General features: G+C 33.3%; 5 protein-coding genes and 1 non-coding gene across 6 annotated transcripts; 3 read left to right on the forward strand and 3 right to left on the reverse strand.

The window, feature by feature from the left end:
* Positions 1-2,917: 2,917 nt before the first annotated feature.
* On the forward strand, positions 2,918-16,286 carry LOC124834009 (AICARFT/IMPCHase bienzyme family protein). The gene is made up of 12 exons (XM_047308587.2): positions 2,918-3,155; positions 3,237-3,339; positions 4,533-4,608; positions 4,792-4,888; positions 5,636-5,738; positions 5,861-5,994; positions 6,242-6,419; positions 6,799-6,953; positions 7,117-7,326; positions 15,067-15,414; positions 15,503-15,629; positions 15,963-16,286. The coding sequence occupies exons 1-12, from the start codon at positions 3,000-3,002 to the stop codon at positions 16,112-16,114; spliced, it is 1,839 nt and encodes a 612-aa protein (XP_047164543.2). The 5' UTR covers positions 2,918-2,999; the 3' UTR covers positions 16,115-16,286.
* A 5,196-nt stretch (positions 16,287-21,482) lies between these two features.
* LOC124834010 (small ribosomal subunit protein eS19z) lies at positions 21,483-23,104 on the reverse strand. The gene is made up of 4 exons (XM_047308588.2): positions 22,923-23,104; positions 22,250-22,340; positions 21,935-22,118; positions 21,483-21,733 (listed from the first exon to the last, which is right to left on the reverse strand). The coding sequence occupies exons 1-4, from the start codon at positions 23,004-23,006 to the stop codon at positions 21,661-21,663; spliced, it is 432 nt and encodes a 143-aa protein (XP_047164544.1). The 5' UTR covers positions 23,007-23,104; the 3' UTR covers positions 21,483-21,660.
* Positions 23,105-23,830: 726 nt separating this feature from the next.
* LOC124834011 (pentatricopeptide repeat-containing protein At1g80270, mitochondrial-like) lies at positions 23,831-27,976 on the forward strand. The gene is made up of 3 exons (XM_047308590.2): positions 23,831-23,957; positions 24,254-24,827; positions 26,625-27,976. Exons 1-3 carry the CDS (start codon positions 23,923-23,925, stop codon positions 27,876-27,878), a joined length of 1,863 nt encoding a protein of 620 aa, XP_047164546.1. The 5' UTR covers positions 23,831-23,922; the 3' UTR covers positions 27,879-27,976.
* A 1,231-nt stretch (positions 27,977-29,207) lies between these two features.
* Positions 29,208-30,672, reverse strand: LOC124834006 (uncharacterized). Its single transcript, XM_047308584.2, has one exon. The coding sequence runs from the start codon at positions 30,463-30,465 to the stop codon at positions 29,485-29,487; it is 981 nt and encodes a 326-aa protein (XP_047164540.2). The 5' UTR covers positions 30,466-30,672; the 3' UTR covers positions 29,208-29,484.
* A 33,720-nt stretch (positions 30,673-64,392) lies between these two features.
* LOC124842927 (small ribosomal subunit protein uS17) lies at positions 64,393-66,048 on the forward strand. The gene is made up of 6 exons (XM_047319545.2): positions 64,393-64,525; positions 64,623-64,663; positions 64,762-64,862; positions 65,453-65,597; positions 65,683-65,772; positions 65,850-66,048. The coding sequence occupies exons 1-6, from the start codon at positions 64,514-64,516 to the stop codon at positions 65,938-65,940; spliced, it is 480 nt and encodes a 159-aa protein (XP_047175501.1). The 5' UTR covers positions 64,393-64,513; the 3' UTR covers positions 65,941-66,048.
* A 2,351-nt stretch (positions 66,049-68,399) lies between these two features.
* TRNAN-GUU (transfer RNA asparagine (anticodon GUU)) lies at positions 68,400-68,471 on the reverse strand. Its single transcript has one exon. It is a non-coding gene; the product is annotated as a tRNA-Asn (tRNA).
* Between the last annotated feature and the right edge of the window lie 3,618 nt (positions 68,472-72,089).

The following is a 72,089-nucleotide window of genomic DNA, read 5'->3' on the forward strand; positions in this document are numbered from 1 at the left end:
ATAATTGCTCAAAACAATTTTCCAGAATATTTTAAAACAAATATATAATAATATCTTTAGCTTTTATATCCATAACATTATATTATAATATATATATATATATATATATATATATATATATATATATATATATATATATATATATATATATATATATATATATATATATATATATATATATATATATATATATATATATATACACACACAATTCAGGCTTGCATGTCACCGAACAACAAGATTAGATTGGTAATGTGAGAAGTATTTAGTCCATTAATTAATCTTCATGGGTATTTGCAATTCTTTATGGGTGTGATTCACGTGACAAAACTATTAATCCAAATATAGGGTTTGTGAGAAATAGGCCAACAAAAACTTATTCAGTGTTAATAAATTCCCAATGACCTATTCTATATACAAATACAATTATATTAATCTTACGTTTTCTAGAAATGCATCAGATCCCTAAAACAATCCACATTCCAAATATTCAAAATAAAAATAAAAACACATACGATCAAATATCAATTATCACAGTAAAAGAAATATAATTGGCGACAATGATGAAAGAAAATCAAGGGACGATTAAAGTATGGAGAGGAAACAAAACACTACTGCATATTTATGAAACAAGCCACTCCGTACAAACACCACAACAAACCTTTAGAATTATACAAAACAAACAGTAACTTTCCTTACATCACAACAAACAAATTAAATCATACAAAAGACATTATAAAAACTAGACAGGTCTCCAAAGATTTTTAAAAATCTAGTTTTGATATCAAAATATAACACTCCAATTTTGGAATGCTGCGATTACAAATGAAAATTTAAATTTTTAAAATCATAATACTTTTGGAGAAATTCAAATTCAATAAGTTTTTCAAATTCAAGAAAAATAAACCAAAATTCTGATTTAATTATAAAATAAAACTTTATATAAAATAGTTTATTCAAAAAATCATAAATTTCCCAACTCTCAATCCACTTGTCGTGCTATACAACATCTGAACTAACTGCATAATCATCTGCTTCCATATAAAACGATCTTGCAAGTGGAAACCACAACATGCAAGAGTGAGCAACCAGAAATATCATAAGATACAATATACAACAATCATTTTAAATACATAATAATATAATTATATTTCATCACAACATTAACATCACAACCAAACCATTCATAAATCAATGTCGTTTCCCTCTACTGTTTCATAAAACAGGGCGATTCAAGTCGTCTTCTATCGTAACTTCAGACCTATCTCCCCGACTTCTCAAGGACTAACGAGTAAAAACACTATGCGCATCGGTGCATTATACTCAGTACAAGATGAAGCCTTTTGGGTGAGACATCCACCTTCTCGCGCTAAAGGAAGTGACACTCGAATCTTTGTCTCTACACGAGACTCCAACATCCTTAACATAGCGTAATACGAAAAGCTCATACATGACCGGCCACAGTACAAGGAAATAACATAGTTTCGTATTTGCATCACAAAGTCAATAACATGTATTTGCCAAAACAAACATCAATTGTACTCAATTAATCATGTACACATACAAACAAGGCAAGAAAAGAAAGCAAGAAAAAAAATCACGAATTTAAGCTCCCCTTACCTTGGTTTCCCGCTAAAACTTTTTTCTAGAATAACCAATGCACTTCAATAACACCTTGGAGCTCTCACAAATCTTCACTCAATCAAACCCTCACTATCACCCTTAAAGTTTATGTCTCTGTTTCTTGATGGCTAAGGTTTCTATGTTAACATAATATAAATAAGAGACATACCTATCTCTATTCGATTTATTTTCTTAATCTTTATAAAAATCCATTATTTTTAGAATATAATCAAATAAAATTATCTTTGTTCTAATTTATTCTTATGAGTCCATAAATAATATATTGTATCATAATATCATCATTATTATTATTATTATTATTATTATTATTATTATTATTATTATTATTATTATTATTATTATTATTATTATCTAACAATAATATCCAATTACATATAATAATATATTAAGATATCTTTTAATTTTTAAATAAAAACAATATTCAAAAATAGCTTTTAGAATTCCTAGTCATATCTAATAATTTCCTTTTCTAATTAAATTATTGAAATTCTTCTAATTAATAAATCATCATATATGATGACTTTTATAACAATTATAGTAATTATATAATAAAGTAACATGAAAAACTACAAAAATATATATTTATTCATCAAAATGTAATTACACTAAAATTTAATTTAATTTAATTTATTTATTATTTTTCTCGTGTGGTACATTAATCTCTAAAACTGAACTCCTTGATAGTTTGGTAAAAATATATATGAAGGATGAAAAAAAGTGTTAAAGTCAGACAATAAAACTGAACTTCAATTAGACAAGTATCGCAAGCCCTCTTCTGATATATCTCAAACGAACTTTGGTTTGGGAACACATGTAAATACAACCAGAATCCAAAATCCACACTTAGATAGCAAACTTATCATTTATTGCAAGTACCAAATTACTATCATCAAATAACTTCTTAACCTTTGACCCATATCATCCTCATCATTGATGGAAGTAACAAGTTGTTGAATAGAAGTAACTAAATCCTTAATCCTCGTATTAGTATTATCATCCTTTTACATAATAATAATATTATTATTATTATTATTATTATAAATAAAAGACATGCCATCCATTTATCACATTATTATGTTACAATAAATTTAATTATTTCATTAATCACGGTATTTTATTTCACTCTCCAAACAAAATGTTTGATGTAAACTTTCCACAATTTTGTGCTAAAAATTGTGATTGGATTTTGGGTTTTCCCAAGAGTTGAGTTTCATATAAGACGTGCCCATTGAACACAACAAAGTAACACAACCTATTTGATGAAAAGGACAAGAATAAGAGAATCTATCAAACCTAAGTCAAAAACTTTGTTAACATAACTCATTGGTTGTGTCACTCTTTAACACACTCAGAGGATGTTTGTGTTGGGTGCTTCCTCCGCCGCAGCCACCGCCGCCGCCGCTACCACCGCAGCCACCATCCCCTCTCGCATTCTCTCTGGAACTCTTCACTCTCCTTATTCCCTCACAACCCCCCATAACTTCTCTTCCCATCTCCTATCCAAAACTTTGGTATTCTTCTTTTTCTCCTTTTTTTTATCTGATTTTTTTTTTGTTGCTAAATGGTATTGGTTTTCAAATGGGTATGTTCAGGTGCGGTCATCTTCACTGCATTTCAGGGGTGTTCCCATCAAAGCCATGGCGGAGACTGATACCATAGCAGCCTCTAAATTTGCTTCTTCTTCCTCTGTCCCTGGTACTTTTCAATTCCACTACCTCTTTTCTTTCGTGTTTTCAATTGTTTTATTTAGGGGTTTTGTTTGTTTATTTTTCACCCCTTTAAGGATAGCCAAAATGAATATTTTTTTTTTATCTAACGGGGGTGATTTACACAATACCACATCTGTGGCTTCAAATGGAGTGGATTGCATTCGTGTCTTTGTTTTCTGATCTCAAAGGGTGGTTATATTTCTCTCTTAATGCCGTTTTTTTATTTTTTATTGCATGACCTTTTGTGATTAATCCGCACTGAGTTTTTCAGAGATTTTGGACTTACTAGTTTTTCTGGTCCCTTTTCTATCGCACTAAGCTATTCATTATTTCCCGTAGTAGTATAGAGAATAATTGATTCTGTGGCTGATGATTATTTGGTAACTGTCAATTATGACTGATATGCAGCTAAACTCTATTTTCTCGTTGTTCATATCCAGTGTTATGAGTTGGTTGGTAATGCATTAGAAACTATTTGTTTTGCAACTTTTGTTTGTGTCTTCAAATTAGCATTTACAGAGCTATCTTCAAATGTCTGAGCCTTTTGACTACTAAGCATCACTTTTAAGTTTGAGTGCAAGACACGATTGCATAAATGATAAGTGCTTTTGAGACAATCCTGTCTGATTTAGAATATCGTTTCTGCATAATTGAATAGGTAACATATTATTACTGGACTCCATCTAAGTATATCAATTGTCAGAGCTGCTACAAGCATGGTTTAGAAGGCCACCATTGTCAAAATCTCCACCGAAGCTCATTTGTTGCACTTCATGAGCATAAGAGGGATTTTAGTAGGGCAGACACAGAAAACTTCTCACGGTTGAGATGTCAAATCAACTAACTTAAAAAATTCATTGTTTTACTATATTAAGCACATCCGCAGCAGTTGTATCTTGTATGTTTGCATTCAATAAGTCCTCCTAATTTAAGGTTTGGTGATTTGCCCCATAAAAATGTTTTGAATAACTTTCCTTCCCTCTGTTCCATCCAAACCAGTTTAGTTTTAATTATAGAGTGAATTTGTATTTATTATTTGTGATTTCAGTTTAGACATACATGTTTACTTTAATCTGTAAGTGTCAAAACATACCCATATTTTACCCTTTGGTGATGTTTTCTATACTTTAAAATGTAAAGATAACTGTTTCTGACATACAATGTTTTTCTGTGAAACAGGGACCAAGCAAGCCTTGATATCATTGTCAGATAAGAAGGATCTTGCATTTGTTGGCAATGGGCTCCAGGAATTAGGGTAAATAAATTATTACAATTAATGAGTTTATTTTCTAGTATGTTAGAATACTATTGTTTTATACTATTTATTTTATTGTTTTATACTATTTATTGGCGCTTTTTTTTTATATGTGGTTTGTGGAATCTTGAGAAGCTTCAGTTGCTATAGTGAATTATTGACAGTTCCTCTATTAAATTGTAGATACACTATTGTTTCAACTGGAGGAACAGCTTCTGCTTTGGAGAAGGCTGGAGTAGCTGTTACTAAAGTAGAACAGCTTACTCAGTTCCCTGAAATGGTGTGTGCGCGTTGCTACTTGAGTTTTCTTCTCTAAACTCTCATGAACAATTCTAGTGCTGAAACTTCTGATGATACGTCTATGAATTATTGTGACTAGGCCCTGTTTGGATAAACATTTTTATTAGAACTTTTACAAAAGACAATAAGGATATCAAATGAATTAAGTTTCTCCTATATGTTAGGAAAGAATTTTGCACTTTAACTGTTATAGAAGCACTTTAACTTGATTTTAACTTGTAATCATAAGCTTAAGCAATTTACCTTATTTTTGTCTCTACTATAAGTGTTTTCTAATTGGTTAGTCAAGCTGTTTTTAATGTTTTTATTGGGTTATAAGGCTTTAGTTTTCTGCTGATATTTTCCTGCGGAACTAGCTGTTATGGTGTTTCTTTTATTGTAACTTTAATGGTTTCTATTGAATGTTGGTAGCCACACCTGTACATGGGTCCAAAAGTTTTAGTCTGTATTAGCATCGTGACTCCTCATTTTTTGTTTACTTAAACCAACATTTCCAATATGGAAATTTGGAGTGTCATAGTTGCAAACTTTTTAGAGTTTAGATTGATGGCTAATCTCCTTGCTATGGTAATCTTATAAATGTTGGCACCCTCAGCAGAATGGATATGTTATAAATTCGGTATTCAAACCCATGGCCAAGCATTCCTCAAGTTACAACTTTTACCATTGTGCCTGGGTTTGCTCTCAGTGTGTACTTACTAGCAGAATGTTGTGGCTTTTTTTGCAGCTTGATGGTCGTGTCAAAACTTTGCACCCTAACATACATGGGGGTATCCTGGCTAGAAGGGACCTAAAACATCATATTGAAGCACTTAATACACATGGAATTGGTAAGTTATGTTGCTATCAACAGCTATTACAAGCGCATGGTGCTAGTTTTCTGTTCAGTTTATGTTGTGCTCATTTAGTTTGAGAGGTTGTATTTTCTTTTGCTTATAGTTTCTCCTTTTAGGTACTTTTGATGTTGTGGTGGTGAACTTGTACCCATTTTACGATAAAGTCACATCAGCTGGTGGCATTGAATTTGAGGATGGAATTGAAAATATTGACATTGGTGGTCCAGCCATGATTAGAGCTGCTGCAAAGGTGGTTTTTTGACTGAATATGCCAAACCTCAATAAATTTGACCTCTTGACATCATTCATAAATCTTTATGTTGTCATGAAAACTTAAAAGGCTTTTCTAAAATGGCTCAGAAAATATCCTATCACTGATCTGACATATGTGGAAAGTATAAGAACCCCTGTCCATTGCATACTGTCTTTGACCTGAATTTTTTAGTTTTTCTATTGAAATATTTTGAGTATATGGTGATAAATTCTTATTTGAGCAGAATCACAAGGATGTTTTAGTAGTGGTTGATACAGAAGATTACCCTGGCCTTCTGGAATTTCTTAAAGGAAACCACGATGATGAAAAGTTCAGGCTAAAACTTGCATGGAAAGCTTTTCAACATGTTGCTTCCTATGACTCTGCAGTATCTGAGTGGTTGTGGAAGCAGAGTGTGGGAGGTACTTTTGTTTCAAGTTTGTGAGGAATTGATTATTGATTCACACTCAACTATTGTTATTTCATTTCCTCAGTGAGATGGAAACGTCCATTACAGAAAAATATTAATAATCTATTAATATAATCCTAGAATGTTAAAGCTTCATGTATAGCCAGCAGATTAGTTGGTGTACAAATTTCATATATTTTATACATTTTCTAATTTTGAAGTTCGTGAAATCAGTGAAAAAAATTGAAATCATATATTTAATTCTGAAACATGAACAGAACTGTCTGTATATTATGCGAGTATACTGAATATGTGTTTAGTTTAAATATTTATAGTGCTTTTGTTAATATTTATGTTCTCAATAGATTTACTTATTCTGTATTTGATGACAGATAAATTTCCTCCTAGCTTAACAGTGCCTCTTTCACTCAAAAGTTCTCTCCGTTATGGTGAAAATCCCCATCAAAAAGCTGCGTTCTATGTCGACAAAAAACTTTCTGAGGTTAATGCTGGTGGAATTGCTACAGCCATCCAACACCATGGAAAGGTGGGAGTCAACACACTAATTTCTTTCATCATCATCATCTAAATTTACTGCTAAATGTATTTCATATATTTAAGAGTTTAAGAGTTTGTAACTGAAAATTGTACCGTTTCTATAAATCTTCATGTAATAACCCTAACATTACAACCTTAACATTATCATGCAGGAGATGTCATATAATAACTACTTGGATGCTGATGCAGCTTGGAACTGTGTATGTGAGTTTAAGAACCCCACCTGTGTAGTAGTGAAGCATACCAATCCTTGTGGAGTAGCATCACGTGATGATATTCTTGAAGCCTACAGACTAGCTGTTAAAGCCGATCCTGTGAGTGCATTTGGTGGAATTGTAGCCTTTAACGTGGAAATTGATGAGGTAAATATTCTATTTGAATTTTTGTCTGATTTTTTCTATACAAAGTGATCCAGTCACTGGTTTTTCATTTTAAGACAAGGAGGAAACAATGTAGTTGAAAATAGGACTGATTTTATTATTCAGAATCATAAAAAATACATTCTGATACTCTCTATTTGTAATAGTCTAATTCTCCTAAAAAGAGAAATAGGAAAACTAGGAAAGGAAAATAAAATAAAAGATTATATATCTATTTCCTTTAATTAGGAAGATTCTAAAGATATTATCTCAAATTACAACACTCCCCCTCAAGCTGGATCATACAAGATTGTATGAACCAAACTTGGAATAGACAAACCCAATCAGAGATAATGTCAATAAACCAAATTGCACACACAAACACATGTAGCCCAAGAGACTCCTCAGCATCATATGGAGAATAATGGACAACAATGGACAAAAGAGATTTGCATTAACAATGGATGATGACTTGCAGCAGCAAACTACAAGAATGGATGAAGGCTTGTAGTGGTTAATCGCAACAAACTGCAGGGACTAGATTGCCATCAATAGTGGCGAACAACAACAAAGCTTCAAGAACTTGATTTCCATGAGTAACATATGGGAGGCCTTCAAAGGCTAACAATAATGAACCTTTAGGGACTTAACTGCCCTAACAACAACGAACCTTTAGGGACTTAACTACCCTAACAACAACGAACCTGCAGGAACTGAACTTCCTTGCAGCGGCTAACAACAACAATCCTGTAGGGACTTAACCACCTTACAGCGGTTGAAACAGCAACAAACCTGCAGGGTCTCCACTACCTTACAGCGGTTGAAACTTTTCTTTCCCTCACGATTGAACGCAGAATGTGAAGGTGGAAGAACGGGTGAGAATTGATCTGTACGAGGGACAAATTTGAATCCCATAACTTTGAAAGAGTCAATTCAGCGGGCGGTCTCAAAGAACAACTCTTAGTGAGCTGTTATAACAAAGCATTGGCAGAAACCAAAAACACCAAAGATTGAGATTTATGATGGCATCAAAAGGCCAAAGACAGGTTAGAGGTCCAAAGTTCTCTGCTGGACTACTCGTAAATGGTGATACTTAACACTGTATCACAAGAAGTACAGGGTAAACTCTAGCCCAAGAAGAAAGTTCTCTGCAGGGGCTGAAAAATATTTCCCCTCACGGCAAACAACGGAAACGACGGCTAGTGCACTTCATGAGACACTCTTAATCTTGACCAAAGAAAATGCGACAGCTTATTGAGGCAACAGTGACAAACTGCAGAGGTTACAACAACTAACTGCAGCGACAACGACATTAAAGCACCCGCCAACAAGGCTGATGAATTGTTGACTGACTTGAGATAAAAATATGTTCTCTTCAGGGCTTAAACACCTCTACACTTACATTTATAGAAAACAAAGTAACTAACCACACTCCTTTCCAACTCACTCTTAGTTGGAACACACTTGAACACAACTCATACACACATAACTCATACACAATAACCAATAATTCTAACACTCCCCCTCAAGCTGGAGCATACAGATTGTATGTACCAAGCTTGGAACAAATAAACTCGATCCGAGGTCCCCTTAATGACTTAGTCAACACAACTGCGAGTTGGTCATTTGATCCAACAAACTTGGTACATATTTCTTTTGACAATAACTTTTCCCGAACAAAATGACAATCAATTTTTATATGCTTAGTCCTCTCGTGAAACACTGGATTTGATGCAATGTGAAGAGTAGCTTGGTTATCACAATACATCTTTATACTCTGGATGTCACAGAAGTTAAGCTCTTGAAGGAACTGTTTCACCCATATAAGTTCACATGTTAGTGACGCCATTACCCTATATTCAGCTTCCGCTGTTAATCGAGCCACTACATTTTGTTTCTTACTTTTCCATGAGATAATGTTTCCTCCAAGGAAAACACAATATCCAGTAGTAGATCGTCTATCAATAGGAGAACCTGCCCAATCGGCATCACAATATCCTGATACCTGAAGGCTTCCTTTTTCTTCATATAACAACCCTTGCCCAAGAGCCTTTTTCAGATACCTTAGAATGCGAATGATAGCTTTCCAATGGCCAACACATGGAGCTTGCATGAACTGACTAACCACCCCAACAACAAAAGATAGATCTGGCCTTGTAATAGTGAGATAGATTAGTTTTCCAACTAGCCTCCTATATCTCTCCAAGTCGGAGAATAACTCACCTTCTGTTGTTAATTTTTGATTTGGGTCCATGAGACTCTAAACCGGTCTACAATCAATCATGCCTGTTTCTTGCAAAATATCCAGAGCATACTTCCTTTGGGAGATTACAACTCCATCTTTTGACTGAGCTACTTCAATGCCTAAGAAGTATTTAAGGCTTCCAAGATCCTTGGTTTGGAAATGTCTACAGAAGTACTCCTTCAATTGAGATATTCCAGCAGTATCATTCCCTGTAATAACGATATCATCAACATATACAATTGAGAATGGTGCAATTTGCAAACCAAGCACATGGTGCTGAATTTTCCAAACCAAGCACATGGTGCAATTTACAACATATACAAATTTAAGCCCAAATTTCTGAACAATGGAGCTGAATTTTCCAAACCAAGCACATGGTGATTGCTTGAGCCCATATAGAGATCGGTGCAATTTGCAAACCATACCAGACTCCCACTGAGCAACAAACCCAGGAGGTTGCTCCATATAAACTTCCTCCTCAAGATCACCATGGAGAAAGGCATTCTTGATATCTAATTGATGAAGTGGCCAATGACGAATTGCTGTCATTGCAAAGAACAGACGAATGGTAGTCATCTTGGCCATGGGAGAAAATGTGTCACAATAATCAAGGCCATACACCTGAGTGTACCCTTTTGCAACTAGTCGGTCTTTGAGCCGATCAATGTCACCATTAGGGCCAACTTTAATTGCAAAGACCCATTGACAACCAACAGCCTTTTTGCCCGGGGGAAGTGGCACAAGCTCCCAAGTATTACTGTGGTCAAGAGCCTGCATTTTAGCAATCATGGCTTATCGCCATCCAGGAAGATCAAGTGCTTCTTTCACATTTTTGGGTATAACCACAGAGAACACTGAGGATAAAAGGGAATAAAAGGAGGGCGACAATCTGTGATACCTAAGAAAATTATAAATGGGATGAGGGTTTCGAGTGGAACGAGTACCTTTTCTGAGAGCAATGGGCCAACCAAAATCATCTTCACCAGGAGGCGTGGCAGGAGGCGATGAGGGAGAAGAATCTGAAGGAGGAGATCCACCATTTTCTAGAAGAGGACTACCCATCGGGGTACTGTGTCGGAAGATATCAATATGTGGAGAGGAAGGTTCGGGAGGACCTTGAGCATGACTTGGATTGACAGTGACATTAGAGATATTGGACTCAACTACTGGAAGAGGAAGCACCTGTTGGAGGATATGGACATCTTGAACAGATGGAGAGAAGAAAAGTGTCTGTTCAAAGAATGTAACATTGCAGACATGTAGTACTTCTTGGTTTCAGGAGAGTAACACCGGTACCCTTTTTGAAGTCGAGAATAGCCCAAAAAGACACATTTGATTGCATGAGCGGAGAGCTTGTCTAGCCCTAGAGACATGTCGTGAACAAAACATACACAACCAAAAACCCGAGGAGGGGTGTGAAAGAAAGGATCATTGGGAGAGAGAATGGAGAAAGGGACTTTATTATTGAGAGAGGAGGAAGGCATCCTATTAATAAGAAAACAGGCGGTTAAGATGGCATCCCCCAGTGATGGACAGGTATATGGGCACCAAGCAAAAGGGTACGAGCAGTTTCAACTAAGTGTCTATTGTTTCTTTCGACTATACCATTTTGTTCGGGTGTATGAGGACAAGTGGACTGATGCAAAATACCATGGGAGCTAAGGATTGCAGAAAAATTGGATGAGAAATACTCTTTAGCATTATCACTTGTTAAGATTTTAATCACTTGACCAATTTGGTTCTTGATTTCATTCAAAAAGGATGTGAAGATGGGTAACAATTCAGAGCGATCTTTCATTAGATAAACCCAAGTACATCTAGAATACTCATCAATAAAGGTAACAAAGTACCTAAAACCAAAAGAAGAGACGCGACTAGTTCCCCAGACATCAGAATGAATAATAGAAAAACTAGAATTACATATTTATTGAAACTTTTTAGGAAAGACAGATCTAACATGTTTTACTAGTTGACAAGACTCACATTCTAAAGTCTCACTAAGTTCAGGACACATCTTTTTTAACTTTGACAAGTGAGGGTGGCCAAATCGGTCATGTAACACTTTAGGGGGAAGAGTTGCAACACAGGAGACCCGTGGACGAGTTCCAAAATGGTATAAACCTCCAGCTTCATATTCTTCTCCAATCTGTCTCCCTGAGCCACGCTCCTGTATAACAAAAGATTTTGAATTGAAAGTTATTGAACAATGTAACATTTTGGTTAACTGACTTAAGGAAATTAAATTGAATGGACAATTAGGGACAAAAAGAACAGATTTCAGAGTTAGAGAGGGAGACAGGGAGACTTGATCGACTCCCTTTGAACAAGTTTTAGAGCCATTTGCAAGAGTAATGAAATGGGGTTTTTCTTGGAGGGAAAGGGTTGAGAACAATGAGGTATTACCAGAGATGTGATCAGAAGCACCCAAGTCAATTACCCATGAATTTTGACCTTCCATGGATTGAGAAATGCAAGCTGTGGATGTACTTGGGGATTGAGATGATTGCGTCAAGCTGTTAGACTTTAATCGCAGATACTCTTCCTCAGTGAACTTGGAGTTGGAAGTGGGAGTTTCAGCCTTAGAGATATTGGCTGTTTTTGAAGGAAAACCATGCAAGGAGTAGTAGTTTTCTTGGGTGTGACCCATCCTCTTACAGTAAGTGCACTGTGAACGTCCCCTACCTCCACGTCCTCCTCCTCTAGTGCCCCGTCCTCCTCTTCCCCGCGTAGCAACCATGACAAATGGTTCCATTGTTTTAGGAGCTTCCTGAGATTGAGGCACTGGAACATGAAGAAGACGTGTGGTCAAGGCTTCCAAGGAAGGGACCTCATGACTTGTCAGAAGTTGATCTCTGATATGATTCAAATCAGGGTGTAAAGCACGGAGGATCATCACCATATAATACTTGTCAAGCTTCTTCTTGATGTCTTCCGAAGATTCCACTTCCAAGAACATTTTCAACTCTTCCACAGCTGCTTGGGCTTCAGTCATGAAGGAGACCATATCATGGTCTGTCATTTTGAGACATGCAAGCTTGTTTGCTGTATCATAGAGACGTTGAATATCATTAGCATAAATGCTTTGAGCTTTCTTCCAAAAAGAGTGACATGTTTTGAAGGCTCTAAGAGATATCAAAAGTCGGGGTTCCACAGACTGCCACAATAGGGCACACAATTGGAAATCTGCTTGTTTCCATTGTTCAGCTTTTTCAGAAGGTACTTGGCTTCCATCCTACTCAAGGTGGTCATAATGTCTTTGACCGAGAAACCATATTTCCACGGCAGCAGACCAAGAGAGATAATTCTTTCCGTTTAGCTTTTCAGAAGTAATTGAGGGACTTCCAGAGAAAGAAAGAACACTTCCAAACGCCATTGTTGATAAAAATAGGAGAGGAACCAAAAAGGAGCCAGAAAATCGAGAGGAACTAGAAAACCCTAGGGGTTTCTTTGGGTTTTCTTCAAGGGGAGCTTCTAGACCTCACTGACGTAGGGTTTTGAGGGGCAGAGCAGAGAGAGGAGGTCCAGGCGACGACTATGGAGGTGTCGCGGTGACTTTCAGGCGACCAGAGGGCGGCGCGTGAGCTGCACGCGCCTGTTCGCAGCGCACAAAGAAGCGGCGCGTGGCGGAGCGTGGGAAAGAATCAGACGCCGGCACTGGTGGGGTTGGTCGTCGCGTGAAGAGGCGAACCAGATCTAGTGGTCGCTGGACGGAACAGTGACGGCGGACAGCGGCGGATCGCAGAGGACAGATGCGAGATGGCAGAGAACCAAGTTGAAGAGCTTCAAACTGTAGTTGACAACTGCAGACAGTGGCAAGACAACCGCGGACGGCAGCAATGGGCACCAGACAGATGCAAACAACAATGACAATGCTGGTGGACCACTTTAGGACAGAAACCAGAGTAGGTACCAACTTGAGATAAAAATATGTTCTCTTCAGGGCTTAAACACCTCTACACTTACATTTATAGAAAACAAAGTAAGTAACCACACTCCTTTCCAACTCACTCTTAGTTGGAACACACTTGAACACAACTCGTACACACATAACTCATACACAATAACCAATAATTCTAATAGACTAGAACATCACAGCTACAAAAATAGACTCCCCTTCATGCCACAGGCCAACGGGAACATCACACTTGCAAGAGAGAATCACGAAACTGTAACCAGATGGTGGAGACAAGCTTGGCCACAGGTGCTGCACAAGAAAGGGAAGAAAAGGCAAGAACAACACAGCACGACGTGAGGCGAAACCCATTGATGGAGGCAGAGAGCCCTTCGCAATGGAGACGCAGTGGCATCGAATGCTAACTAGGCATCGAAAGAGCTCTCCCTGGTCATGAAACGTGAGGCGAACAGTAGCTCACAAAGCGGAACTCACGGAGAGAAGAAAAAGATGCTGTGAAGACAACGAAGATGGCAGCCATGGATGCTATGGAGGATCAGAACAGAGAGATGGAGGTCCGGCGACATGACTGGAAGTGGTGCAGTGTGATTCCGACACAGGGACGGTGGCGCGTGACGGCGCATGCGGACGAGACAGAGACGTCGACCACCATGGTTAGGTCGCGCTTGAAGAGAGGATCCAGATCCGTTGGTCACCGATCGAAACTGTGGCGGTGGCCGGGGATGATCGCACAGATTTGGTGCTTGTGACGGCGCGTGAATGAGAGGTAGCCCTCGGAACCGACGTGGTTGGTCGTCGCTTAAGGAGGTGGTCCAGATCCGCTGGTCACCCGGCGAAAGTGCAACGGTGGCCGGTGGCGGACGGTGGCCAGCGGCGTACGGAGGATGATGGTGGTCGATGGCGGAGAGCAGCGGTGCACATCGGAATAAATAGTGAAGGCAGTGGCCTTTCATGGGTTCTTCGAAGAAGAGACTTTCGGTCTCTTTGATTCAACTGGGAGTCAATAAGAATGCCAAAAGGAGCAAAGTTGATAGGGCATCAACAGATCTAAAGCACCAGTTTCAACTACTGGTTCGAAAGGGAATGGATTTGAATCCCATTCTAATCATACGCAAACAAACTCTATATTTGGTAAGATAGAACTTGACCAGGGCAATTGGAGCCCATTAAAAGCACATGTTAAAGAAGAGACTTTTAGGTGGCGGCGGCCATGGTGGCCGGCCGTCGGCAGACAGCAAGGACAGCGGAAGCGGATCAGACAAGCTCTGATACCAAGTTGAAAATAGGACTAATTTTATTATTCAGAATCATAAAAAATACATTCTAATACTCTCTATTTGTAATAATCTAATTCTCCTAAAAGGGAAACTAGGAAAGTAAAATAAAATAAAAGATTATATATCTATTTTCTCTAATTGGAAGATTCTAAAGATATTATCTCAAATTACAACAAATGTTATATAAGTTTTTGTTTTTAATATTTTTCATATCTATTTTCTCTAATTAGGGAGATTCTAAAGATATTATCTCAAATTACAACAAATGTTATATAAGCAATGTTTTTAATATTTTTCATATATTTTAGGCACTTGCTAAAGAAATTCGAGAATTCAGAAGCCCCACAGATGGTGAGACAAGGATGTTTTATGAAATAGTAGTTGCACCCAGCTACACAGAGAAGGGACTTGAGATTCTGCGTGGAAAGTCCAAAACTCTAAGGATTCTTGAAGCCAAAAAGAATGAAGCGGGAAAGCTTTCACTCAGACAGGTTGGTGGAGGTTGGTTGGCTCAGGATTCAGATGACTTAACCCCACAAGACATCAAGTTCAACGTGGTCTCTGGGAAAGCTCCACAAGATGATGAACTTCGTGATGCAGAGTTTGCATGGTTGTGTGTGAAGCATGTCAAAAGCAATGCCATCGTGATAGCTAAGGTTCTTATCTCTCATACCATGAAACTTTTCTCTGCCTTATGTAATAGGTTCAAGAAACTGATCCCTTTTGTTATATAATCTTCTGCAGAACAACTGTATGCTAGGTATGGGAAGTGGGCAACCAAACCGTGTGGAGAGTTTGAGAATAGCAATGAGGAAAGCCGGAGATGATGTTAAAGGAGCAACCTTGGCCAGTGATGCCTTCTTCCCATTTGGTAAGTCTTATTTTCATATAAATGCAATACCAACATTCTTACTTAGTATCTTTCTTTTCATGTTCATGCAACTGAATCTTGTGCTGGAGGATTTTCCTCTATTGTGAGAAGCTGAGCTACCTTTTTTGCTGGATAAACATAAACATCATTATGATGAGATTTTCAGTTAACATCAAACCATCACAAGACAATGGTAAATTGTTAAAGAATGAAAAAAACTCACCCCAGTGACAGAAGAGTCCTTGCTATGTGAAAGTAAATTAGTTTAGAGTATAAGTTTCTTTTTCTTTTTGATAATTCTGTTAACATGGATGCATCTTAATCTATGAACAGCTTGGAAAGATGCTGTGGAAGAAGCATGTGAAAGTGGAATTGGTGTTATAGCAGAACCAGGTGGGAGTATCAGGGACCAGGATGCCATAGACTGTTGTAACAAGTATGGTGTTTCACTACTCTTTACCAATGTCAGGCACTTTAGGCACTGACTGAATTTTGCCTTTCTACTTCAACTTTTTGTTTCTGTTATCCAACCGGTGTTGCTCAAACTTGTGCTTCCAGTAGGTAGCACTGAAACCTGTTTCTGAAATCAACTGAATGTATGAGTAAGGATTGTTCCATCCAATTTACATAGAAAAAATAAATTGATATTCTCCTACATTTCAATATCTTGTAGCTTATCCATAAAATAATTTAGCTTTCTCTTAAAGTGTTTATAGAGAAGTTTGTTGAAATAAACTCATTGTGTGGATAGGTTTGAATAACAAACCACTCAATTATACTAAGATTGAGAGGACTAACCAACAACAGTAAGGGAGACCAATTTTAAAATTTAAATTTTTAATAAAATATGTATAGTAGTGTTCTTTTAATATTTCAAAACATATTCCATATTTATATCTATATATAAGACAAGTGAACAGTAACCTCTTTTGTTTAATATTACAAATATTAATAATGAAATTTTCATGTCACCAGTAATATTATCCATACTATTGTTTTCTTATGTATTGATTTGGAAAGATTCGCAGTAGATAGATATTCGTCTCCATAACTACCATTACCAAATTCATCACCTTTAGCTCATGAGAAAGAGTTGCAATGAGAGAAAGAGTTGTTGGGAAGAGAGGAGATTCTAACCCATTATTTGATGTTTGTTCTGAAAGGTATTTTACATTTTTTTTAAAGGGGCGAAATTAATACATTTTCGGGTTAAATATGTTTATAGTCCCTAAATTATTGGCCGTTTCTGGTTTTCGTCCCTCTTTCAAAGTAAGGTACAATTTGGTCCTCGTTCTTTTCGAAACTTTGGTTTTAGTCCTCAAAAACTAACACCGTTAAAAATGTGTTGACGTGCTAACGGGAGACTGACACAATTTTTTTTTGTCAGAGTTTATCAGTTTTTCTCCAGTGTCACCTCTCTGTCTTCAACTTCTCTTTCTCTCTCATTCCTCCAAACCCATTCCAATTCTCACTCTCATGGGTTGTTACCTCTCCGTCATTCCTTGTGCCCTCTTCTACTTTCTTCAACTCTGAGGGGGCGCGGCCCCGGTTACCGATACTTCGGCGCGGCGAAGAAGCTTCCCGGCGTCAAGTACTTTTTCCAGTACGAAACCACTAATACTCTGCATCCCCTAAAATGAATTGTTCTATATGTATAATGCTGAATTAATACGCATGCAATTGAGCTGTGTGATCAACAAAACCAAACACACGAAATCAAATATAGATGATCAATTACGCGATCCTAATTTACAAATTGAAAACACCTAAGTGTAAAAAAACTAAAAAAGCATCCAATTCAATAGTAGCACTAGCAGCACGGAGTGGAAAACATCAAACAGTAACTGCTTAGGTCTCCGTTACATAGAACAGAGAGTGATCGATCAATCACTTATCATTTTCAATTTGAATTTGGAGTACCTGAAGAAGAGATGCGAGAAGTGGAAGAATCGATGGTGACGAACTTGTCCGAGCTGGATTTGGAGTCGTCGTCATCCGCGGCGGCGAACTCGGACGGTCGGGAGAAGGATCGGACTCTGACCGGCGGCGGCGGCGGGACCATGGGGAAGAAGAACTTCTCGTAGTCGAAGTTTCCGAGGTCGGTGTTCTCGATGATGTCTTCTCGGAGCGCGGACTCCGCCTCCGACAAGCCATTCTTCCGCAGAAACTCTAACACTGCTTCGACGCCATTGGACACAGCCATGGACACGACACGACCAATTCAGAAACCTTATTATTATTGTTGTTGATGATGATAATGTCTGAGTAGGGCAGTGACATGTGAATTAAGAAAGACGGAAGGGACATAAGCGTAATAAAATGCATGGTTTATGATGTGAAAGATGAAGTTGGGTGGAAGATGGAAGGAAGAGAGAGAAGGGGAGAAAATGTGAGAAACACTCCAAAAAAAAATCGTGTGTCAGTCTACCGTTAGCCACGTCAGCTAATTTTTAACGGTGTTAGTTTTAGAGGACTAAAACCAAAGTTTCGAAAAGAATGAGGACCAAATTGTACCTTACTTTGAAAGAGGGACGAAAACCAGAAACGGCCAATAGTTTAGGGACTAAAAACATATTTAACCCTACATTTTCTGAAACACTGACAAATACCGTTTAAAAAGAAAAAAAAATATTTAACCTTTTTATTCTACAACATTTCATAATAAGATTTACTATTTAAGAATAATTCAGAATAGTTTAAAATCAATTCCACTTTTTTTTTTGGTAAGTGCATTTTTTTAGTCGCTTTAAAGGCTTTATCCATAATTTGTTTTTCTTTTGAATTACCCGTTTTGAAAATATTTATTATTATCTTAATAAAAGTATTAAAATAATAGTTATAAATTACAGAAATGATGCCCTTATAGCAACTATGACAAATATTTAAGAAGGGAAATGCACAAAAAGATTAGCATTCAAGAAAATTGTAATTGTAAACTGATAACCTGTGTTGTATAAACTATAATCAATTTGTTTGAATTTGATCTTGATTGTGAATTTTCTGTGCTTGTGAAATAAATGATGCTATTTGATTAAGGGGTGTTACTCCCTCCACCACCACAACTTGCTTCCTCCACCACCCCATTCCCCTTTTACCCTTTTCTTTATTTTTTAATTCCTATTTTACCCTTATTAAAATTTTAGGGTTAATATTATTTAAAATCTCACGTACATTCATTCTCTTTATCATTCTTCCCTCTTTCTCTTTATTATTTTTCCCAGGTTGTCTCTTACGTTCCACTATCTTTGGGTTGTCTTTCATGTTCCACTTCTTCTTCTCTTTTATAGAATTGTGACATGAGAGTGTGGTGGACTTTGTGTTTAGTAAGATTGAAAGTGGGGAAAGCAATTCATCTTCAGCCGTGACTATGGTGGTGCTTCAAGGTGATGGTTCAAAGGCGTGAGAGGGCGTGAATGTGCGTAATAAAACCCTAAAATATAAACCGTATAATCTTTAAACGAATGTGAGCATTCGTCAACGGATGTCAACATCCGTTTAAGGGAAAAAAGACATCCGTTTTCCCTTAAACGGATGTTGACATCCGTTTTCCCTTAAACGGATGTTGACATCCGTTTTCCCTTAAACGGATGTTGACATCCGTTTTCCCTTAAACGCATGTTGACATCCGTTTTCCTTAAACGGATGCTCACATCCGTTTAAAGATTACGGTTTATATTTTACAGTTTTTTATATTAATTTTGAAGATATTTAAATAATATAATTTATATTTTTTGATATATTATTTTTGAATATATTTTGATGTATTTTAATAATGTATTTTTGAGGATCTTTATTCTTATTAGTATATATTTAGATTTTTTTTTTATTTTGCACGTTATATATAGTTAGGGTTTTTGTATATATATTTTTATATATGACTTTTTGTATTCTTTAATAATTTTATAATTATATAAAAAGTTATTTATTAGTTTAATTATAAAAGTAAATAATTAGGATTAAAAAGGAAAAAAGTTATTTTTGTAATTATAAAAGGTTAGTTTGGTAATTCAAAAAATATGTAATAGAATTGGGGAGGTGGAGGGAGAAAATGTGGTGGTGGAGGGAATAACACCCTTGATTAAGATGTTGGGAAGAAAAGGTCAAACTTGGTTGTAAGTTAATTTTTAGTCTAAAATGGGGTCTCAGGTGAATTTCAAAAATAATGGTTTAAATGGAGATATGGTAATTTAGAACTATTATGTAGCTATTTGAAACTTGTTTGAGTGGTGAATTTGTAGAGAATTGGTTTAGGAGTGTATAGTAGAGAATATGTGGTGTCTTGAAATGAATTTTGGTGCATTTTAGGAGTTTTAAAGAGTGAGATTTTGATTTAGAAGGTTTCAGGTAGGTTTAAGTGTTTGAAGTCTATCTTTAAGTTATTTGTGACTTGTTCAAACCTCTAATTGACTTAGTTATAAGTTAAAACTTGTAGAATTAATTTATGATCAATAGAGTAGAGTTTTAGTTGTTTTTGAGTTGGAAATTCATGACATAATGAGTTTAAACTAAGTTTAGGTTGTATTACATACTCTTGGATAGGTCATTGGTGGTTTAGAACACAAAATGAAAGTAGTAGAGGTTAGTAAGAGCACCTAAGATAGGTCAAGTTAGCATGAAGGATGCAATTTTTGTAGAATTGGTGTTCAGCAGAATTATGCAGAGTGGTTGGTTGGGTGAGTTAATGGCTCGTTGGACGAGTAAGTGAATATTTTGACAATGGATTTCAATGGTTGGACGAGCCAGCTTGTTAGGTTGGTGGATCTCACAATCTCTACTTTCCTGAGTAACTGAAGGTAGCTCGTTGGACTAGTTTTGGAGGTTTTGGACAGTGAGTTTCAAGGGTTAGGCGAGTAGTTTGTGCTTGCTGGGTGTGCTTGTGTTTATTGGATGTCATATTTTTTTCCACCGGATGAGTAGGCTCGAGTTGCTTTGGTTATTTTATTTTCCCTTCTCTTTTATGCTTGGTTTTAGATGGTGAAATGCTATATTTAATATTCAATAATGTGATTTTGAATGAATTGATAATATAAAAATTATGATTCAACTCAGGAATAGTTTGGAAAGAATTTCTTGAATGAAATTCTTAATAGTAATTTCAAATAAGTGATGAATTAATATATTCTAACACTTCAATAATTGCATCATCTCATAGAGAAGATGATTATGTGATGAAGTTCTTTATTCATAGATATTAAATAACTTTCTGTGTAGCTTGAGGAGTAAATGTCTCACCTCTAAAGGCAAAACTTGTCAGATTCTGTAATAAAATCTTTACAATAATTTTTTTTTATTATTAACCTACTTTTTTTTTTGGTATTGAACTTGTGGTATTTCCTAATATATTAGACTATTTAATTGAATGTTACAAATCTCACATTCTAAAATATGATAACTAATCAAAATTTTTTGAAAAATACATCTACCTTTTAACTTAAAAATGATAAAAAAGTTATCCAAACAAAACTACGACTTTAAACTTTTTTTTTCGATTAACTTCACACCAACACCAATTTCATCAGACAATTCTTGCATTTTCATTTTTAATCATACTTATTAGAAAATAATATTTCCATGAATGATATACAATTAGATAATGGTTTCAAAAAACTTCTTCAAATTGATTTAATTTCTTTCCACAATATAAAATGAAAATGAGATCAGTGTCCGGTGCTACAAAATTAAAATAGACCGTATTGGCAAATGCATAGTTAGACGACATATGATGAACAATCAAGAATTATAGCCATGTAATCAGTTCAATCTACCATCTTCATTTCATGAGTAAAAAAACAAAAAAAAAAGGAAGAATATCCAAATGAAAAATCAAAAGAAAAAAAAGGTGACGATGTGATCTAATAAAAGACTGAAAGCAAGAACATCGTAAACATTAAGCACGTCCAATAAATAGAAAGACACTCAGTCTAAAATCAAAATTTGCGCATAATCTGTTATCATCACATCTCTCTAACAAAAACCCAAAATCTTAATAGTGCTTATGGAAGCAGACTAGCTCTCAATGGCAGTTTACAGATCAAGGTGCAACCACAATACGTCCAGCAACTTGATCAAGATCCCGCCTGCCACTGGAAGTGATTCTCCTGCCACTGAAACAAAAGGTGAACCAATGTTATCACATGAATAAAGATGCTCAGATTCTTATGCAGAAAGAATAAACAAGAATAGCACCAACAATTGCCAAAAACAAGCTATGCAACATAACTCATAAATTCCAAAGATAAGATCCTTAACATTGTAGTGTACCTAATTTAAAATATAGGAGGCTACCAAATTAGAGAAGAGCTTACCCCTTGGTGTCAAGTTCGATTATGTTCATGGTTTGCAACTGCTGAAGAATGTGACGGGCAATGGCACCACTGCTCTTGCAGAAATGAGGAGGACGGCTACCGTTCCTCTTGCTCCCGCCATAAATCCTCTGAAATGCACCAACACCAAGTCCTCCTCTCAAGTAGATCTTTCTTGCCATGGAAGCTGACATTGTTCAATATTTGAATTAAACACACAACACAACTCACTACCATCTCATTGAATTTTCACTAACAAAGTGCTATTGGCCAGAACATGCTTTAGGAAAACACAATCAACACAAAAAGGAAACTCACCAGCTCTAACATAGTACCAGTCAGGATCATAGGGAGCCAACTCCTTAAATCTTGCTGTTTTGACAATATCAGTCCACTCAGGCAGCTCCATCTGGTTAGAACAAAAAAAAAGAATTTAAATCAACGTATCAATAACAGGATATTTTAAATGACATTACGGACATAAGCCCCGCATTGTTCAGAGAACTAGTCACAATTAAACAAACCCAAAACACAAGGAGCATCATTACAACATATGAAAGACTTTTCTAGAACTAGGTCAATACAGTGCTAAAAGAAGGAGACCAAGCCCAAATGACAAACAAATGCTTCCTTCTGAATCACTTACACAATCCATCATCTATCTCCTATTCCACAACTAATACATTTGTTTAAATATTCAAACGCTCACTTATGATCAAACTCAACACTGAAAAACCCGATTCAAACACACGCAACCTTATACAGAAAACAATTAACACAAAAACATGGGCATGGCCACTTAAGAAAAACATCACAAAAAAATAGACAAAATCAACAATACTCCTATAATCCACTATAAAAGTAAAATCAAAATGAATCAGAAGCAGTTCACACAGCTTAAAACAATCAAAACTGAAAAATGGCTTTGCATTAAACTCATAATCTCAAATTTGAGACCCGTTTTTGATTGAAAAATGACAGAAAGAATGACCTTGCCAGATCGCTTAAGATGAGAAGAGTACGCCTTGACGAACTCGTGGGGAGAAACGTCCTTCACAGTCCTTGCAGTGGCCATGGCGGCTTCTGGTTGTGGTTGATGCACAGACACAGAGAACAAAGGTGGCCCTAGATTATGCCGCGCTCTCTATCTATCAGAATATCTCACAACACAAAAAAAATAGGGTTTGTGACTCAAATATTAGGGTTTTGGTTGAAACTTTTGATGCGGCCCAATGAATATTGGGCCCGGACTCTGCAAATAGGTTAAAGCCCATAGTGTTACTTTATTTTCTGTTTAAGAAATATTAAAAGTTTATGCATTGAATGTTTGTGATTTTTTTTTCGAATAAGATAATCTTATAAAGCTAAAAAAGGTTACAGAATTTTTTTACATATGTTTATGGCTTCCAATTTTAGATATAAAATTTAAATTTATATATCAAATTTTAATACATTTTTATTTTTAAATAAGTAAATATAATGTTTTATTAAAAATTTTACATATTAATAAATGTTTTATTAAAAATTTTACATATTAAATAATGTTTTATATTCACATTAAAAAATATTTTAAAGGTTAATCAAAATCAACTAAAAATATATTAATTGGAAACAAATAAAAATAAATTAACACAAAAGTTAAAAAGTTATATTTATTTAGTTTTAAAATTTTAAGATTAAATTGTATCAAATTTGAGATAATAACAAGTTTTCTCAAAATTTTGAATAAAAATGTTTAATTTTTTAAAAACAAAATAATACATAATCACACAAAAAAAAATTAAAAATTTGTAATTCTTTTAATATAAATTAATAGCATAGATTACAGAGATGGATTTTATAACTAAGTTTAAATTTCAAATTAAATAAACTACACAATTCTTCAAAAATCAGAAATTTAAACCTTCACCGAGTTGAACACTTAAACTTGAAAATGAGAAGAAGAACGTCCCACCAACTATCGTTAGGGTTCGGAAGCGTCTTCAATCTTCATGTCGATTTTGCGTCAATGCGTTTTCCCTATCAAGTATCTATCTTTTCTCTTTATGTAGAGTGGTTATTACCACCATTTGCATGCATTTGCATACATTGCTTCTGTTTCTTATTTCTTATAAAACTAAATTAATTATTATCGCTCCCCCCAATCGTTGCTATTTTCTGTTGTCGTTTTATGTACAGCGTAAACCCTCATTTTCTGTTTCTTCCACTTCTATGTTGTGTAACTGGAACAAAATGTAGCGTAGATTTTTGTTTTTACAAAAGGAAATCTTTTTTTTTTGGAGGGAACTTTATAGGGTTGATATTGTTTCTCTTATTTTATAGGAGACAGGGGCATTCTGTGGAGGTTTCAGGATTACTGTTATGTGGGATGAAACATGACACTGAGAGGTATCTCAGTCCTAACAATGTTTGTGGCTGTTATCCTGCATTGTCAGGTGCAAAAAATGTTTTTTTAAGAGAGAAAAGTTACCGTACTTCACCCGTTATTGGAAAGTTCTTTATGGGTAGTCGCCATTTGTCTTCTTTGGTCAATGAGAAAAGTTGGTATGAGAATATTTTGAAAGAAACAGTTTTGGAACTTGAGAAATCCCTTTCAGCTAAGGCCAGTGGGGAAATTAATTTGGAGGAAGAAGTTGATCAGGAATTTGAGCTAGAACCTAGACGTTTGGATGATCCTATGTCGGAATATGCAAATGATCTGTACCTTGGCTGTCGTGAGCCTTTGAAGAGGAAGACTTCTTTGGAGTTGTTAAGAACCGTTATGAACAGTCCAGCCCCCTACCTTCCTGGTATTCTGAAAAGATTTGCTAAAGCAGTGGAGGATTTGAGCCATTTAGAGGCTCCAAAGATTGTATTTATTCTCTGGAAGCATCATATGTATTACAAGGCTTTGAAGGTGCTTTCTGCAGTTTCTCTTAAATTGCTTAGCCAAGTTTTTTGCAAAATTTATGGGTTGTTTCATTTTGGTAATACTGATGCTAGTCTCTCAAGGGCATTGTTCTTCTACACTTCTTTTAATATGTTTTTTAAATCCAATGACGCATGTATTTGTATAATTTTAGTTATAAACTTTTTGAAATGCCAAGTATCCTCTTGGTGTTCAAATATGCTTAAATACCAGATTCTTTGCTTGTTTATCTCCATGTTGAGGTCCAAGAGACCAGCTGGTATTATGGCCAGTGAAGCTGCATTTTCTATTTTATACACTGTACTGGATTTAATTCCATACATGCCTTTGCCAAATAGCATGAGTTTTTGAAAGAATTGGTTCGTGACTTGATATTGGAGCCTCTATGAGTAGCTGTTCAGGAAATCCCTGTTGTCAACTATAGGTTGATTTTTAGCACAAGACAGGGTTTGTTGCATCAAGCCCAAATGCCTTTTCTTTTAAAGGGATGTGTTAAGTGCCATGGAACAGTTCATTTGCTTTCACCAACAACTCAAAGCTTTTCAGATAGTTGGTTTATAACATGTTATGCTCACATTTTTCATGTATTAAACTGATTTCATTTGTCACATCCATATAAATTGGTAGCTTTTAGGTTCTGTTTGGTGTAAAGAATTATGATAACTATAATCTGATATTTGTTGTGTCAACATGGTTTGATAATGTTATCTTGTCGTGTATCCTATCCTGTCACTGTAGTGTAGTTCTTGTCGCAAAGTGAACTGAGTTAGGTTTCTCTCCCTGCTGTAGTGTATCCTATCCTGTCACTGTAGTGAAGTAACAGCATATGCATATGATAAGTTTCTCTCCCTGCTGTTTTCTTTATATATATAATATTCACCCATGCATTTCGATTATAATAGTATTTAGAATATCTTTTTCCTAATTATTCAAATAATTTTTAAAGAAAAATTTAAATTTTTTTTTTTTTTTTTTTGGTTTTAAAAAAAAAAAAAAAAAAAATTCCTTTTCTTCAACATTAATTTACAAAACTTATATAATTTTTTATAATTTTAAGAAAGTGTAAGTACATTTTGTTTTTGTTGATATTAATTTATATGATAATATAAATAATAGTTTTTCTATTTAACATATTATCTTATATGCATTTATATTTATAATTATTGTGTCACATAGATTTAATTTATATTATTTATTAGGATATGGAATTAAATACTAATTATTTAAATATTTTTTAATATATAACTTATAATTTAAAAAACTTATTGTTTTTTATAATATAAAAAATAGTTATATAAATAAAAATTGAAATTGTATAATTTAGTTAAATTCTTTTAATAGTTTTCATAATTTATAAAAAAACTCAAACTAAGTCAATTTTTATAACATTATGTATTCAATAATAAATTGAAATTTAAACATAATTAATGTTATATCCTAACATTATTTAGGTTGTTATACTATGCATCAAACACTTGATTTGATTATATATTATTCTATAATATTCTAATCTTAGCATATTATATTCTCTCATCCTTTCATATATGTCCACTAGGCGAGCCCTTAGTTATGAATAATTATTTGCGCAATAAAAGAAGAAATCAATTTACTTGTAAAAGGGATAAGAGTGAAATTTGTATGTATGATTCAATGCATTTAGAATGTTATTGTGATAAATAAAATCTGCAGGATTAGTATTGTCTCTTACGTTTTTAGCGTGCATTAAATTATTAAACACGTTAAGAGGCTGAAAATGTTTTCTTTCCGCTGTTATCTGTTTTGCAGATTTTGGAATGGTTGGAGACCACGAAACAATTTGAGCATAGTGAAAATGCCTATGCCTCTCATCTCGATTTAATAGCCAAGGTCCAGGGAGTTGATGTGGCAGAGAAGTACATGAAGAATGATGTGCCAGACTCTTTCAAAGGTGAATTACTGTACAGAACTCTTCTAGTAAACTGTGTCCGCTCTGGCAACATGGACAAATCAGTGACCGTTTTTGAAAAAATGAGAAGTTTAGGTTTGCCGATTACTATCTATACTTTGAATCAGATGATCATTTTGTACAAGAAGTATGACAGAAGAAAGATACTCGGCATATTATCATTTATGAAGAACGAAAATTTAACTCCATCTTATCTTACATACAGGATTCTGATAGCCACCAAGGGTGAAACTGGGGACATAATAGGGATGGAACAATTGGTTGACGATATGAAATCTCATGGTTTGCAACCTGATATTCATTTCCTGACAGACTTGGCCAGATTCTATATTTCTGAGGGATGTAAAGATAAAGCCATCTCTATACTGAAAGAAATAGAAAGAGGAAACTCACATGAATATATTAGAGCACACACTAAACTGTTCTCTCTCTACGCCTCTCTTGACATGACTAGTGATGTAAGCAGAATATGGAACCATTGCAAGTCAGACCCCACAATGATGGAGTGTGAAGCAGCAATAGGAGCATGGGGCAAACTGGGCAAAGTTGAGGAAGCAGAAGCAGTATTTGAAATGGCGATGCAAAAATTTAAGGGCCCCTCATCCAGGCACTGTTCTGAACTTGTAAGAGTTTATGCTCTGAATGACCAGATATCGAAAGGTAAGGACTTTATCGAGCGAATGAGGCATTCGAGATGTTGGTCTGGTCCACTGGTTTGGGATGGACTTGTGAGATTCTATGTTAAAGCTGGTGATGTGGATAAGGCAGCTTCGATTTTAAGTAAGGCTGCCGAAAGGCAATGTGGGGGTGCGGTGAAGCCATTATTCAGCTCTTACATGGTTGTGATGGAACAGTATGCAAATTGTGGAGATGTACATAATACTGAGAAATGGTTCCATAAAATGAGGCAGTGTGGATACACTGGTCGGCTTAGGCAATTTCAGATTCTGATTCAGGCTTATTTGAAGGCCAAAATCCCTGTTTATGGGATCAGAGAAAGAATGAAGGCTGAAAATGTTTTCCCAAATAAAGAATTTAGCATGCAGTTGACAGAAATTGATGCACTGAAGAGTGTTTACGTAATAGATCCCTAGTATGTTGAAGTTATGAGATAGGTGCTCCATTAATTGCATTTTAACAAGAAACCAATTATATATTCAACAAGGGAAATATTATATTATATTCTGGCTAAGATTGTCACATGCTGCTATTCTGCCACAACTCGCCGTTTAACAGAGTATTCCATTCTTGTGCAGTGTAACCAGTTAAAAATGGGCTTATTTCTAGTTACATTTTTTTGTTCTCAGAGGAGAGGGGGGGCACTTTATCTCTTATGTTTAAATAAACATAGTTAATGACGGTAACGTGCACACCATCTTGTGTTTAGAAAAAAACTTTTTTTCAACATTAACGTGTATTTCTTAGGGTCCTTGTATGCTGTTCGTTTTTCAAAATAATCTAGTAACATGAATCTTTTGACACAGTAACCAGAAGATTCAATAGACAGGGAGTTCTGATGTGCTACTGAACTTCCCTCTCACGTTAGATATTCGATTTTAATTTCAGTCCTGTTTTTATTTTTATCTAAGTTAAAATTGTTTGTTAATTTTTCATTTTAGAAGTTGTACTCATTTGTATACGTGTCAATTTAAAAACCGTGTTTGTTTTACATGTTTGTCAATGAAAACATGAAGTGGCTTCTGTTCAACCCAACTTGTTCAAGATGTTATTAGGCACAAGTTGCCAAAACTCAACGCACAAAGTTTTGAAATTTTCTTTTTCTCGGAATGTGTTTTTTCTTTGCTCTTCCAGGGTTTGGGTATAGCAATCTCGACTTAAACCCATCCATATTAGTTCAAATGGCCAAAGGATTAGCAAGAATCCAACCACTTATCTGTCAGTAGTAATATTTTCTGCGATATTCAGCAACCAGTATGTTTTTATCAGCAAAAGTGCTTTTTCTTTGAGGTTAACTGCCACAGTTCCAACCCACAGCGCAGGGAAAGATTTAGCATCTGATTGTTATTGTGAAAACACAGGTCTCACATCTCATAATGTTTCTAAAGGACATCTCGGCCTTTATTCCTTTACTTTTGCAGAAAAAATATGCCTTTACACCTCCTTGAAACATAGTAAAGTTAACAGGTTTGACTGCTTTTCTTTAGCATCCTAATCAAGAACATACCCCCAATTTTCCTCCTGGCGCTTGATGCCTTCAAAAACAGAACAAAAGGCAAACTACACAATCACACACCAAGACCCGAAGTTAAAAATTTCACAAAGACAATCTTCTAAGAAAGAAGAAAACACCCTCCCTCGACAATCACCCCCCCTTCAACCATTTCAAAGGACTACGACAATGATAACATGATATACAACTTGAAAGAACCATAGATGATTTTACTTCATTATTTAGCAACATGTAAAAAGAGCAAATCTGAACCGACCAAAGCACTTCCACCTTGTGGTTCAGCTCATAAAATTCAATCAGAACTTAGGAAGTTCTATATATACCAAGTAAAAAAGAAAAACGTACCAAAACAAAAAAAATCCAATACCATTCCATACTATATACCACAACTCTATTGTGCGCCGGTAGCTAACTGGCTCATAATAACTGGATCATTGATTAACCATTCCCATTCTTCTCCTTCTCAAAAATCTAGAATCTAACAATCATCATTGTCATCATTCATTGTTTCAGCCCCCTTCTTCTTCTACAAAATTTAGAACTTGGCAGACATCATTCTCGTCAGTGCAGAAATAAGGCCTCTTCCCAACCAATTCAGCAACTCTCTTCGCAGCACCAGAGTCTCTGGGACTTTCATTAACACACTTAACAGTCTTAATCTTCGGAAGCACCATCACCTCACCCGCCACCATCGACGACACAGCTTCTTCTTCTTCCCCGTTCTTGGGAATCTCCCACCTCTTCTTAACCCTAATCTCATTTCCTCCCTCTGGCAACGACCTCTTCCTCATATCACCACCGCCATTATACCTACTCGCCACCATCCTACCCTGCTTCACCGTCTTCTTGTTACTCTCACACACCGATTTCACCTTCTCCCTCTCAAACATCTTCCTAGCCTGAATCTGACCCTGACCCACCCAACTTTCCTCTTTCTTCTTCACTCTCCCCACGGTCTTCGCCCTCGATTCTTCCTCGATCTCCGGAAGCTTCCAGAAACACGATTTCCGGCGACTCTGCGTGCTGGCCGGCGTCGCCGCTATCTCCGCCGGCCCCATGCTCATCCCTCGCCGCCACGCGTTGTGATTATTATTAGTGCTCTTTACCTTAGTCTTCGGTGTTTCTTCGAGTTTTCTCAAAACGGCGGCGTTCGGGCGCGGCTCCATGAACTTCGCGGGAACGGCTCTGCCCACCACGCGCTTTCCGCGCTTGGCCTTCTCGAGGCGCAGCGCGTCGAGGCGCGTGGTGAGTCTCGTGATCTCGCGCTCGATTGCTTCGATTTCGTCGTCAATGTTTCTGTTGTCATCGGAAGAGAGAGCGAAAGCCTTGGTCTTGGTGTTTTTCTTGGGTTTCGGGGAGGAATTCAGCGCGGTAGGACTCAGGTTTTCTTTGGTGCACTCGGAGGAAGACCAAGAAGTCTTCATCGGGAAGAAGGCGTCGTCGCCGTGGTCGTCGAAGGCGGCGTTGTTCCACACTTGAATGTCGTTCATGGTTATTGTTGATGTCGTTTTGGTCGCTGTTGTTGCGTTTTTTAGGTTGATCGTTTAGGGTTTTGAATCAGAATCTGGTTGTCTTTTGAATGGAAGAAAGTGTGAGAGTGAGGGAATTATTTGTATTTTGAGAAAAAGTGACCGTTGGAGAAGGAAGAATGAAGGGAAATCAAATTAGACGTTGGTGAAGGCTCCATCTAGGCCGTTGGATGGGAAACGGCTCCTCTCATACATCACGCTCCGATATGAATTAAAGTTCATAGATTAGGGAAGTATTATGTTCTAATATTTTTTAAATATCTCGATAATGTAATAAAAAAATAATTCAAATTACATATTGATGATGAAAATATTTGTATATTGTTACTATTTGAAACATATCTTTTTTAAATCAAGGAGAGATTAAATTTTATAATTATTTTAAAAGTTGTACTTGAAGTGAGTGATTTTTAATTAGTATAATAGTAATACAAGAAGAAGAATGGTAAAAAATCTAATGATTCTAAACTATTGGTGCGCTGGAATTTGACTTTATTTATATATGTATCAATTGGGAGTAAGCTGAAAATAAAAAGAAATAAAGGGTAAACTGAAAAATAGAAAGAAAATAAAAAGAAAGTAAAAGAAAAAGATAAGTAAATGTATCATCTCAATATATAGAGATAACAAAAACCTAAATGTAATTTCTTTTTTGACTGGATGAATAGAAAAAGAAGCGTGAAAAAATGGAAATATATCATATGGAAAATATTTTATGCAACACTAAACTTTTAATTTTTATCTTATTATTTTTCTTAACATAATAAGATCGTCAAGTTAGAGGGATTGAAAATATGCAGAACATAAATGTGAAATGTTTTCTCAGCGATCGACAACTAAAGAGACAATTCAGGTTGATTATTGATGAACTTAGCAATTTTATGGTGATGTTGATATAAGTAACTATAATTAATAGGATGTTATAGATTTCTAAATAATTCAGTAGAAGCTCAACGATTGTGGAATATAGGGAAAGATTTAGGTTTTACGTATTGAGGGGAGGAAACACATCATAAAATAAATAACAGAAATGGAAGACAAAATTCCAAGGAAATAATAGAAAACTTCAATCTCCAAAGTCTTCCTCTCAAGTTCCTTTCAAGTAAGAAATGAGTTTAACTTGACTAATAGTCTAAAATAAATTTTAGAAATAATATTATTTATATAACACGTATAAAATATATATTTTATTAAATAGTTTTATATTATAATTTTTAATATTTTTATATCATATTTATTATTATATTATTAAATAAAATATATAATACATAATTTAATGTTTATTATAATTTATTTATTAATTTATAATGACGTAATCTATACTATAATATATATATATATATATATATATATATATTTAATTTTTGTGAAAAATAGAGTTGAAACCTTATTAAACATAAGATCTTTCTGTATTCCATTTAATTTTTTAAGATAAAAACATTAAAAGAAAAAACGGATATGAGAACGTTAATTTAATATTATTATAAAAAGGTTAAAAAAAAGAAAAATAAACTGACATTATCTTTTGGTTCAATATATTTTATTAACACGTGTTAAAAATATTTTTTTTTTTTAATAAATATTTTTCTTGAATATAATTTTTTATCTAATAGTATGATCACACTTATTTGATGAACAATTAATTATTAAATTAATATTTTATCTCTTATTTTTAGAAGAAAAAAAAGATAAGAATAGATATTTGTCTCTGTATTTGAGATTTATAATTTTATCTTATAGACTTTCTAATCTGTACTTTCTAACTCTATTTATTTTCAATATTTATTTTAATTAATTTTAGCATTTTTTAGTATTTATTAAAGTTAATTAAATTATTTAATTTTAATAGATACATTAATTAACATTTTAAATTGATGAATATTTATTTTAATTAACTTTTTATGTTGATGTTAATATATTTATTTTTAATTTTTATTTTAGTTAATTAAATTGACATCAACACAAAATTAATTTTATACATTATAATTACCATTAATGTATAAAGTGCATTTCTTGTATTAATTGTAACTAGAACTTAGATAAAAAGATTTTACTCTAAAATAACTTATGTGTGAATTTGTGTTCTTCTTTACTTTTTAATTAATGTTTTTATTTTTTTTACATTTGGAGAAGTAAAGTGATATATATTTATATTCATTGACACATTATAAAGTAAAATAATTATAAAAGAGAAAATTTGTATATTTTTAGAAAGAGAAAAATAAAGAATGGTAATATTAAATAAATGTAAAAAAATTATATATATCAAAGTATCATTTTTAGATTTGGAGTTGTAGAAGGTTATTGTTTGTATACAGTTCTTTGACAAATTAAAAGTAATTATATTTGTAATAAATTAGAAATTGATTGCATTTCTTTTTGTATTTAAAATAAATATTTTTTTTAAAAGAAAAAAGAAGACCCATGGGCTATGAAGTGCTTGAAAATCACTAGAAGGGGGAAGGGTTGAATAATGTTAATGGAAAACTTTTTTGCATTTTTTTTATATAACACGTTATCAAGCTGTTGAAATTTTCTTTTAAAGGCTTAAACACTTGATGAAAGTGAATAAACAATGGTAGATTTTGATGTGTTATTCAAAATTTTGATGTATTATTCAAAATATATCCTGTAGTGTTTTGTAAAAGCCTCCTTTATGAAAAATAATTGTTTAGCTTAGAAGATGTGTTTTGAATGTAAAGCACAACTGCAGGTTTTTGTAAGAAGATTGTTTAGGTAAGAGAATAGATAATTGCATAAGTATTTTATACTGGTTCGCTTCAATTGAACTATGTCCAATCTCCTCCACAGAGGGTTCTACTATAATATCTACACAATTACAAATGAGTATTTCGCACCACTCTTGATATCTAAGTTTTAGCACCACTCTTGGTACTCAACAACCCTAGCCAAGATTTTCTTTGAGTATTCGAACCATTCTTGGTACTTAGCAACCTTGCTAAGATTCCTCAACTCAAATTGAGTTCAATTGTGTCAACACTCAATTTCGTCCGGGTAAATAAATAAATAATAATGAAATTTATTTTATCTTATTTATTTTTTTATGTTGTTCTATTTTATGTTATTGTTATTTTAAGTTATTTTGAGCCATTGTATTTTATTATATTGTATTTTATTCTGTTTTATTATATTGTGTTTTATTTTATTTATTCTTGGTTATTCTAATTTTATTTATTTATTTATTTAGAGTTATTTTATTTTAGTCTGTTTTATTTTATTTTACTTTTACGTTCTTTTACTTTAATTCATTTTGTCAAATGTTAAAAAAAAAAAGAGAAAAGAAACAAAACATAAAAATGTCAGTCCAATTTGAGCCAACTTTAGCTTTTGGCTTTTTGGTTCCATCACGCCATCTTCCATTCTGATGCAAATCTTCTGCTCGCCATGCATGCTGCATCTACACTATTTTACACTATTTTAGCGGAGCAGAACATGAGGCTGTTGCAGGAAGCAACCATTAGACAGGCCATGCTTTTGACTTTAAGCTTCATCTGAAGCGTGAACAAGGCTAAAGGGGGAACCATTTTGGGAGACATCAACACACAGAACCCATCATTCGCCTCTCATAAAAACTTCTATTGACTCTCTACTCACTAAACAGAGGGACACTACTCTCAACTCCTCAAGAATTTCCTCCGTCGGGCACACCCACCATTCCCCAACCTACATCCTCATTCACTCATTTTCCTAGCCGCTACCCACGGTGACAACAGAAACTCCAACCTTTGTCTCCCTCGCAAGCCACCATCAACCGCTTGGATTCTCCACTAGACCTTGACTCCCCTCACCCAATCATCAACCATCATCCATATTCACACATCGCCATAGCCATCTTGACACTTACGGCTACTACCAACACCCTTCCACCATCCTCATCTCAGTCAAATATTAAGTTTCATCCTTCTTATCATACTTCTCTCCTATTTCCCCTGCATTCAAACAAAAACAGAGAAGCCCAATTCAACATCCTGTTCGACTTCACCCATCAACACAAAAATCCTAAGGGCCACTTCCATGCAAAGACATAAAACACAATACAGAGGAGGCATTCCCAGTCACGACATTGTGGTGTGGCAGTGAGCGGCAGCATCGACGAGGAGCCACGATTCGCGGTAGTGAACCTGGGAAAAGATGAACCCCATTTGAAGGGGGAAGGTGAGCTGGTAGCATCGGTAGCGGCCTCCAAGGCTAACGGCGGTGAAGTAGAGATGGTCACCTGCATCAACGACGCGGTATCGGCGGTGGCTCCGACCGGTGGGAGGGGAGCGTCGGCGAAACCATGGCCTGATGTTTGTTTGTCCATGAGAAAGTGGGGGTTCCGTTTTGTGTTGAAGGAGAGGAGATGAATTAGGGGTAAGGGCAGCTTTCTTGGCTTCTTTTGTTTGAAGTAGAAACGTCGTTGTGAATCTAGAAGAAGGAAGAAACCTGGTTTCTGATCTGAGAGAAAAAATGGGCCTTGGGCTTGGACCGTACCTCTAGAAATTCATTGTTCCACCCCTATCCTCATGGCCTCAGACTATACACACATTCCTGGATTTTAATCTTTGCGCTCCTACTCTTTTACTGAGCTTTTCTTGTTGAGTAGTAATACAGTGACACGCCTACGTGTCACTTACACTCATATGACACGATCCATGTCATTTTTCTTTTTTTTAATTTTTTACTGATTGAGGGTAAAAAGGGGAGAAAGGTAAGTTTTGGTTTCCTCTTCTTTTGGTAGTGAATGAAAAATATCATTTAAGTTAACTTTCTCTGACTTTCTTCTCTCACGTTCTCTCCTTCTTATTGCTTCGCATTTGCGTTTTTGAGGTGGTTGAATCGGTGCTTGTGGAGGTTTTTCGTGGGTTTGAAAGTGTAGCATCATTTTGCCGTTCCCAATCGGTGGTTTTGCAGGTTTTCGGTGGCTGTGAAATTGAGGGTTGTGGAGGTATCCGGTTGGCGTTTAGATTTTTCTGACTTTGAGGTAGGGGTTTTCAATTTTTTTCTGATGGATCCATTTATTTGTCGTTGTAGACCGAATGTATTTGGCTCTTTCATTCTTATTTATCGAGAAGTTTGGCTAACTTTTTCATTCTTATTTTCTTCTCTAGAAAGGGTTTATAGATAGGTTTACGCTAACAGTTCCTTAGCGAATGGCTTAAGCCACATTTTCTTGTCTTAAGTTATCAGCAGTAAGAAACGCCCTGGAGTTCTGTGATGAACTTTCCTTGTTATAGTACTAATTGACAATACCCTCTTTGGTATAGGGTAGTACATGGTTCTCTTAAGTACCTTGCCAAGGATCTTGGAATCATCCAAAACACTGTTCTACAAGGTACACCTTTTTTTCCTTAGTTGTAGTTGCAAATTAGTTTGCACTGTTTGATTCATATTATCAGAAAAAGAAATTACAGATTCTAGAGGAACATTATATATCATTTTTGTTGTACATAATCTCTTTAAAAAATAACCACATAGGACTTAGTAGATAACCACTTACTGCACCAATAAATTTGATTAAACCTATCCTAAAAACCTACAACATTTGTTGTTCATAAGCAATTGAGTAAAAAACCACATAACACTTACTATATAACCACTTACTGCACCAAAAAATATATAACACTATTGTTATATATTATTATCAATAACGACAACTAAATAGGTAAACATAATAAACTTGAAGATTGTGTATATAATGCAGGGTTGTTAGATTCTACTGTTAACGATTTACAATTTTATGTTTCAACTCTATAACAGAGTAAATGAAATAACAATATAAGTCTAGATGCAATGGTCGTGATATGTGCATTATTTTGTAGTTTAATAAGACATGACAAAGATATTAATGAAATTGTAAACTGAATTTATTAACATTGAAGCTATCTTGTGAGCTTTTCTTTTGTCTTGGTAAATAGCTTTACCTTTAATAAAAAGTTCATTTAAGGGTGTACTTGTACCAACCATTAAATTTTAACCATCAAAAATAGGTGTTGTTTTGATGAATTTGCCTTGAAATTCGATTTGGCTTGCAGCAAGACCTGGTTCAGTGATTTAAAATGGAACTAAATGATTAAAACAAGTAAAGCAAAGTACTGAAAAGGATGAAGAACCGTGTAGCCTAGTCAAAAACCAAAAACATCAAAAATGGTTTTCTTTGAGGCATTTCATCAAACACCTTTGGTTTTTATCAAACAGTTTCGAGTTAAAGCCATTTCAACTTGCATTTTGATTTCTTTGCTTTCTTAATCTGTTCTAGCACCTTTCTTAGGATCCATTTGATTGCCTACTTATATTCTATACCTATTTTTATTGCTTTTAAGCTTTTTGACCCAAAAGAAAGTTGCTACTGGAGATAAAATGCCTAAAACAAATCAGAAAGAGTGTTTGTGAGGTTACACCTAAAGTAAAATTGTCTTGACCTAGAGAAAATTTTGTTATAGTTTCCAAGTGCTGAAAAATCCATTTTGCCAAATCTGAATTGTGCCCTTTTAGTGAGACTTTTACAGTTTCTAATTTGAAAAGAACTTGAAGTGATTAAAAGGGTTTTGAATTAAATTGGTTGATCTGGTTTACAACTCAAGGTGCAGATTTTAACTTGCCAAAGTTGATCAAAACAGTTTCACCAAGTCTTGATTAGATGATTTTGCCTTTCTTGTCTAGCTAATTTAGTTCTATCTAGTCTGGAATATTTGGTGGTTATAACAGTGCAGGTCTACAAAGTAGTGCGTTCTGGTCTACAAAAAATGTGAAACAACAATGTATAAAGGGTGAAGGATCCAAACAAGCATGGAAGCAACTCAACAAGTTTCAAAGTAGTGCATACACGGAGCAATAGAGTAGTGTAGCTGGATCCTCTTGAAATTCTAAATTTGTAATCTGTTTTAGATTTAATTTTCTTTTATTTTCTTGTAAAAAGGTCATTTAAGACCAAGTGTTTGGAAGAGTCCTTGATGTAACACTACCTGCACTAAGTAATATGACCCTTTATATTTAACTTAAAACATTTGTTTTTTTAATACTTAAAACATTTGTTTTAGTTGTACATAACAAGGTTAATAAACACTTACTGTACCAAACTAATATCATCCTTCATATTGAACATAAACATTTTTTTTAACAAAACCAGCTTCAGAAATAACCACATTAGAATGAGTACACAACCAATTACTGGACTAATAAATGTGATGAAATTTATCCTCAAGAACCACTACATTTGTTCTACATAACAATTTTAGTTGTACAGAACCAATTTCATAAATAACCACATAAGAATGAGTACATAACCAGTTATTGTACTAATAAATGTGATGAAATTTATCCTCAAGAACCACTATATTTGTTCTCCATAAAGTGTTTCATATTAGACTACAAACCCTTGATTGAATAGCCACTTATTGGACTAACTAATATTATCTTTCGTATTCAACTTAAGCATTTTTGTAGATATACATAAACAACTTAAGAAATAATCACATATAATTGAGTACATAATCAGTTATTGCATCAAACTCATTTGATCCTTCATATTGAACTTAAACAGTTTTTTAGTTGTTCAGAACCAATTTAAAAAACCAAATACAAATGAGTACATAACCAGTTACTACACCAATAAATGTGGTGAAATTTATCCTCAAGAACCCCTAGATTTGTTCTACATAAGGAGTTTGATACTACACCACATACCCTTGATTGGATAACCAGTTACTACACCAAAATCATTTAATCCTTCATATTGAACTTAAGCAGTTTTTTAATTGTAAAAAATCAGCTTCAGAAATAACCAAATACAAATGAGTACACAACCAGTTACTACACCAATAAATGTGGTGAAATTTATCCTCAAGAACCCCTAGATTTGTTCTACATAAGGAGTTTGATACTACACCACATACCCTTGATTGGATAACCAGTTACTACACCAAAATCATTTAATCCTTCATATTGAACTTAAGCAGTTTTCTAGTTGTAAAAAATCAGCTTCAGAAATAACCACATACAAATGAGTACATAACCAGTTATTGCACCAATAAATGTGATGAAATTTATCTTCAAGAACCCCTAGATTTTTTCTACAAAAGGAGTTTGATACTACACCACATGTCCTTGATTAGATAATCACTTATGCATCAAACTCATTTGATCCTTCATATTGAACTTAAGAGTTTTTTAGTTGTACAGAACCAACTTCAGAAATAACCACATAAGAATTAGCACATAACCAGTTACTATACAAATAAATGTGATGAAATTTATCCTCAAGAACCACTATATTCGTTCTATACAACGAGTTTCATAATAGACCACAAACCCTTGATTTGAATAACCACTGGACTAACTAATATGATATTTCATATTCAATTTAAGCATTTTTGTAGATGTACATAACCAGCTTAAGAAACAACCACATAGGACTGAGTAAATAACCAGTTACTGCACTAATAAATATGATGAAATTTATTCTCAAGAACCACTACATTTGTTGTATATAACAACTTCCTTACTACACCACATACCTTTGATTGGATAACCACTTACTGCACCAAAAGTAATATAATCCTTGATATTGAACTTAAGAATTTTTTTTTTATTTTTAACCACATAGGACTTAAGACATAACCAGTTACTGCACCAAAACTTGTGAAATTAATTTTTGACCAACACTTGTTTAATTTGTGTTTCATTTGTGTAGAGTGGGCGTAATTAATTGCTTTAGTCATTCTACTTTGCTGTGATATGATTTAAGTCTTATTCAAGTGCAAGATTGGATGACCCCTTATTTTTTTATTAATGATTTCGTCAGTTGTACAGAACCAGTTTAATTCATAACCACATATTGCTCAAGGTATAACCAGCTACTGCACCATATTGTCAAGTTTTTTTATATGAAAACAACATGATATAAAACTTAGAACATAACACACATTACATAACAACTTAATGCAGCAACTAATCTATGAAGTTGACTTTAGCACTTAACAAATTTTACTACAAAACACATCCATGTAAAGATAGACAATATTCCACACTGACAATAAAGATAAATCTGAAATACAAAACAGGAAATTAATGAAGTCTTAAAATTTTTCAATATTTAATGTTCTTGTTTGATCCATTATCTTCAGGTTTGTTGTTGTTGTCAACTGGTGGAATGAATTTGCTAAACATGTCATCAACGAAATGTGTAGGAGGCTTGTTGGTAACAACTTGTAGTGATATACGTACTAGCTCATCAATTGGAAACACCTGCAAATACCGACACTATCAGTGAAAGTGGTCAAAACAAGTTAACAACAGGAATCAAAACATGACAATATTATTAAATTTAGATGCCCATACAAGTTATCAATAGGAATCAAAACACATGAAACCAGAATCATTTAAAACAACACAACACAACATATATGATCAATTCCACCTTCAAACCAAAATATTTGGTACAAATTTCAATAACATTGTGTGTGACAGTGTGAATTCTTTTTCATCCTTTTGAAAGCTTTAACTATTTATAAGTATGAAATGTTTTTTATTTTGTTGATACAGCCTTGGCACTACCCATAAAACATCATCTTGAAGCTATATAAAGTAAATTCTTATTCATCATTACTCGTTATTGTTAAATTTATATTTTCCAGTTCATACATGTAATCTAATTTATAACACCACAAAGCATGAAACCATTCTTCCAGGTCATAATAATCTCCCCATACCTTTTTTGATTTCTTCCCTTACTCCAAAATCCTACTTTCCCTTTCCATCTTTGTCTCCCAATTCTAACATCTCCTCTCTGATATACCACCGCTCCCTCTCTCGGTGTTTCTCACTACCTCAACTACGAATAGCAGGTATTGCCCAGCCAGCAACGTCTGGACTCATTCGATTCCCTTTCTTCAATGTTTAACGTCAATTTGAGAGGGTATAGGGACATTTGGAAAAATTACAAAACCCACACAATTGAAAAAAAAAATCACTACCACCATCAATCCAACCAAATATGAGAAAACCCAAATGAAAATAAACAACATAATGTGAGAGAAGAAAAGGGATTCATCGCACTCAAATAATAAATTCTATCGAAATCAATTTCCCCAACTCTATAGCAAGCTGGCATTACTGATATAATGTGAGCATCACATATTTAGCTATATATAATTGAATAGGTCTAGTCTAAATTCTACATCTCTAATTTACTAATTAGGATTTTTGAGTATGAAGCAAAACAACAAAAATATTCGGCAAAAACTGAGTTAATCCTATCAAAACTCCAACTTTGAGTTAACGCAAAGAGGTTTAGCAAAACAGGAAGTAATAAATTTACTGATTGAAAGAGGATTTCAGACTGAAGAGGACAAATGAAAACCCCTTAAAGCCTAAACCATCAACTAAAGGCATGAGAAACACACATTCAAGCAGCCCATCAGTTATCAAAACCAAAACAAATTTAATGTGCATTGAAAACGTAGAGAACTCACAACTTTCTCAAGGTATACAGAATAAGGAAAACAGAATGTCCAGGCCCACAATATTACGATTACAAATTCCAATAAGTGAAAAAAGGTTGATCACGAAGATTGAGAAAAACCTTAATACCCCACTAACACACAAAACTCAGAAAGAAGGAAAAAGCTACAATGTGTAAGACCTACTGAATAATGGTAGAGGGGAATGTAGAGGAAGTCGTGAAATAAAGCCAAAAGCAAAGAGAGAAAGTTTTGTCCTTTGCTTCAATTTCGATTCTTAAATCCTTCAGCAAAGAGTACTCTTCGCTTCCCATTGAATCAAATTTTTCAAATTTTACCACACCACAATCGCGTTCAGCTTCCCGCTTTCGTGCACACAATGTAAATATCAATTTCGCACTTTTTTTTGCTTTGATTTAGGGTTTCTTGAGCACCATAAAGAAGGAGATTTTGTGTTTGATTTAGGGTTTTTGGAACAAAATAGAGAAAGAGAAAGGGTATTGCGTTCCTAAACCATTGAAATGAATCCAATATGTGGAGAGACAAAGGCTTGGTTTTTCAAAGGGGCGGCCACTTTCGTTGTGCAAAATTCCAAACTTACCCTTAATGACATTCATAAAAAATGAGGTCCACCGCGTGTCAAATGAGTGTCAATCAGTATAAGCGTGTCAAAGTATTGTTTTTCTTTCTTGTTTTGTTGTTGTTTGAATTTTATTTTATTCATTTGTGTTTTTCATCTTTTTTTTTGTTGATTAGTAGTTTTTGTTTTACTGCACATGACCTGTTTTAAGATAACCCCACCCCTTTGCCTTGTGTTTTATTTTATTAGATTTGTTTGTCTGCTGTATTCCATTTCACAAACTCGTTTTTCTAATGAAAATATCTAATAAAAATCAACAAAAATAAATAAATAAAAAAATAAAAAGATAAAAGATAAAATTATAAAATTTAAAAAATGGTTTTAGGACATCTGATCCATCTCCGTTTGCAAATAAATAAATAAAATTTTGATTTGTTAGTTTTTTATTATATAGATTATAAAATAACAAAAAATAGTTCCTTAATTATTTAGTACCCTTTTAAAATCTACATTATAATTTTAATTTGTTTCAATTTTAGGTCTCTTTAAACATACTTACGTAACTACTACTTTTACTTTATATTTTATAATTTCATTTTAAATACTTATGTAAATAATATTGTCATTTTTATAAATAGATATGTAAATAATATCATTATTTCATTTCAAATGCTTAGTAAATATTATTCTTATTTTATATTAAATCCTTAGTAACTATTATTACTATTTTTATAATCTATTTTAAATATTTTTGTAAATATTATTTTTATATTATAAAAATTACAAAATAATGAAACATAAAAAGTAAAAATTATAAAGCAAAAAATAATTAAATATTGTTCTAATGATATGAGTACTCGTGCGATCGTCCGCATCAGTCTAGTACTTAATATCCTCAATCCTAAAAAATTTAAATAATGGTATGAGTGTTTGTGCGATCGTCCGCATCAGCTTAGCACTCAATACCGTCAAGTTTCCTAAATTCCTAAATAAGTAAATAATGGTATTAGCACATCTGTGATCGCTCGCATCGTCCTTGTGCTGAAAAACTTTTCCATTTCTTTTATAAAAAAAATACCAAAAAATATTTTAAAGGTTAAGCACATGTGTGATCGCTCGCATCGTCCTTGTGCTAAAAAACCTTTTCCCTTTCTTATATAAAATTACCAAAAATATAAAATCTTCAAAAACTAAAAACATCCACATTTTCAAACAACAAACAATCTCTCAGCCATAACTATGTGATCCTTGATTCTCCATCAAAAGTGGAGATACTTAGGAGCAAGGCTAGTCCTTGTCAGCTTCACTTCCCAAAATCCAAAATCATTTCAAAACAAATTTTCAAACAATTTCCAAACAAACTTCTCAAATAGTTTCAAAAGAACTACATAACCCTGATTTCTCGTTCTGAATGAGAATACATAGGAGCAAGGTCAATCCTTGTCGGGTCCAAAAAACTAAAACATATATTTTGTTTCTTTAGAGTTTTATTTTGGGGGATAGTTAAACATTCTGAAAACCACATCATATTCGCATATTTAGTTAAAGGTACTGCCTTAGGGCAGGCGTTGTAGGATGCTAATACCTTCCCTACACACAACCGACTCTCGAACCCAGATCTGGTTCTTGTAGACCATGCCTTATCCTTTTATGGTTTTTCCGTAGTTTTCCAGAATAAACTATGGCGGCGACTCCAAACCTCTTTTCAAAACTCGTTTCTTTTTTGGATCGTCGTTCCGTCGCGATTCCGGTTGCGACAAGTTGTAAGTATTTTAATTCTCTTCATAATTGCAATCAATGATTGCTTACAAGTCGTTCAAACTATGATTATCGTAGAGAGGATGTGATTGCAATACAAAGGAGTCTAAACAATCGTAGGTGTTTTACTTTTTTCTCTTACAACAGTAAGCAATACAACAATGAAGCTTGAGAGTATTTCTTTTCTCTTTTTCTCTTCTCTTCTGTTCTCTTTTTTTTTCCTTCAGCTTAGATGTATCTTTTTCTTGAGCTCTTTCTTTTCTTCTCTCTTGAATGCTTATAGGATGGATATTTTGTTGTGAGCTTTTCGTTTGACTACTCTCTTAAGCTATCATCTTGATTTTCCTTTCAAAAGTTCTTCTATTTAAAGACTTCAAGAAAATTTATCCGTTAGACTAAACTTTTAGTCTTGATACTCATGTTTTCTCTTTCTTCTTTGTGTATCAGCCGTTAAGTAAGTCAACTTGTCAGAGTAAGTCAACTTGTCAGAGCAAGCATGCTTTTTCAGTACTTGCTTGAAGTAGGTTGTACGTTCTTTTTAAGTATGACTTCAAGTGAAGAACGTTATTTGAATATCTCCTTTATCTCTATTTGATTTGTAGCTTTGTGGATGTGGGTAGAATAACTTATCTGCAAAGAGTAGAGAAAATTGTGCATGTAGCAAATATGTCTTTTCTTATCACCTTTATTGTTTTTTAGAACATTTAATGTCATTTAATGCTTGCTTAGAACAACAACGTGTTTTTTGACTTTTTACTGTTAGGTAGCATTTTACAATCAAACTATGTTCTAAAGATACCAAGTGTTGTATAGAGACTTCATCGTTTGACGATGTATTGTTTAACCTCATGGTATCGTTTAGTCAAATAAACGTTTGTTTTGGTTTTTTCTCTTAGACGGATATTGTTTAGCTTGTTTAAGATTTCTTTTTATATTTTAAATATTTAATGTCTTTTAACATGTTTTGTCAAAGATATCGTCTCAACTTTTATGTTTTGAGAGTTATGATGGATACCTCTTTCAGGTATGATAAGCATCAAGCATTTATCATCAACTCTCTTAGACGCTTTAGACACACTAGCATATAGCCAAGCGTTTAGGTATTTTATCCTAGATGTTTGTCTATTACCTAAGTGTTTTCCTAAGCTTTTCTATGTTGGGATTCTAGTTCTAAGTTTTTGTGTAGATTTTCTATGTTTGGGTGTTTAGGTTCTACATCTTGTGTTTTCACCTTAAGTTATTTTCAGATTATTATCTCGTTTTAATGTTATTTGATTAAATTTTAAAACATGAGAGCGTTTAGGTATATGTATGATTTTGTCTTAACAAGCTAGCCTTAATGATAAGTGTGAAAAAGAGTTGTTTTTATACTTATAAATGAGCTCAATCTTGTAATTATTCATGTTGTTCCTCATTGAAAAGTTGTAATAGGTAGTAGATTGTTATGTAAAATATTGTACAGGAAATTATATATTATTTAGACTCTGTTAGCCAATTTTCGCAAAGCGAAAGCCAAAATTCGCACTGCCAAAAGTAGGAAATTCGCATAGCGCACCAGTACCTATGCGCTGAGCGAATAACATCAGTTAAAGTGCAGCAGTTAAGAAAATTTGCTTAGCGCACCAGTACATGTGCACTGAGCGAATTAATGAATTTAAGTGGCTTTAAAAGACGTGACAGAGCAACAGAAACATTCTCTGCTAACAGAAGTTCCGCACAAAAGAAAGAAACGAAAACATCTCAGGAACTTCCGGAGACTACTTCAAGGCATCAAGACACCATTGTTGCAAGGGATTGCTTCAAATGTGTACGTTTTAGATGACTAGGAGTAGTTAAATTTCTCTTTCGTTGGGATTGGATGTAATGAACTCAATGTGATTTAATTTTCCTATTCAATATATCGTTGTTCGTTCATATGCTCTTTCTTGAATTTATTATCATTGTATGAAAATATAATGTTATTTGAATGTCTTTGATTACTGGAAAGTAACTTTGAACATGAACGTAGATAGAGCACTTAAGTGATTGGGATCTAGGATAGACTCAATAACTTGATCATTCTTAACATCAGACTTAATGCAAATTGTATGTTAAATTGACTAAGGGATTATCATTTTAATATATTAATTTAGAACTAGTTCCTAAGGGATTAGGACTAGTATGCCTTGATGTGAATGTTTGAATGAAGTAATGAAATATTGAACAGAGTTTTATATTCATATGATTCATGAAACCCAATTCCAACGAAGTTTCTTTTAAATATAATTCCTTGCACACCAACTGTTTGATAAAAATACCAAAAAGATTTTCTTGTGTTTTTTTGTACACTTTGATGTCTAATTGAGTTATAAAAGGAAGAATTGTCCTGTGTTGCACAAGTCCCTTGGGAGAACGATACTTTGAACTTACTCTATATTACTTGGAACGATTTGGTATACTTGCCAAAAAGTTAACACTTAACCCATAAGGCTTTTGGAGATATTTTGACCCCATAAGCTTTTCTAATAGGGAGCTTTAGTCTTATGAATTTTTCTAGCCCAAACCCATATGGGTCAAGACTAAACCATATGATAGGATCAAATTGACAGGTCTAAGTATGAGATTGTGATAATAGTAAAAGTCAAGGACCAAATGTGTTTAATCTCAATTTTATATACTTTTGAGACACTATCAAAGTTGATGTTATATAAGAGGGTTATGAATAATTTCTATGGTTGTGGGAAGTGGGTAAAAGGAAGTAATGCACCTTTTATTTCTTTAATTCCTAAGGTTAACAATCCACAAGGAGTAGAATAGTATAGGCCTATATCTTTAGTAAGGAGTGTATACAAGATAATATCTAAAATTCTACCCAAAAGAATATAGTGTGGTAGTAGTAAATGAGGTCATAAATGAAGTAAGAACAAAAAAAGTTAAGTGCCAGACTTGACAAAGCATATGAGACAATTAATTATGATTTTTTTTCTCTTGTACATGTTTGATAGGTTGTGTTTTGTAGTAAATGGATTAAGGAGTGTTTAGAATCATCCTCTATTTATAGTCATGGAAGCCCAATAGATCAGTTTCAATCAACCAGAAGGCTAAGGCAAGGAGACCCACTAACTCCTTTCTTATTCCTCATAGTAGTAGGGGGCTGCAAGAGTAGTTAGACAAGAGAGTGTAAAGGCATATTAGGAGTTAGAGTGGGAAATAAACAATTACCAATTATTATGTTTCAGTTTGCCGATGATATTATATTTGTGAACAAATCATATACAAAAAAAAAACACGATGGCTATAAATAGTATCCTTAGATGTTTTGAACTGACTTTAGGACTTAAAGTTAATTTTCAAAAGAGTAAGTTGGGAAGTATTGGAATTCAGCAATAACAGAAAGATTTGTTGCAATACTGAACTGCAATATCATGACATACCTTTCACTTATTTAGACATAAAAGTTTGGGCTAACCATAAAATAAAAGAGTTTTGGCATGGCATGACAAATAAAAAGGAAAATGTCTCTGTGACAATTATTTTTGACAACTTTTTAACAACAATCTATGTGGTAGCTTGTAATTGGTCTGTTTTAAATATATTAACCAATAAAATAGTGACACATCGTCTGCTGTCAAAAAGTTGTTAAAATATCATTGTCCAACATAAATATAAGGAAAAGGTTGGCTATATGGAAAGGAAGACACATATCTTTCGCAGGAAGGGTGAACTTAAAAAATTAATAATATCTTCTATTCCTTTGTACTACCTATCAATATTCAAGATGCCAAATTGTGTGGGAAAACTTATCACCAAACTTCACATAGAATGTTCATAGGGATGAGGACATGAGGGAAGAAAGATTTTATGGGTGAAATGGGAAAATATATGTAAAACTAAAGAAGATGGTGGTTTAGGAGTAAAGGATTTAGAATTATTTAATATAGCTTTATTGGGAAAGTGAAAATGGAGACTTGAAAATGATGAACGTGGAACTTGAAAATATATTTTGATATCTAAATATGACTTGCGGAAAGCATTAGATCAAACAAGAAATCTTAACTATGATTCATTATGGTGAAGAGATATTAGAAGATCATGTGAGGAAGGCCAAAGTGAAAATTGATTTGGTTGTAACATAAAGTGGAACTTAAGAGCGTGTAGTAAAATCAAATTCTTTTTAAAACTTTAGTTGCAAATACAACCATACTTACATCTTTTTGGAATTCCATCACATTGTAACAATCGTAGTTAAAATTAAAAGAAAACATTATACTCATAATTGGAAATATAATTTCTTTCAAAACCAATAATACATAATCATTAAATTTGAATCAAAGAGTAAATTAAATCATTATGATTTATACTTATTTAAATGTTATTAATATAACTTTTTACCAAAAAATATTATTTAGAAAATATTTTTTTGTGAAAAATCTAAATATAAGTTCCAAACAAAATATAAAAAAAACTGAATATTATATAAAAATAAAACCCATAAATATATTGTCTTTAGATTTTAGACTACAAGTAGTATTAATGTTTTATGTACGAATAAACTTGATATTATATCTTTTAATTGATATTTTTTTCAAAAAGACTAAGTAATAGTATAAAAAATATCTTTATAATAAGGAAATCATTATAACGTTACGATGATACGAACACATTAAACTTATAATATAAAATTCCTTTTATCATGTTCAAATTTTTTTGCAAAATACTCTCAACACATTTTAAACATTTTTTGTAATTAAACTTTTGTTTAGAGATTGACAAAAGGAATACTCAGTTCATGTATCTTGATATTGGAAATAAATAAAAAATAAAAAAAAAACCCTCCACGCTTAGTAATACGAGATAATTTTGGGAAAGATCTCTGTACAAAAATATATATGTTTTGGTTGCAGAGCATATTTGAAACTTTCTATCTAATAAAATATTTCATTAAGAGTATATATAAGGAATTGTTGTCGTTTCTTCTTCCATTGAAAAAAACGCTGATAGATAATTCAGAGTAAATAACAAACAATACAAAAATTGATGAAATAAAAAAAAAATTAAACTAAGGTAATAATTCAAAAATCCAACATTTGATAAGGAGTTCACCAAAAATACGATAATATTATGCAGTTAGAAATTCAAAATTATGCATAAGATGAGCCATAACATCAGCATATTACTGTACCAACATGAAATCAATATTTCTTAATACAAGAAAAACAAAATCATAAAATGCATTGAATTTAAGTAAATGGAAACAACTGAAAGGTTGAAGTTAAGTTCTATAGACTGCATATTATTGATAAAACAGTGAAGGTGGCAATGGAGGCAAATCTACTTCTTGTTGCTGATTCTGAGATTGAACATGACTTTTGTGCTGCAACTGCAAGGTAGAAAAATGTGGTTGACTAGTCCAATCCACAAAATTACCAAGAACTGAATTTGACAAATCTTTTGTCCCATTGGATTCTTTAAGCCACTCAAAGTTATCAAATTGATTAAACCAGTTCAAAGACCCACCAAATTGATCAGTTGAATTTGGAGGAACACCAACCTGAGATTCGTTCTGCATGAAACTGAGTTGACTTGGTTGTGACGAGGTAGTTCTCTCATCAACCATGTTTGGCATGTAACGAAAGTAAGCATCACCTTGTTCAATGTTTCTCAACATGTTAATTCCATGGTCAGAAACTCCACCAACCTGAAATGTTGAATCTAGCGGTACACCAACTTGATCAGTAAAACCCACCAGCTCATCATATTTTTCATCAGCAGACATCAATGTTTCAAGTGACATAAGTTGCTGTTGTCGGTTCTCCTGACACGTGAAATTTATCTGGGTCGAATGAGAAACACTTGGTTTTGGTTGCTGATGAGATATATTTTCCATGACATCGATGCTGATTTCATGAGCTTGATCATTCTTGTTTTTCAACATGGCGATTCTCTGATCACAGGCTCCAATCTTAGCATTCACATCAGCAAAGATCGCCCACAGTTGCTCCTTATCCATGTTGTTCAAACTCTGATCCCATGTTGGATACATGATGTCTCTTTCTTGTTTGTGCAATTTGGAAATCTCAGCTTCAATCATGTTCTTTCTATTGTCGAAAAAGTCTTGAATCTCAAAGGTCTTAGCAGATTTCTCAGTTCTTTTACACACATAATTTTGTATGATGGATTGTACCTCTGTAGAATCTTGAGGCCAAATTTCTGGTCCCACGTTGTCGCTCTCATCATCATCGTACACAATCAAACACGCTTTAGCTTGACACATGATGCAAAATTCAGAGACTTTTTTTATGAGTCCCATTTTTCTGCGTAAAAAGGTTGTTTTTCGATTTCTTTTATTAGGTATTGGTTTCAAGGTCACTCTTGCACGACCCATTTTCTGGAAAAAGAAAAAAATATATTTACAAATCTTGATGGGAAAAATTAATTAAAACAATTGATTAGAAAAAAAAAACTAGAATAGAAATATGATGATCTGAGAAAGTGATTAGTACAAGAAACTTACATTGTTATAAAGAATATGATAGCAAAGCAGTGATGTTAACTCTTCAATCTCCCAACGTTGAGAATTCAAGAAACTTTGTACACCCCAGTTCTCTTTTTATCCCTTACAATTCATTATTGTAGTGAGAAATAATCTTTATTTTCGGGTCAATCAATTTGTAATAGTTTCCAATTAATCAAATCTTCAATATAAAATTATGATTTTATTTTTCCTAAATCTTAAATATTAAGGTCAGTATGAATTAAAGGCAATACAATATTTGATTTGTAATATATTTCTCTTTTAAAGTTTCAGATGCATTTTTTAGTGAAATCAATCTCCTAAATATCCAATAAATATAAATAAGGAAATAAGAATTTGTATGTAATCTATATTCAGATTAAATTTAAATTAATATTGATTGTAGTATTTGAATTCAAGACTTTGTTTTTTTCTTCTTGAAGTCCTTTTTATCAATGCTCATTAATACGCAATTAATATTAGTTCAAATTATATCTTTGAAGTATTTTATTGCGTATAGAAAGTTTAAAGGCACTTTTTTAATATTGACTGTTTCTTTCCTAAATTAAAATACTTTTTTTTACAATTGCTTATAACTCATATTTAAGGAGTCAATGTGTACTTTATAATATATATATATATATATATATATATATATATATATATATATATATATATATATATATATATATATATATATATATATATAACCATTAGATTGATCCTGTTTTTATTATAAAATCTTAATTAGATTTAAATCTAAATATATGATGCAATTTGGTTATTTTAGTCAGTAATATACTAACTATATTAATTCATGTATAGCGTATTAGCCCGTGAACTTTTAAATTTAATATTTATTTATTTTTTAAAATTGTCATACACATGGTAGTGTGATATGACATTTTTGTCACGTGTAAGTGTTGGAACAACTGTCATATAAAAAAATATCAATTTAATTCATGTATTTGTTATTTTGTCTAAATTTAATTTTAATTTTTTTAAAATAAAACAATTTTATCTATTTAAATTAAGACTAAATTTAATTTTTATACAAGTGTTATAAATAATTTTTTTATTAAATATTTTTAACAAAATTCAATTTATTTAATTTATATTTTATATTAAACTTTATTTAAATTTTGTTTTAAATATTTATATATCAATAACTTCTATACAAATATTAAAGTTGATTTAAAAATAACAATTTTATAAATTCAAATGTAAAATTTTAAAATAGTCATATAACAATTAAAAATAAATCTATTTAAAATTTAAAAGTAAAATTTAAATAAAGTTTAATATAAAATATAAATCTAAATAAATTTAATACTCTTAAAAGGATTTAATAAAAATATTATTATAATATTTATATAAAAGTTAAATAAAGTTGGATGGAAAATCATACCAATAATGTAAGATTGTAGATATATAAATATTTAAGAACAAATTTAAATAAAATTTAATGTAAAATACAAAATTAAATAAGTTTAATATTATTAAAAGTATTAATTATAATAAAAATATCAATATAATATTTACATAAAGATTAAATTTGGTCTCAATTTAAAAAAAATAAATTGTTTCTGTTTTAAAAAAGTTGAAATTGAATTGAGATCCAATAACAAATCCAAAATGTAAATTGAGATTTTTATCGTAAACATTGATACATGATATGGACACGATCATGTTTACGTGTCTATGTCACATGATATAACCTTTTATTTCACATGTGATAATTTATTTTAAAAAAATTATAAAAGAAAACACAAACTACCATCTAACATATAAGTTAATGTCTTTAATATATTGCTAACAAATTGAAAACTTAATTTAGACCAATTAAAATCTAAAGATTTAATTAAAATTTATGAGAGTCTAAATCTATTTTATATTTTCATGCGTTAAACTTTTCTTTACTATTGTTAAAATTGGTTAGAATCTACAGGCTAATTCGATCTATCATGGATTCGAACTGGAGCCATTTCACCCTATATCTCCAAGGGTTCCATAAATGCCCTTTTTTCATTCTCGTGTCATTATTGTCTGTCTGCACCTCCATTTCCTTTTTTTCTCCTTTTGCTCATTGATTCTTTAGAGAGATCGAGAGAGATTTTTATTGAGCTTGTTTGTGTTGGAAGTGGTGGTTCGAGGCAGCTAGAGGCGATGGTGGTTGGCATTTGAGGAGTGAAAGTGTTTTATTAAAATTTTGGCGTATATGAAAATCGAATGAATAAGGAATCGAATGTCAAAATCTGATCGGATATCAAAATCTTATCAGATATCAAAATCTGATTTTTCTTTATCGGATTTCAAAATTCGATAAAGAAATAACCGGATTTCGAAACTCGATATTTTACCTTTCGCATTTTCATTTCTGAACAATAATTTTTTTCTTATGCATTTCAATGTCCGATACATGTTCTGCGTGGTCGTAATGTACACTCAAGGTTCATCTTGATCAATCTATTATGGCTCCAGGTCACTAGCGTTGCTCATTGAAGGCTCATCTCTAAAAGAAGTGTGGTTGTTCTTGATGTTTCCAGAGATCATCTGCCGGGAAGTTTGGACCACCACACCTTGATCCATGTAACATCCCATAATCTCACACTTGATAATTCATAATTGATATATTGTAGCATTACATTTAAGGTAACATCTCATAATCTCACATTTGATAATTCATAGTTGATATATATATATATATATATATATATATATATATATATATATATATATATATATATATATATATATGTTTTAAACTCATATTTCAACTACAAACTCATAAATATAACTCGAATTCTTCTAATTTATTCTTGTATCTCTTTCTTCATTGGCACTGAATCAGACAATGTTCCTTCATATGCTCCCGTATAACGAATTATACAATCATCGCACATACACAAACACAAACAAGTAGGGTGAGCTAACATGCAACAAATCATTTATAAAACATGCATAATTACTTTGATACACTCAACAAACCTCATATAATAATTATGTCAGACACCCTCATACCATCATACAACAATCGCATCATAGATACTCATCCCATCATACCACAATCCCTAATAGACATTCATTCCACAATATCCAATAGACATTCATTCCACAATACTCAATAGACATTCATTCCACAATACCCAATAGACACTTATTTCACAATACCCAATATACACTCATTCCACAATACCCAATAGACACTCGTTCCAGAATACCCAATATACACTCATTCCACAATACCCAATAGACATTCATTCCAGAATAACCAATATACACTTATTCCACAATACCCAATAGACACTCATTCCAAAATACCCAATATACACTCATTCCAGAATACCCAATAGACACTCATTCCAGAATACCCAATATACACTCATTCCACAATACCCAATAGACACTCATTCAGATAATACGTAATATACACTCATCCCACAATACTCAATAGACACTCATTCTACAATACCCAATAGACACTCATTCAGATGATATGTTGATGAGCGATCACGGGAGGTTATGCACTTGTGATGACTTCTACTTCTTCTTACAAATATACTTCCAAAATACTCCATACCATCCACAAGGTTAGTCCTCAACACTATGTCCAAAACCGACACATAGACCAGGACCTCCTGCCCCTCTCACCACATAATTCATCCTTCTCTACTTGAGATTGGATGATTATTAGAGTATCAGGATACCTCCAACAACATGACCCTCAACATCAACATATCCACAAATACCATATCCTTACAGAATCTCTCCACGAGACTCATACCATGCTCATATTCCTCAACTCATATTATACCATTACAAAATATCCTCATAATACTCATATCATGTTCAGATGTAGAAATTCCAATCCAATATAATAAAATACAATCATAACAGAATTCATACAAAATGAATATATCACAAAATAAATTAACAATACTAAAATATCCCCATAAATGGTCACTGTAGAAGAATCAAATGTTTGACGAATCAAATGTTTGACGAATCAAACTCACCATAAACGCCAGTACATATGACTAGTCACAACTTACTGAATTTGACCAGGGCTGCTCTATGATCAGGGATGTACCAACTCCGATTTTTAAGATTCCTCTATCCTACCATCACAATTATAATTCATAATTCCATATCTACCACAATAACATGAATTCATCAGAAATTTTCATTCCAACGAGATATATTGCACAATAATTTAACAATACATAATCTGTTCAATAAGATTTAAGTTAAAAACTTGTCGAGTAGACTTCTAGGAAAGAGAGGTGCGTCACATTGGACAACTTAAGTACAAGTCTTTCCTTAGCCAAAGTGTTTCTCAACTAGTTTTAACAAATTTCTTATTTATAGATTCAAAACAACAACATATAATATTAACATAGAAATTTAATATAGATAGATATATAACAAGCACCTATGTTTTTCATTAACAGTATTCACACAGAATTTCAAGACATGAATAGTAATAAAACAATACTAAATCATAATATAAAAGCTTAGAAAGGTTAGCTCCCCTACCTCTATTCTAAACTTAATCTCTTGCTCAGAATTTATTTCCCCGAAAACCCTCCAGAACATCTACTCTTTTTGCAACTAAAAATTTCTTCCTAACTCTTTATTCTCTATTTCTCAAGATTTTTCACTTGATTCTTCCTCTTTTTGTGCATAACAGTCTCCTCTCTCATGGCTATTTATAGTCCAAAAATTTTACTATTTAACAATTTTTTAATATTATTTATTATTTTAATATTATTTTATTATATTAATATTCTAATCACTGCTTGACAGATCCCTCAATAATGCATTCAAACGTGGTGTGCTCAATATTTTATTTATTTTTTAAACAAAAAGGTAGAAAAGAGTTTGAACTCATGTTCTTGAAATCACCACAATTTTCTACTATTTAAGTTGCCAAAATTTTTTATTTAACTTTCCATATTTTATTTTTACATAAACTTATTATATTTTTCATTTACAAAGAAATTTATTACTACTAGTAATAAAATTGTTACTAAGATAAATATTTTTTATGAGTCTTAGATTCCATATATAGATTCACATTGGTTATTCAACGAGGGTTTACAGTGATTCCTTGGTGTCCATTCCTTCCTTCAAACATCGACCCTGGACTTTTTCTTGTCCAGATGTCGGTCTTGAGTAAGAAGAATCTCTTTGCTGTTCAAAGACAACAATGTATATTCACAAATCTTTAACTCAATATGGTATTTCTCTTATGCCAATATATTTTCATGATAGTGATTGACTTAGAGGCAAGTGTTGTTGTTGCAGTCTTTTTCATAAAAAATAACAAGGTCGATGAAATGAAGTGGTTTTAGCAAAACATCGTACTGGAGTAGAAGTTGTAGATTACCTCATCCTCAGATTTGGAAAGAGTCTGTCATAATTCTCACCCCACCATTTTTGAGCTTGTTACTTGTCAAAAATCTCCCGGCTTCAAATTTAAATGGTGAGTGCTTTAGTCTTCACTCACAGTAGATAATTAACTTCTGCAACAACTAAAAATTTCATATACTTTGTATGATATTAACTATTATGGTCTCGAACGTACATTTTCTATCATAACTTAGAACATGCAACTAAATCTATGGGTTCCCATTTTCAATTCAATTCTATCTCTACAAACGGAAACTATGTAAAGGGAAGTGGCAACAGTGCATAGTATAATTTTTTTCTTCGCATTTCAATGTCCGAGACATGTTTGTCTCGCATTTCCATATCCGATGGAGGGTACATGTTTTCTTAAGGTTTGTTTATTTTTAATGTTTAATTGTATTATATTATTTTAAAATCTAAAAGTTTATTAAATTATTTTAAAATGTTTAATTATATTATTTACAAATGTTTAATTAGATAATTTTAAAATGTTTAATTATAAAATTTTTAATGCAAAAGTTTGTTTTTCTAAAATGTTATATTATATTGTTTTAAATTTTAAAAGTTTGTTTATTTTTTATGTAAAACTTTATTAGAGTATTTTAAATTGTTTTATTATATTATTTCTAAATGTTTAATTAGATAATTTGTATTAAAAATTTAAAATACTTTTTCGGTTGTCTTAAGTATTATTATTTTGGTGTTTTTTTTATATATATTTAATTATTTATAAATGTTTAATTTATTGTATTAGTTTATGATTTTATATTTTAATTATAAATAATTAATTTATTCTATTAGTTTGTATGACGTTTTTTAATTTATTAAAAATAAATTGGTATTTAAAATTGATACGAAAAATTTAAATAATATTTTAGGTAGTTTTAAGTTTATTAAAAAACTATAAAAAGTTAAACTATAAAACTAGAAGAAGCTGATATGTGGATTTATATGGAGAAAGATAGAGAAAGTGAAGAAGAGAGGAGAAAAGGAGAAAGAAGGAGAGACTTCCAAATTTGAGATCCCAAACATAAAGATAAATATAAGAAATAATTTTTAAGAAAGAGAAAACTGGGTCAAACAATATAGTCAAAGATTAAAAACTAATAATATAAATATGTTTTTCATCCTTTAAGAAGTATCACACGATTTTGATTTTAGTCCTTACTCGAACTTTTGATGGTTTTTAGTCCTCGTAGTTTTGAAACTCTTATTATTAGTCCTTAAAATTGGACAGCGTTAACTTTTAGCAGATGTGGCAAACAGCGAGGCCACGTTTTATGTCAGCTGCGCTTTTTATGTTAAGTGTGCATTTGGTTGAAGCACACTTCATTATCTCTTATAAATGATATTTTAAGAAGTTGGATTCTTCTTCATGAATGTAGTTGGGGGCAAAGAAAGTTGAGGAGGTAGATCTGAAGGTTGGAGTTCGTCTTCTTGAGGAGGTAAGTTGATACATTTTGTTTTGGTCTTCTTCGTGTGAATATAAGGATTGGGGATCTAGGGTTTAGGTGGGCATGAAAGCTGATGAAGAGATTTCTTTGTTGTAGTGAAATGAAAGGTGAGAGTGGAGGCAATGATTGGACGCGAAGGTCAATTGGTTCGGGAAAGTCGCAAAGCTGTGGATCATCTTCACGGTTACCATCTAAATTGTGTGGTTGTGGTGAAACATTGTTGCTTTTGAAGGCAACTACTGTGAAGAACAAAGGAATATTGTTTTAAAGATGTAGAAATTGGGCAGTAAGTGATTAAATCTTTTAGTTCATGTGCTGAATTTTGTATTAATCATGTGTTATTTTGATTGCAGAGTAATTCAAGTTGTAATTACTTTGAATGACATGATGAAGGAGTTTCTGAAATTGAAGGAAGCTTTGAAAGAAAACGTGAAGAACTTGAAATGTGTTTGGAAAATGAAAATTTGTACTGGATCTAAGGAAGAAGAACGACAAGCTAAAAAGGAAATTAGAACAAGAGAAGAAAGTTGGGAAAATGTTGTTGTTGTTTGTTTTGTCATGGGCGTTAACAATTTTCTTTTGTATTATGTTTTTGTTGAAGATAAATTGTAATTAAGAATTATGGTTGAATAAAATGAGGTACTTGAGTTTGTCTCCAAATTTTGCTTGACTAAATTCTCCAAATTATTTACATGTGTTGCCACTTGATGAATAAGTTATTTTTTCTTTAACATTCCAGTGTTACTGAACTTTTGTTCTATGTTAATAAAGAAAACATTGGGCAGGATAAAACATCCGAACGATATTAGTATAGACACCGAACAGTCTATATTGTGATTGTATGTATTTACTATAAGTGTAGACACTGAACAATATTAGTATAGACACTAAACGGTCTATACTTCCCAAATCCCTTTTGGCTACCGCTCGATAGCTACTTCCCTCCTCCTTCTAGCTACTATTCGGCATTCTACTTTCAGTAATCCTATAGCTTTCTAAACATAATTATTTCACCCAAATAGCACTAGCAATGAATAGAAGAACATGGTCTTAACTCATTAAAAATAATCATAAATAAATGCTCATGGTTTACCCATTTCCATCTCTCGGATCTGCCTCTACTTAGAAATGCCACTTGAGTTTGCATGGTAAAATTGACTAAGCAGAGTATCCTGCTTGACTAAGCAGCTAAACATTTGTAAGAAAAACCTGACCAAACATTTGTAAATTTGAACTTGGAATAAATAAAGTTAACTTGGCATAATGCAAAGTTGGAATACAACAAGAAGCAGGATATCATATGAAGTGGTCCCATACTATTAAATATTGTAAGTTAAGTGGTCCCTTACAATTACATATGATGGTAGATGTTAAAAGCAACCACTGTACCCACTACTATTGTTCCTTAAGTGGGTGACTGTGACTTACAAAATACATTAAAATAAACGTTTGGCTACAATAAATCTTCAATTGGTACTAGCTTGGGACCCTAGATGTTGTGCAGCCAGTAGTCGTGAGGATGTTCTTCTTCCACCTTGGTGACTTGATGTAGGTCCTGCTCCACTGCCACTTGTTCCAAGTTGTGATGTTGTTTGAGGTCGTCCTAGTTGAGAAGTCCCCCTTCTTGATGTTCCTCCACCTTGTGACATTGATGGAGCTGGTTGTGATTGAGAACCTCTTGTAGTGGAAGTTGCCCTTGTGCTGCCAGATCCTCCTGCACTTAAAGTGCCCCTTGTGTTCTGTAAATGGAAGTAAGCGACATTGCAATTAGTATAGTGTAAATAATTATGAATGTGTAAATAAGTGAAGTTGTAAAAGAGTGATTTTGTACCTTTTTCTTTCCCCTTTTACATGTTCTTACATTATGACCAAATTCATTGTAGCTGCTACACTTCATAACAAGATTCTTCTTTGACAATTTTGTATGACTGACATATTCATCAGTTTCCCTTCTTTTTAGATTTTTAGGCCTCCCAGGGAGTGTTTTATAAATTGGAGGTAGTAGTGCACCAGATTCAGAAGTAGACCATAGTTGTTGTCCATTGATTGGAACAATTTCAAGACCATAACAGGTTTCATAAGCCTCTTTCTTTTAATAAGGATGTACATAGTCTTCAGGGCTTTCTACTTTGTAATTTATGGTAGCCATAGCGTGCCTGCAAGGTATTCCTACCAAATCCCAAAAGTAACAACTACATGAATGGTTACTTAGGTCAACTACAAACTTGCCCATTGTAAACCCGTGAGTAACTTCAAATTTGGCAGCCCCTACTCAAGTTGGAATTCAATTTCCACTCTTCTCTACTTCCCTATCAAGCCTTTTTCGTGGTTTAGGAATCACAACTCATGTATATGTCTTTGCTTTTTCTCTAAGTGTTGCAAACCTACTCATAATGTAAGTTCTAATCCATTCCATCATAGTTATGATAGGTTTGTCTCTAGCTACTAAAATTGTACTATTAAATGACTCAGACAAATTATTTATCAAGACATCACATATAGGATAACTACTGAATGCATGTTTACACCAACAATTAGTTGGAATAACTAGCAACCAATTGTAAGCATTAATGTTAACATTCTTCAACTCACCCATTTTCTTTTCCCAGTTCTGTTGAAATGTGGCCTTCGCAGGCCCCATCATAAGATCTCTAATAAGCACTACTCCACCAAATTTCTTCTTGTAATTGTTATACAAGTGTCTTAAGCACAATCTATGTTCCACTCCATCCAAGATGTCATAAAAAAATGTCATTAGTCCCTGCAAAGCACAAAAGGTCTTGGTCAATAGTAAATAATGTCACTACTACGAAATAAAAATAGGAAAACATTAAAATGAAAATACCTTTTGTTGATTAGAAATGAAAACCCAATGTTGACAATCAATGCCACCAATATCATCCAGAAGTAGTGTCAAAAACCATCTCCAGCTTTCTTTGCATTCATTTTCAACCACAGTAAAAGCTAGTGCGAAATATTGGTTATTAGGGTCTCTGCCCACTGCCACCAACAACTGACCACCATATGTTGTCTTCAGATGACAACCATATACCCCTATGAAGGGCCTGCAACTTCCTAAGAAGCCTTACTTACAGCCCTCTAAACACGTATAAAATGACCCAAATCTTGGTGGTAAACTTGGTTGGGGTTGATTCACTTTAATTTTAAAGGTTCCAAACTTCACTCTTAGAAATTCACCCACATAATCATATAGACGACCATATTGTCGTTCTCCATCACCAACCAAAGAATTCAAAGTAATTTGCTTGGCCTTTCCAACTTTCCAAGCAGTTATTCCAACACTGAATGACTTCTTAATGTCATCAATGATTTGGTTGACTGTCATGTTAGCCACATTTACAAACATGTCTACTAATACTTGTGCAATCCAGTTTACATTTGCATTTTTGTTTCCAAAAACCCTTCCACAATTTTATCGTCCAACCAAGGTTTTCACCCTAAATATTTGCTTGCCTCCTACCTTGCTAGCCATAATAAGAAAATCACATTTGTTTTTACAAACTACCCTTACTCTGTTCAGGTCATTCTTCACAAACTTAAGCTCTTTTCCATTTAATACACTATGCTCCATTAGTGCATTTTTAAATTCCTTTAATGAACAGAACTCCATCCCCAATTCGAATATGAAGTTCTTGTTCATATCATCTTGTCTATACCTTTTAAAGTTGCCCTTTTTCAACCTCACATCGTCATCACTATCTACATTTGAATCCAATTCATCACTATGGTATTCTTCATTGATGTCATGATCTCCAACTTCTTCATTCATTACAAATGAACCTTCCCCAACATTGCCTCTTCTAGTCACACATTTTTTCTTTTTTTCATTGTATTCCACCTATCCAAAATTGGATTAATGTTTCTATGAACTTGGTCCACCCTATCATTCTCAACACCAAACCCATCATCATCATTAGCCATTATGTCTTCTTCACTGTCATCTAGACATTCTTCAGCTGAAGCTTCTACTTACCCCTCAACCACATTCCCCCCTTCCCCTTCTTCAAAAAAATAATCATGTTCATCACCACCATCACACTCTTCTTCTTCCTCACCCATTTCAACCTCTTCCTGTTCATCATCACCATCACACTCTTCCCTTTCCTCACCCATTTCAACCTCTTCATGTTCCTCACCATCATCACACTCTTTCTCACCCATTTCAACCTCTACAACCACATTAACATGTGAACCCTGTTTCTCAACACATTCACCCTCTTCTACAGCACCATCACCCTCTTCCAGACCCATTCCATCCTCTTCTACAATCTCAGCCACTTCTTCCTCATGTAAATTAACCTCTTCGTCACCCACTTTGGAAACCACTTACTCCACGTCTATGTTTCCTTCATCTGCCACTTCACCACAACTAAGAAAGTGAACTTCCACTTCCTCACTAGGAACATGTTGAACATACATTTCTACTTCTTCCTTATTCTCCTTTGCATAGTTAGCCAAGTACAATGCTTCCCTGTCATCACTCAATAATCTCACATTATTCATTAGCCTTTGTTTCGACCCCTTCCACCATAGTTTGAAGTCTGCATCATACTTAAATTATTTAACTATTCGAACTGCTTCAAAATACGACCAACGATCCGGATCAAGTCCTTTGATCACGTGTATCTCTCCTCCAACACATACTGTTGCCCCTTATTACTAACAAACTTTCCCATGTGATGCAAAAAAATGTCGAAAACCATTTCTAGACCTACATTCAGACATGAACACTTTACGTCCAAATTGGAACAACCATAACCAAAAAAAAAAAACAATAGCTTAGCTTACCTTTACGCTTGTCTTTCACACCCACCGTTTCCTTCACGACCACCGCAAGGAGCACCACAAGGAGCCCCATAAGGACCACTTTGCTAGAATGCTTCGAGTAAAAGTACTTTTCCCCAATTGAAAAAATTAAACTTTGCCCAATTAAGAACCTTAATTATTAATTTGATTTCAATCAACAACACGTGCCACTTAATCTCATGAATAAAAAGAAAACCAACATGGTAGAGAGTGAAGAGCGCAACTGGCATAAAACGTGGCCTCGCCGTTTGTCACATCTACTAAAAGTTAACGACGTCCAATTTTAAGGACTAATAGTAAGAGTTTCAAAACTACGAGGACTAAAAACCATCAAAGTTTCGAGTAGGAACTAAAACCAAAATCGTGTGATACTTAAGGGACGAAAAATATATATAACCCATATTTTAATGGAGGATATTATGAGTATTTAAGAAAATTTTGGAAGTTCAGGATGAAATCCTTGGAGGTGGAGGATGAAACAGCCCAAGCCGGATTGAGTTTGAAAAAAATAACGGACCAATTTTCAACCCGGCTCACTCGGGTTAAACCCTTGGTGAGTCAGGTTGGCTCACCAAGCCATCTAGTTTAATTTAATTATTTATTATTTTATGTTTTAATATTATTAGTTAATATTTTTTTATTGTGTTGTAAATGAAAATAAAGAAAAATATTTTGAAGAGAGCAAACTATTATACATTTATCTATTTAAGACTCTAATCTTATAAATGGATAAGTGACACAAAAATTATCAAATATTATAAACTTATTTATTCGCTTATTGTGTTTGCTTTTAGATTACATTTAAGTTATATTTTAAATAAGTGAATAAGTGATACAAAAATTATAAAATATTATAAACTTATTTATTCGCTTATTGTGTTTGTTTTTGGATTACATTTGAGTTGTATGTTAAATGTTTTATTTTGAAGTGTCTTTGAAGTTTAACATCTTTTTAGAGTACAATTATTTAAATTTGAATTACAAAAAATTGTATTTTTTTAATTTAAAAAAAACTTGTAATTAAATAAGCAAGTGAGCCAACCTATTTAACCCATACTAACTTGTAATGGATCAGGTCGGGATTGAAATTTTTTAGGCTCATTAAGAAATGAGCTGGGTTGGGTTGGTTCACTAAGTGGTCAACCCGTGATGGGCCACATCGAATTCAATCGAAGGGTGTTGCTCCCTCCATCGCCCCAATTACTTCTCCACCTCCCCACTATTTTCTTTTATTCCAAAAATACTCTACTCCTCCCCACTATTTTCTTTTATTCCAAAAATATCCTACACCTCCCCATTATCCTCAACAATCTTTCTCTTTCTCTCTCTGCATTAATGGAGCATTCATATGGCTTATATTTAAACTTGTGATATATTGCAAAATATAAAATTCAGAAGAAACTTTAATATTAGTGCTTCTACCATTTTCATTTTATAAATTTAAAAGATAGATGCAAATACAAAATAATAAACATAATAATATTAATAGTAAATAATATATTATTATTATTATATATTAACTTTATAATGACGAAATAACTAAATAAATTCCAAATCTTTAACAAATAACTTTTCTTTTATATTTTAAGTATTTAATAATACTTTTATATTATTTATCTAACAAAATTAAATACTTTATTCAAGTTATTTGAGTCAAACATGTTGGTAAGTTAAAACATAATATAATGTTAAAAATTATAGATATTAAATGTAAAAAAAACACACATATATATAAACATTTTTCTAGAAATTAGGACAAAATTTTACCATTTATTGAGTAATTTGAAGAAAAAAAAATATTGAACAGTGAAAATAAGATTGAATCAAATTTATTTAAGGGAAAATGTAAATAAAATTTTGCAATATATCACAAGTTTAAATGTGAGCTATGTGAATGTTCCATTAATATGAAGAGAGAAAGAGAAAGATGATTGAATATAGTGGGGTGGTGTAGGGTATTTTTGAAATAAAAGAAAACAATAGAGAGGTGTAGGAGCACTTGAGGTGGTGGAGGGAGCAACACCTCAACGAATAATCCATTTTAACAGTACTACTTTTCTTTATAAAAAAAGTCTAAAGAACTTTATATATTTTTGTTAAATTTTAGCTAAGAATTTTGACCTAACATTTATTATAACCATAATACGTTATGAAACATATTATTCTCCAGGACCTCTCATCTCACATGTAATAATTTATTTAAAGAAAGATTGAGAAAAAAACACACATAATATCAATGGTATATTGCTCACAAAATAATCAAATTATATCACATTTTAAAAATTAAAAACTCAATTAAGAACCATTAACATTTAAAGACCTAATTAATATTTTCAAACAAATATGAATACGTCTAAATCTATTTTATATTTGTCAGATTTTAGTATTAACCATTTTTAATGTTTATAGATGATAAATGGAGATTCTTTTTGAAAATAATTTTTATTATTGTAAGTAAAATTATATAAAAAGAAAATATTGAGATTTGAAATATTAAAAACATAAATACTATCGTATTAAAATAAAAGGATAACATAATTTTGAAATGGATAATTAAGTTTTATAAAAATATATCCATAAAAAAATATAAAAAGAAATGATTTTTATTAATTGTTTTTATAATTTTATTCTAGATAATTTTTTTTATTGTGAATAACTGATTGAGTTTAGAAAAATTACAAGATTTAAAAGGGTAATGGAGTAAAAATCTGTGCATAGAAAAGGTAATTCATAATTTTCTTTTGTTAATAATATAGATAATATTCTTAGACATTTAGGATAAATATTATGTGACAAAAAGTCCAGAACGAGAAATTTCAACAAAAGTAATTATCAATAAATAATTTTAAAAATTTAGGATGAGTATTGTTTGGGCCAAGCTAATTCATAGCCCACTAAAACAGCCCAGAACAAGAAATCTCACCACAAGTAGCGTTTTCCCTGGAATCCCAGTGAGAGAAGTTATTTAGGGTTTTTGCGACGCCATCACTCTCCTCTGTAGCTTCTGCCGTCAAGTCCTTTCGTCATGGCTGAACAAGTATTCTTCATCTCTCCATTTTTCCATGTTGTTTTATCAATTCTTCTTATGTTTTGTGTGAATCTTGTGTTGATTTTGTTTAAATTGTGTGTTGCAGACCGAGAAGGCTTTTTTGAAGCAACCAAAAGTGTTCCTTAGGTATGTTGAAAACTTGGAGGAACGTTTAACTTTGTTGCTTACTTACACTGTGATTTTGACGCTGAATCGTTTTTGTTTTGTTTTTCTCGCTATCGCAGCTCGAAGAAAACTGGGAAGGGGAAGAGACCAGGGAAAGGTGGAAACCGCTTTTGGAAATCCATTGGACTTGGATTTAAGACTCCCAGGGAAGCCATCGAAGGTATCTCTTCATACCATTCGAACAGTAACATTTGTCCTCTCAGATGTTAATCTACAGTTTATTGTTTGGCCGTGTTTTTTTTTAATTATTACACTAGTTAAATGCTCTGCTGTGGAGTGTTTGTGAATTAGGTTAAAATTCGTATTCTTCATGAAGCCCTCTTTCTTTTGATTGGTCTTGTTCACTTCAAAAGAATTCATTCCCAAACAAGCCATTTGTTTTTAGTTTGTGTCTATTGACGATATCTGGGAATGGTATTTTTACTCTGATAGTTTTTGCTCTGAACTTTTTTATGATAGTGTTGATTCCTGTAACTATGTTTTCTCCCTTAAAAATTGTATATATTCTTGTTTGGTAGAATGTTAGCATGGCTTGAAATAGATTTTGTATACGACTCAGAATAATATACATTTGTTTATCTATATAATAACCGAAAATTTTGTGAGGCTATATTTCTCATTTCATGTCTTTATCTTCATGTACTTGGGTTATTTCACGTGAAAAGCCATAGTTATTTCTTTTCTGTAAATAGGTAATTTATACTTTTCCAACCCATTTGATTTATAATTTGTTCTTAATTTTAAGTACAGGAACTTATATTGACAAGAAGTGCCCCTTCACTGGCAATGTCTCCGTCCGTGGCCGTATCCTGGCTGGAACATGTCACAGTGCTAAGATGAACAGGACAATCATTGTCAGGAGGAATTATCTCCATTTCATAAAGAAGTACCAGAGGTATTTACGATGCCATGCCTTCATTTTGTGCATTGATTTTGTATTTATGTTTGAAGAAACATAATCGGACTTCTATTCTGTGTAGGTACGAGAAGAGGCACTCAAATATTCCTGCTCACATATCACCTTGTTTTCGTGTGAAGGAAGGAGATCATGTCATTATTGGTCAATGCAGGTGAGATTTTATTCAAGTTATTCTTTTTGTTTGTCTTGGTCTCGATATCCGTCTGATGTTTACTACCATTAATGCAGGCCTCTCTCTAAAACAGTGAGGTTCAATGTATTGAAAGTGATCCCTGCTGGATCTTCGAGCGGTGCTAAGAAGGCATTTACTGGGATGTGAGCTTTGTTTTCCAGTTTTATGAGTTTATTAGATTATGTTGTACGCCTTGAATTTTGAAATCTATTAGGTTTTCTTAAGCAATGCAGACTCTTCTCCTGTTTCCCAGTATATTTAATTACTTCTCATTTGGGTTTAAAGTTATGGAATTGTTTTTAAACCAAGATATAAATGTTTCCCTAAATTAACACCATATATTTTCACTACAACGTGTGTTTGTTATTCTGAACTAAAGTTGGAAGATGAGTTTTTTATTATTGTTAAACAGAGGATTCAATAATTTGCGCATGAGAGTATATATTGTCTTGGAAACGAATACCTTAAGATGCGTTTTTCATTAGGGCATTAGTGTGTATGCTTAAATTTTGTATCGATTTAATAAATTAGCCAGTAAAAGTTCTTAAAATTTCATCATTTATATTTGAATCTGAGCTTGTGTGCCTAGTACACAAGTTTGTTATGACTTGTTTTGAAGAATGATGTGTGCAAAGTTACTCTGAATTAATAGTTTCAATGCTTTCATTAATAATACATATATTTCATTTGTTTTCTTGTTATTTTACTTAATTATTACTTTTATTTTTGTTATTTGCATTTTGCTTATAGAGATGTTTTCTAATTTTGTTATCTTCAATTTCGTTTTTCATTACTAGTACATAGATCATTTTTTGTTGTAAACCACTTGTAATAGTTTTTAAAAGCCTTAATACTTAGTTTTCTTAGTTGTTTTTGTTTAAAATGGTCTTTTTATTTTTGAGATGTTTAAAATGTTATTTTTTTTATAAAAATGGTTTAATTTGTTTTTTTATTGATGATGTTAAAATGTTAACGGCATAATGTTTATTTCATTCAATTGGTGCTTAGTTTCTAAAATATGTGACAAATTATTAAATGTTAATGTTCCTTTCAATTAGTGTTGATTGTTAATTTTTAATTATTTTTTAATGTAATTGGATACATTATAATTAAACTCTAATTAATTTTTTTCAAAGGTCCGATTTTTTTTAAGAACTTTAATCATTTTTGCTTCTCAATCTATGGTTGTTTCCCATCACATTTCAAGGCAGTTAAAGTCTAACTCCTCGTTAGCCATTCATGATTGCAACTAGGGGTGGACAAATAGAATTATAGGACAGTACTAAAATCCATATTGAATTTGTTAAACATAGAGAAAATTGTATATGGGATTAATCTCCCTTGTGTTAAACATACATAGGGTTCTTTATTTATAATAGAAAAAATATGGGCTAAGCTCAAAATACAAATAATAAATATTAACAAACTAACTGAAAGATAAACTGAAAGATAAAAGATTTAATATTTCTAACACTCCCCCTCAAGCTGGAGCATACAAATTGTATGAACCAAGCTTGAAATAACTAAACTAGGTTTTCAACTTCAAAAATGTACGAAGGAGAGCAGCAGAGAAGGAGACAATAAACACTTCAACTTCAGAAGTGGATGAAGGATAGTAGTGGAGAAGGAGGCAATACACACTTCAACTTCAGAAGTGGATGAAGGAGAGCAGCGGAGAAGGAGGCAATACACACTTCAACTTCAGAAGTGGATGAAGGAGAGGCGAAACCCTCTACTACAGAGGCAAAACCCTCTACTACAAATTACGCAGAAAGAAGAAGGAGGTTCGAAGATACGAAAACATGCTACGAGAAGAAGACAGATTTCGATGGCAGCAATGGCTGCTTAGAGAGGGAGGTCCGGTCATTCAGAGGAGGCAGTGGTTTCTAGGAGACTTGTCTCTGATTCTGGATATTTTTAGGGGCTGCCGGCGACCATGACGGTCGGCCGCCGACAGACAATAAAGACCACCGGAAGAGATCAGAAAACTTGCTCTGATACCATGTTAAACATAGAGAAAATTGTATATGGGATTAATCTCCCTTGTGTTAAATACACATAGGGTTCTCTATTTATAATAGAAAAAATATGGGCTAAGCCCAAAATACAAATAATAAATATTAACAAACTAACTGAAAGATAAACTGAAAGATAAAAGATTTAATATTTCTAACAGAATTAAAAATTAATTTGTCTAAATTAAACTGAATTTAACTGTTTTTTGTATTATTAAACTGAATTGAATTATACTAAATTGTACTAAATTACAATATAAACTAAACTGAATTATTAAATATACTAATTTTAAATTGAATTGTACTAATTTTAACAAGTGTCCTAGTTTTTATTAAGCACATTTCTTTAAACTTTTCTACTTTCTTGAACTCTCACAAACACATATAACTATAAAAGTTTATTACAAAAAAAATAATTATTTAAATGATAACTGTTTGGCTGAATTGGGGGTATAGACGACGATTCTCAAATATCGCAGAATAGAATGGGATACAATGAGATAGAATACAATGGAAACAAGTTATCTACTCTTCTTAACTGTCAAAGCAAACCCTTTCATTCCGAATTACAGATTTCAGAATCCATTCAATCTCCCCAAGTAGGATTCGAACCTACGACCAGTCAGTTAACAGCCGACCGCTCTACCACTGAGCTATTGAGGAACAACGGGAAATTCGATCTAATAGAGTTCAATTCCCGTTCTCAACCCATGACAAACGCGGTAATTATATTAAGGCTTAATAGTCTCTTTTGTCCCTAGTTGTGCTCGGTTGTGTCAATTTGTTCCTTTTCAAAATCTAAGAAATCATGCTTCTTCAGCATATGAATCTTAGTAATAAAGGTCCTTCTCATGATATTAAGTTAGTTCACATAATCAGGAATAAGAGAAGACTTTTATTAACCGTATCATATAACGACTAAGGTCACACCTTATACTATTGAGTACACTACAGTCGGCGCATGTCTGTTCAGGTAGTAACCCATACTACAGTCATAGGACCCTTTCAACCATGACATCTATATGAGCCAGACCGCATTGAGTGCAAAGACTCCTAACTGAATGTCTAGTATCCCTACTATGTGGAGTAGGGTCGCGAGCCATCTTATTTCCTTAAGGTATAGCCTTATAGGGGGTTTTAAAAAAGTGTTTACTTGGTCCTAACTTAGTAAATTTTGCGTCAACGTTATCCCTTCCGTTAAAAAACACTAACGGTGTTAATAAATTGATGATATGGCAGTATAAATTGGTAACATGTCAATTTTAAGTTGTCTGCGTGATGACGTGTTAATCAATGAAAGGTTGAGGTGGATTTTATAGATTGAGTTTTTGAATTTGGGGAAAAATTGAGTTTGGGCACAGGGCATCGAGGTTCGCTGGTGCTCCTGCAAGATCTTCTCCACACAGGACCACGCCGCCGCTGCCATCGCCTGCGACAACACCTTGATTGGGGCCCCGACGGGGGGTCCTAACCTGATCATCGACGATGGTGGTGTCGCCACCCTCCTCATCCATGAGGGTGTCAATGCCGAGGAGCTCTATGAGAAAATCGATGCGTTCCGCGACCCCGCTTCCAGTGACAATGCCGAGTTCCAGATCGTGCTTACCATCATCAGAGATAGGTTGAAGACCGACCCCACCCAGTACCACAAGATGAAGGAGCGTATTGTTCTTGGTGGTGATTTAGGTTGTGCGAGATTGATGATGGAGGGTAGGTTCGAACCTTGTTGTGCGATTTCCGGCATGGTGGTGACGACGCGACATGATGGTGACGACGCGACATGATTCATGGTGTAAGACCCGTATAAATAAAATGATTTCTTACCTTAAGTAGTTTATTTGGTGGTATTAAATAATAAATTGTGATGAGAATCAATGTTGAGAAATATTTAAGGAAGGGAAGAAAATTAAATCAATATTGGTTTCATATTAATTTTCAAAAAAACTTTGAAAAAGTGTTTAAGTATAGTTATTTGTGCTCATATATAAGTGGATGGAGCTTGGTGTAATGGTTCATGTGAGTGTGCATGGAAGGTGTGTGTTCTTGGTCTTAAGTTCGAAACCTCTTAAGTTCAAAAATGCTCCTAGTTCTTTTTAATTTCCACCTTGGAATGTCGTCCCACATTGAAGTAAGAAAGAGGAAATTAAATATGGTTGGGCCATGAAGAGTTGGTGTGCAACGTGAATGGCTTTCCAAAGCCTTATTTCACTTTGCTTTTTATGCAAAAACGATGAAAGAGAAGGGGAATGTTATATTATTGATGTTGAGGGAAACACTTAGGTTAATGCTTCCATTATTTGATTCCAAGAATTTCCTTTTTTTTTTTGTTTTCCACTTTGCTTGGGTGGGCACATATTGTGTTCCACTTGCTTGGGTGGGTACATGTTTTCTAGACTTAGGAGGCTTGAAAGTGACCTTGGGGGAGGTTAAAGCTTGGAGAGTGGAAACGAGATTTTGGAGAGCAACCAAATTGGGAGAGAAAGGAAGAACCACCCTAGCCTTGGAGTTTTTGGACATCACTTGTAGGAGACCAAGAGGAGTGGAAGCTTGTTGTCTAGTGAGGAAAGGAAACCTAAGAGCCTTTGGAAGCTAGCTTGGAATTGAGGTAAGGGGTTTAACTTGGGATATAACATAGTGTATCATGGGCAAAAGGTAACAATATAATATTGTTGCATGCTTTCTTCCTTGCGTGTTGGGATTAAAGTTAACATGCTGAGGCATGTACTTTTCTTTTTGGTTGTAAGTTTTATGAGTTTTTGGGTATAACACGCAAAGGCTAAAAATGAACTTTTGTGATTTTTCCCAAATTTATTTGAGACCATTCCCGAAGTCCAAAATAGTCGTATGAGTAGTCAAATTAAAGATATTTGAGTCTAGTTTCCAACAAATCAAGAATCAACTCAATTGGAGTTCGGTAGAGAGAGTAATGAGAAAAATAGTCATCAAAGCAAATCAACTCAATCACACGAGTAATTTTTATACTAGTTCGATTCAACAGAATCTACGTCCAGTCGTTAATCACTATAAAAAGTGATTAACAATTCCACTAAAAAGATGTTTCACAACTTACAACAAATAGTGAATAAAGCAGATAAATAAACCTTCCTTCGACGAACGAACCGGAAGAAGAACACTCTGCCAACTCGAAGAGAACCACTCCGACTATCGACAAACGAAACGCGAGCTTCTCCTATTCACGAGACCAGGCATAACACCTTGCTAACTCGAAGAGAGCTTGCTCCGACTATCGACACACGACACGCGAGCCTCTCCTGTTCACGAGACCAAGCAAGGGAACTTGAACTATAGCTTTTGAGAACTTCCTCTGAGAAACAGTATTCTGCAAGAGCTTCTGTTCAACAACGTTACTTTGATCTTCACATAAACCCAATATATAGCTAGCTGTTCTGAATATCTAAGGTTAAGTCTCAACTGCCACAAATAATCGATTATTGTAAGTGATAATCAATTATTCAAATCCGTTACAGGTTTTAAAAAATGGGATAATCGATTATATAAGGTGATAATCAATTATTCCTGGATGACTTGCGATAATCGATTATTGCCATTCCATAATCGATTATGGCAGTTAAAAATGCAAGTTTTACAAAGTTTACAAGACTTTCCTACTATATTTAATTTCTACAAATTGCTTTTAAATAATTCTAATATCTTCTTCAACTAAAACTTCTTGCAGCATCATCAAAACAATTTTCTTCAAGATTTACCAATACTCCTTATTGGTAACAATAGGAACTAAATGGGTGTTCAGAAACAAACTGGATGAAGATGAAAATATCACAAAGAATAAAGCTAAGCTTTTTGCTAAAGGATATAATCAAGAAGAAGGTATTGATTATGATGAAACATATGCTCTTGTTGCCACGTTAGAGGCAATATGCCTACTCTTGCTTATGCATCTATTATGAAATTTAAATTATATCAAATGGATGTTAAAAGTGCTTTCCTAAATGGTTATCTAAAAGAAGATGTATTCGTTGAACAACCACCAGGTTTTGAAGATTATAAATATCCAAATCACATCTTTAAGTTAAAGAAAGCTCTTTACGATTTAAAACAAGCACCTAGATCTTGGTATGAAAGGCTTATCAATTTTATGCTAGAAAATAAATTTAATAGAGGTAAAGTTGATTCCATGTTGTTTATAAAAATAGCAGGAAAACATATTCTGCTTACTCAGATCTATGTTGATGATGTTATCTTTGGATCAACTAATAAATCTCTTTGCAAAGATTTTGCTAAGACTATGCAGGGTGAGTT

This window comes from Vigna umbellata, chromosome 7 (genome assembly GCF_029865625.1).
Source record: "Vigna umbellata cultivar VRB3 chromosome 7, Vumbellata_1.0, whole genome shotgun sequence".
In the NCBI taxonomy this organism is placed as follows: Eukaryota; Viridiplantae; Streptophyta; class Magnoliopsida; order Fabales; family Fabaceae; genus Vigna; species Vigna umbellata.

Bases quoted from the DNA above. Each gene is read 5' to 3' on its own strand.
- LOC124834009 (XM_047308587.2), top strand. From the start codon at position 3,000: ATGTTTGTGTTGGGTGCTTCCTCCGCCGCAGCCACCGCCGCCGCCGCT. The intron at 3,340-4,532 runs GTACTTTTCAAT...TCTGTGAAACAG, and splicing joins TTCTTCTTCCTCTGTCCCTG to GGACCAAGCAAGCCTTGATA. The intron at 15,415-15,502 runs GTTCTTATCTCT...AATCTTCTGCAG, and splicing joins ATGCCATCGTGATAGCTAAG to AACAACTGTATGCTAGGTAT.
- LOC124834010 (XM_047308588.2), bottom strand. From the start codon at position 23,006: ATGGCCACTGCAAGGACTGTGAAGGACGTTTCTCCCCACGAGTTCGTC. The intron at 22,119-22,249 runs GTGAGTTTCCTT...GAACAATGTCAG, and splicing joins CTGGTACTATGTTAGAGCTG to CTTCCATGGCAAGAAAGATC. The intron at 21,734-21,934 runs GTAAGCTCTTCT...CTTTTGTTTCAG, and splicing joins ATCGAACTTGACACCAAGGG to TGGCAGGAGAATCACTTCCA.
- LOC124834011 (XM_047308590.2), top strand. From the start codon at position 23,923: ATGTCGATTTTGCGTCAATGCGTTTTCCCTATCAA. The intron at 23,958-24,253 runs GTATCTATCTTT...CTTATTTTATAG, and splicing joins CAATGCGTTTTCCCTATCAA to GAGACAGGGGCATTCTGTGG. The intron at 24,828-26,624 runs GTGCTTTCTGCA...TCTGTTTTGCAG, and splicing joins TGTATTACAAGGCTTTGAAG to ATTTTGGAATGGTTGGAGAC.
- LOC124834006 (XM_047308584.2), bottom strand. From the start codon at position 30,465: ATGAACGACATTCAAGTGTGGAACAACGCCGCCTTCGACGACCACGGC.
- LOC124842927 (XM_047319545.2), top strand. The intron at 64,664-64,761 runs GTATGTTGAAAA...TCGCTATCGCAG, and splicing joins CAACCAAAAGTGTTCCTTAG to CTCGAAGAAAACTGGGAAGG. The intron at 65,598-65,682 runs GTATTTACGATG...TATTCTGTGTAG, and splicing joins TTCATAAAGAAGTACCAGAG to GTACGAGAAGAGGCACTCAA.